Genomic DNA, 60,948 nt, shown 5'->3' with positions numbered 1-60,948 from the left:
ATGCACGCAACATTCTGCATACAGTGAAATTCACTATTTGATGCAAGATTGATACCCTTTATAAGAAATGTGCTAAAGGCTATCTTTTACAGTCTAAATGTCATTTTAAATGGTAAATATCTTGAATGGAAAATTCTCCTAACATGAATAACTTAAAATAAATATAACTTATATACATTAACCTCTTCAATTAAAATAAATTAACATCATCTTTGAATGATATAACAAACAAAATGATAAAAATCAGCAGCAGATTTTTGAACTAAATATACATACCAACTAGAAAATAAGCAGCTGTAAAAGTGGAAATGGAAAACAAAATGGAAATGAAAAGGCCTGATGGTGACGCTAGAGGAAATGTCAAGTGGTCACCAAATCAATAGGTTTCTTCCACTTGAGGTCTTGATTGTGCACAACAATTTTTTTGGCAATCAGGTTATTACTTTGAAATATATCTTGTTCTCAGCCTGTGGGCATCATGTGTGTAGTGATCCAATATCCATGCCATTCAACAGTTATCACTGGCCCTTGCTCAGCCTTACTCACCATTTGGACTTTACAGCCCAAATGTTACAGGGAATACTGAATGAAGAGGTTTCCCCCTCCCAGGTACCCGAGCCTGTGTAGTGATCTGAAAATACATTTGAATCTGACTGGAGTATAGTTGTTTACTTCTGAATATTAGAAGTACTGTATATTTATTTCCACCTTTACCTTGTCCCAATTGTGCGTTCAAGTTGAACCGTTTTCATCCCATCCAGTAGGTGGCGGCATGCACATTTAGTGTTGTTTGCGGACCGTCATAATACCATAGAAGGTCAATAGATTGATAAATGATCTGTTGCACCCCTGCTTTCAAATTCTGCGCAGTTTTGTTTTCATGTTATGAAATGTGTGTCTGCAAAGGGATTTCTTCGTGTTGATAAACACCCACATTTCCTCATCAGGGGAAACAGCGTTATGAATGGGAGAAATGGTATCCTGTGGTTTGACTATCCCAGCGCTCTTTCAGCTGTGTTTGTTGTTTTTGGCACCATACATCAACGGCAGAACATTGGAGAATTGTCTCACGGACAAGTCATGTCGATCGGAAAGACCTCCCGTAGTCCTAAGTAAGTGCCAATTGTTGTAGCTAACGTTAACTAGATAGCGCTGCTATTTTTAAATAGTCAATACTGTAACAGATTGCCTCGCCAGCTTCTTGGCTAACGTCAGACAGTTAACGTTAGGCTAGTTAGCATAAACTATTGACCTGTTACGCAGCATCAGATTTGTTTTGCGATGTCCCTCAATGAACAGCAAGGCGTTGTTTATTTCCTTGATTAGAGCGCGGGTAAAACTAGCTAATATACATACCGTCGTTAACTTTTGTTGGTCAATAATCTATCCCTGTGCACATTACATTTATTACTCCAACTTTACAATGCAGTTAGCTGTCGGATTGTTTACTCATGAGCAGAGATTCAGGCACGCTATGCTCGAGCGACTGGTGGTCATATGACGGTCATATGACTGGCAAATGGAACAAAATGTGACCGACGCTGTTTGCCAACATGTTTCCCCACGCGCTGCAATGCATCTTACTATTTAACCAACTTGTAAATTCCCTAATGCTGTTTGTCTTATTTCACCTTTATTTTCACAGCTTTTTAATACACCTTGAGAATAAAAATACATATTGCAAGCCAAGACATTAGTAGTCTGTTCTGTGTTCCAACAAAGGGTATTTCACTGCCTTATCTTCTATTTGGCAAGTTACAACCCTAGCAGTAGGCTATTTGTTTGTCGCCATACATGGCAGTGATGGCAATCAGTTTAGTTTGCCCTAGGGTCTCCTTTCGGGTTAGACTTCTAACTTGTGGTTGCCTCGGTCACTAAAGGTTGTATATAGACACTACCTCACATGTTGAAATCTAAGTCTGGCCAGAGTAAACACTAATCTCGCCATTCTAAAGATCCCACAAACTGAGTTGTCATATGTTAATGTTAACTCATTGCTATCACACTAAATTGATAGTGTTCTGCCTTTGGTCAGTCTGATTGGCCATCCTCAACCTATTGTATTGTCCCACAGTTCCTGGAGACCTAGGGAATCAGTTGGAGGCCAAGCTGGACAAGCCCAGCGTGGTTCACTACATCTGCTACAAGAAGACTGATGTCTATTTCACATTATGGCTCAACCTGGAACTGCTGGTGCCGGTGGCCATCGACTGCTGGATCGATAACATAAGGTTAGCACTTAGTGCTATGTGAGGAGGAAAAGCAGGGTGTTGGGTATTTGGTTAATATGAGCTCGGTAGAAGGCTACTGATACCATCTCTACTACTGGCAACTTAATAATATTCTAGTTTAATACTACTAAGGAGCTGGTTGAGTAGCGATGTGCTAGAACTGTTTCTGTAGCCTAGGTTATCTTCTGACTATTGTACAAATTGACATTTGAATCCCTTTTGTAATCAGTGTTTTCAACAATTACTCTGTCTTTGAGCATAGTGTATTTAATAGAAGGCGTAGTGCACAACCAGTTGCGAGTTCAAATCTCGTCAGACATTTTAGTGTTAGGGCTGCGTCAATTCAATTCTGCTATCAGAACAAAATGTAACACTAGGCTACTGAATATATTTTCAGCTGTTTATTAATAGAATTAGTCAAGCAGAATAAATGGTAAATGCAATCTTCGTATATACGGGTTCACTGTAACACCTCGCAGGGCAAACAGAACTGAAAATGACATCACAAGTTCTTCATTAAATACTCTGACAGAGATAGTTCTAGCTCACTGCTGGCCTGTCAGAGGGAGGATGAGCGTGGTTTAAACTTACTCATCCTATCGTTGGCGTGCCGGCTGGTCCCAGCCTCTAGACGCATCTTTGTTGCCAAGCATAGTGGTCTTCTAGCTTATCTTCATGTGTGTACCCGAGAGTCAGACACCCAAGGACAGTGCCTGTTTTTATGCTAGTTAGGACAGTTTCTGCTTCCATTCTACCAGCCCCTCCTGTACACCTGTCCTTGAGCGGCCCCACAACCAGGCATTGTGTGTGTGTGTGTGTGTCAAGAGTCTACTCAGCCTACACTCCTACTAGCCAGCAACCCTCCAGTTAGTCATGTCTATTATATGTTGCTCAATCTATGTTAATACAATATAAACCTCTTAGTGCATTACAGTCCGTTCATACTTAGGCCTACATCTACTGTAAAAGGTAATGCATCACATCTAATAAGTGAAATAAAACCCAACATTAGCTCATTAGAAACTAACTACTTAGCTAACCTTAGCTAACCCTTCCCCTAACCGTTTAAACTACTAAACCCTGAGCTAACGTTAACCACCTAGCTAGAATTTGTAACATATTTTGCAAATTAGTAACAGTACTTTTTCAATTTCGTAACACTGTATAGTGCGTTTAGCAAATACGAAATGGTTGGACATACAAATGAATACATACCATACGAAATGTAACATCCTAAATGGAGTCTCGGGTTTACATACAGAATACAAAATGCTTTGAGACCTGATTGTTTACAAGGACGATTTGCAGACATAAATGGGTAATCAATATTTATTGAAAATGACAAGGCGCAATGCTCGCTTACCATGGTTGTGCCTTTTTTCAATTATCAAATTTTGATTGCACCTCGACTCACTTTGGTTGAGCACCCTCCACTTTCCATAATCAACATTTTAGACGCTAGTCTAATCATATTACATTTACTCGGAAAGATGACGAACGTGATTCTGTACATGCATAGGCAGCCTATTCGATTTCATTGAGACCACACATACAGTGCATTTGAAAAGTATTCAGATCCCTTGACTTTTCCCATTTTGTTACGTTACAGCCTTATTATTTAAAAAAAAAAATATTGTCGGCACACCTGTATTTGGAGTTTCTCTCATTCCTCTGCAGATCCTCTCAAGCTCTGTCAGGTTGGATGGGGAGTGTTGCTGTACAGCGATTTCAGGTCTCTCCATGTTCAATCGGGTTCAAGTACAGGCTCTGGCTGGGCCACTGAAGAACATTGAGACTTGTCCCAAAGCCACTCCTGCGTTGTCCTGTTGGAAGGTGACCCTTCAATCTGAGGTCCTGAGCGCTCTGGAGCAGGTTTTCATCAAGGATCTTGCGGTACTATGCGCCGTTCATCTTTGCCTCAAGCCTGACTAGTCTCTGAACCCCCCCCCAAAAAAATGTTGGTACATTCCCCGGATCTGTGCCTCGACAAAATCCTGTCTCGGAGCTCTTTTCCTGATTTCCTTTGACTTCACGGCTTGGTTTTTGCTCTGACATGCACTGTCAACTGTGGGACCTTATATAGACAGGTGTGTGCCTTTCCAAATCATGTCCTATTAATTGAATTTGCCACAGGTGGACTCCAATCAAGTTGTAGAAACACCTCAAGGATCATCAATGGAAACAGGATGCACCTGAGCTCAATTTTGAGTCTCATGGCAAAGGGTCTGAATACTTATGTCATTAAGTTATGTTATTTGTAATGAATGAGCAAAAATATCTAGCCCTGTTTTCGCTTTGTCATTATGGGGTATTGTTTGTAGATTGCAGAATGTATTTATTTAATCCATTTTAGAATAAGGCAGTAACATAACAAAATGTGGAAAAAGTCAAGGGGTCTGAATACTTTCTGAATGCACTGTATACTAGGCGCACTTGATCTCGCACGCCCAACTAGTAGAGGAGAGGTAGGCTACTTAACTTGTGAATTCTGAGCGTGGCTAATGCATACAAAGCAGAAAGATGTCCATTTCCAAATAATCTGTGGGACAACAAAAAATATTTTAATTCTGTCTGACCGCCCGCTCCCAACCACAGCATGAAAAATGCAGACCGTTCCACAATGATCTCTGTAGGGACCCGCAGGTGCAGCCCTCTATACTGAAATGAATTGAAACAGGTGTTGCTTGTGGGGTCTCTAACCAAAATAACCACATGTCAGTGTGCTGTGGGTTTATTTCAGGAACAACTCATGAATTAAGTGAAGTGAAGTTTCCAGTTCTATCCCATGTCATCTTCATAATACTTAGAATGTATACTGTAATGAACTTTTCTAATATTCTGGCATCTATCTGTGTATTAGACTGATTTACAACCGCACAACAAGGCAGACAGAAGCTCCTCCGGGGGTAGATGTCAGGGTGCCTGGCTTTGGACAGACCTTTTCTCTGGAATACCTTGACCCCAGCAAGCGTGACGTTGGTGAGTGGGCCCATCATAGTAGCGTGCCTAAAGTATTTATTCAACGGTCTATCTAATAGTGTTAGTATCTCAGTCTTTGCTTGTGTGTGGGTTTGACTAAGCTACTATTGTGTGTATTGCAGGTATGTATTTCGTCACCATAGTGCAGTCGCTGGTAGAATGGGGATATACAAGAGATGACGATGTTCGAGGGGCTCCGTATGACTGGCGCAAGGCTCCAAGTAAGTAGCCTACACCCCTTACAGTCCATTGCATTCTGTTACATTTGCGGTCTGATGAACCGAGCTTGTTGGCAACAGGTCTTTGGATGAATTGCATTTCCTTGTGTTAAGAGCTAGCTATGTGTTATTGCCACCAACCTTTATAGTGTTGTTGGGTAGATTTTAGCCTGTAAGTTGTATTACTTTGTATCTACCGTAAATTCCGGACTATAAGCCACAACTTTTTTCCCAGGCTTTGAACCTCGCGGCTTAAACAATGACGCGGCTAATATATGGATTTTTCCCGCTTTCAATTTCTTTTTCCAAAAAAACACATTCTGTGACGTGCTCAGTTTTTTGGCGGCATGAAGCTTTCATTAGACCAATGAAATTGCCGAACGGGTTAAGGTCAAACAACTTTTTTGTTTACTGTTTAGATTAAATCGAGCGCTCTCAAACTTCCCATCATTCTGATTACGGTAGTCATTTTGTCACCCTCATCATGGCAAAGACGCGGAGAAATGCATATGAGCAGTTTTCAAGTTGAAGGCGATTGATCTGGCTGTTGGAAAAGGAAATAGAGCTGCTGCACGGGAGCTTGGTCTTAATGAGTCGATGATAAAACGTTGGAAACAGCAGCGTGAGGAATTGACTCAGTGCAAAAAGACAACTAAAGCTTACTGCAAATTTTTTATTTTTTGTTACAAGCCGTGTTTCGTTAAAGCCTGTGTAAAGTTAATTTGTTTCAATGTACCGGTAGGCACCTGCGGCTTATAGACATGTGCGTCTTATTTATGTTCAAAATATATATTTTTTTTTAATTCAGTGGGTGCGGCTTATATTCAGGTGCGCTTAATAGTCTGGAAATTACGGTAGTCATTGGCATTATGATCAACATTTTAAAAGAGAAACAGAATGTCAATTTAGATCTTGTAGATGTATTAATTGTTTGCTTTAAAATATTGTTATAGGAATCGCAGTAGTTTAGAATGACCAGTCTCATGCAAGTTTTCCCCCTTGCTTTTATATGATTTTGACAGATGAGAACAAGGCCTACTTTTTGAGTCTGCAACAGATGATTGAAGAGATGGCAGAGAAGGCTGGAGGTCCGGTTGTACTGATTGCCCACAGCATGGGGAACATGTATACCTTGTATTTCCTAAACCATCAGCCCCAGACCTGGAAGGATCGCTACATCAAGGCCTTTGTGTCCCTGGGTGCTCCTTGGGCTGGAGTGGCCAAAACCATGAAAGTTGTGGCTTCTGGTAAGAGTCTGAGTAGGCTTTTCGGCATGAAGTTACATAGGAGTCAAACACAATAGTGGAGTTACTGTGGGCTGCATACCAATCATAATGTCTAGCAACTATGTACTTTATATTAACTATTGCAGTGGTTTATATTTGGTCTTTCCTTGTAGGTGATAATAACCGTATTCCAGTCATCAGTTCACTAAAAATCCGCTCACAGCAGCGCTCTGCAGTCTCAACCACATGGCTGTTCCCATACGCACATTCCTGGCCCGCTGACCAGGTCCTGATCCAAACACCCACCACCAACTACACCGTAAAGGACTACCAGCGCTTCTTCAAGGATATTGATTTCGAAGACGGCTGGGAGATGCGTCAAGACACTGCGCCACTGGTCAGTGCACTGGAGCCCCCTGGGGTGGCCATACACTGTCTATACGGCAGTGGAGTGCCCACAGCGGAGGGTTTCCTCTATACCAACTTTCCTGATACAGACCCCACACTGATTATTGGAGATGGGGATGGGACAGTCAACCTGCTTAGTGCCACCCAGTGCAAGCGTTGGATAGGCCACCAGAATCAGCCTGTCCATATGCTTGAGCTGGAAGGGAATGAGCATGTGGCCATGTTGCTTAACTTTACCACGGTCGCCTACATCAAGACTGTCCTTTTTGGCCCTTGAGCGACCAACTAGATCTGATCTTAAGAGTCACAAACATGAAAAACTGTGATAGTACAAAGAAGATGAACGATAGGCTTGTGGATAGATTATGACGTCGGAGCCTGAAGAGGAAATGTTTTACCCTATTCCTGATTTTTGTATTTTAAATTGTCCCCTGAGCAGAGTGTTTTTCCCCCCCCCATAATGTCTATCCAAATTTGACAGTTAATTGATCTTATACGTAATGATTCAGTTTTCTAAGATCTTTTCCAATCCATTTAACTCAGATTACCAGATTGTTTCCTGTTGTGCTAAACCAAAACACGTTGTGATTTTATATACAGATTTTACCATATTGTATTTAAAGCATTGGGGGCATAGCTACAATAAGTCAGTAATATTTGTACCATTAACGTCAGTGATTTTACTGTACACATTAGCCATGTGAACACAGAAATAATAACTTTAGTATGATTTTTTTTTTTCAGACTTTTTCTGCTGTTACAAACTGTTACATTTTGTTTTGTTCCCCAGGTCACTGTATGTATAGCATACCGGTTCATATTCTATATGTATAACATAAGAAAATAAATTACGGTAATGCCAGTAATTTTGTTCCTAAAACATGTCAGCTATTCTTAACATTTTTTTTAACACTTCCAATCTAAATCAAACCAGGTTATGAGAATGTTAACTGTTTAATATGTGATCCTCAGAAGTAGCAGTATGTCCAGTATTGAGCTGTGACTAATGCATAAATTCAGGGCCTTTTGTCAAGGCTAGATTGTTTACTGGGACAGCACAGGAAGATGCTGTCCAATCAGCTTGACTGTAACTGTGCCATTGCTCTATGGTTGGGCTTGACCAAAATGTTATTTCTGGAACTATCATGATCTGTTTGTGTGCTGCCCTGTGACGATTAAGTAAAATGTGATGTTGAACATTGCATTAAGTTGGCCTTATGTGGGAGCTCTGTTAAAGTAAGAGGGAGTGAAAATTGGAACTCTGTTTCATCAGCCTCAGAGGTTCCTCTTCCCTAGTCTCTTCTCACAGCTGCCGTGGAGTGTGCGTGCAGCGCGCCCATTGTCTGGCGAAAGAGACTACCTCTTCCCCTCAGACGTCTAAACACATCTACTTCAGTACTTTCACGGATCAAACAGGACCTACCATATGAACCTGCAACACTTAATCAGGGTTTCTGAACTCTTCATCAGAAAGCCATGCGTGATTGCGCCATAAGTCATTGGTTCCTATCGTCTGGAGTGTTAGTCCAGGATTATTCGATCCTCTTTAATCAAAAAGGTTAATTAATGAATTCTATCTTTCTAGTTCACAAGTCACACTTAAAATGGATTTAGGCCTGTAAAGCTTAATCAAACAAGCTTTAGTTGACAACCACTGTTTCATTCTGTAGGTCATGTTGCTTTTAACTTGGTTAATAATGATTGAAGATACATTGAAATACTCTTCTCAGGTCTTGTCATACATTACCTGAAGGAGCAATGCTTGCATACCAGAGGGGACTGGTGGGAGGAGCTATAGCAGGACACCTCATTGTAATGGCTGGAATGGAACACCGTATGTGGTTTCCATAGGTTTAATAGTTTCATTAATTCTATTCCAGTCATTACAATGAGCCTGTTCTATAGCATACATAAGTGTTTTATCAAAACAAACCTCACACTTGAAGATGTTACCATTGACTGTCTCATTATGAACATTTGTCAGGTTCCACAACATTACAGTTGACCACAGAATGAATGAGAACTGGTTGTCAGTGTAGCGGAAAGGAAAAGGTCTTGTTCCCAGACTAACGTCGCAACTCTTGACAGTCCAGTCTCAACAGGAAGGCTCCATCCTCATGGGAGTCAACCAGACCCTAACGAGGGAGAGAACAAGACTTTATGCTCTGAGTGAGACACTGGGGCTGTTTCATTTACTTTCACATTAACATCTACACATCTATCACTCCAGTGTTAATGCTAAATTGTCATTATTTTGCCTTATATGGTCTATTTATTGCCTAACCTCCCTAATCTTACTACATTTGCACACACTGTATAAAGATTTTTCTATTGTGTTATTGACTATATGTTTGTTTATCCCATGTGAAACTGTTGTTTTTGTCGCATTGCTTTGCAGTTGTAAATGAGAACTTGTTCTCAACTGGCCTACCTGGTTAAATAAAGGTGAAATAAATTCCCCTGATAGGATTAGATAGCCGGTGAGATCAATATGGCAGAAACTATATGAAGTTAGGCTATTGCTTGCATTTATGATTTTTAATAGGATCCCCATTAGCCGACGCCAATGGCGACAGCTAGTCTTCCTGGAGTTTGACAACAAAACAAGACAAAAAAAATACTTGACAATTTACATACAGTTGAAGTCGGAAGTTTACATACACCTTAGCCAAATACATTTAAACTCAGTTTTTCACAATTCCTGACATTTAATCCTAGTAAAAATTCACTGTCTTAGGTCAGTTAGGATCACCACTTTATTTTAAGAATGTGAAGTGTCAGAATAATAGAGAGAATGATTTATTTCAGCTTTTATTTCTTTCATCACATTCCCAGTAGGTCAGAAGTTCACATACACTCAATTAGTATTTGGTAGCATTGCCTTTACATTGTTTATCTTGGGTCAAACATTTCGGGTAGCCTTCCACAAGCTTCCCCCAATAAGTTAGGTGAATTTTGGCCTATTCCTCCTGACAGAGCTGGTGTAACTGAGTCTGGTTTGTAGGCCTTCTTGCTCACGCCTTTTCAGTTCTGCCCACACATTTTCTATAGGTTTGAGGTCAGGGCTTTGTAATGGCCACTCCAATACCTTGACTTTGTTGTCCTTAAGCCATTTTGCCACAACTTTGGAAGTATGCTTGGGGTCATTGTCCATTTGGAAGACCCATTTGCGACCAAGCTTTAACTTCCTGACCGATGTCTTGAGATGTTGCTTCAACATATCCACATCATTTTCCTTCCTCATGATGCCATCTAGTTTGTGAAGTGCAACAGTCCCTCCTGCAGCAAAGCACCCCCACAACATGATGCTGCCACCCCTGTGCTTCACGGTTGGGATGGTGTTCTTCGGCTTGCAAGCCTCCATTTTTCCTCCAAACATAACAATTGTCATTATGGCCAAACAGTTCTATTTTTGTTTCATCAGACATTTCTCCAAAAAGTACGATCTTTGTCCCCATGTGCAGTTGCAAACTGTAGTCTGGATTTTTTATGGCGGTTTTGGAGCAGTGGCTTCTTCCTTTCTGAGCGGCCTTTCAGGTTATGTCAATATAGGACTCGTTTTACTGTGGCTATAGATACTTTTGTACCTGTTTCCTCCAGCATCTTCACAGGGTCCTTTGCTGTTGTTCTGGGATTGATTAGCACTTTTCGCACCAAAGTACGTTCGTTTCTAGGAGACAGAACGCGTCTCCTTCCTGAGCGGTATGACGGCTGCGTGGTCCCATGGTGTTTATACTTGCGTACTATTGTTTGTACAGATGAACGTGGTACCTTCAGGCGTTTGGAAATTGCTCCCAAGGATGAACCAGACTTGTGGAGGTCTACAGGTCTTGGCTGATTTCTTTTGATTTTCCCATGATGTCAAGCAAAGAGGCACTGAGTTTGAAGGTAGGCCTTGAAATACATCCACAGGTACACCTCCAATTGACTCAAATGATGTCAATTAGCCTATCAGAAGCTTCTAATGGGAATTTTCCAAGCTGTTTAAAAGGCATTGGCGAAAATCTGATATCAACTTTGGAGGGGACAATTACATGAAAGCAATTCCTGAGGGGGACACCAAAAGTAGTGCTGTAACACATAGCCTACATTGTAATATGGTAAATGTATATTGAGGAACCAAAGAAATAAGGTGTTTGCCGTACTCCTAACTACCGGTACCCAAAACTACACAACTAATCACAACAGCAATACCATTGCCTTTAACAAATCTTAGTTCAGTCACCAGTTTAAGTTGAGAGTGGGGGTATCCATGGCATTTTCCAATTATGTTCCTATTTTACAAGTCAAAAAAATTGAGAAACTTTCATAATGTTGCCAAACAAAGACTCAACAAACTTACCTGAGACTCCCTGTCTCTGCCAGTCTGTCCCTGCATATCTGTCCCCAACTCTGCTGTCTGTGTGCCATCTGTTGCCTGCTCTGCCTAATGACATCATTGTGAAGCATTTCCATTAGAATTTCATTTCTTTCTTATGAACATTTTATGAACTAGTCTTTGAGATATTAGGCTACTAGGGTTCTTACTATGCGTTTTGGTGTATTGAAAAATACTCTGATGTCCGTCTTTTATTTTTCTTCCATTTTTCTACCTGGCTGGCTGGCTGGCTACACACACAGTGTGTAGGTTATTTACAGTAGGAGATGGGCTTCTATCATCTTCAATCATTCTATTTGGGCTTCGATCTAAAAGGTAGCTAGCAAATGTGAAACGGATTAAAATGACAAGAGTTGACAGCTGTATGAGTTCACCATTTACACAACATATGCTGCAACCTTTTGTAATTTTAATAGTTTGTTTCATATTGGCTGGTTTCCAACAATAGCTGAATTTGCAAAGCTAGCGAGCACCAATTCAGTTTCAGTGGTGTTTGCTATAATCTTTGCTACCCGGGTTAAATAAAGGTGAAATAAAATAAATAAATAAAAGTTCACTTGCGACAATTTAGCTTTTGCAACGAGACCATTAAATATATTTAAGACAATGGTAGAAGAGAGTGTAGTTCTGTTCAGTTTGGATTTCAGTTTATCGCTAACCTTATCACAGGGACTTTGAAGCACTAATTTACATCATCTGCATGCTGATTCCATCTTTGACGACGCCACATAAATGGAATAGGTACTCGCTAGCTTAATAGTTAATATTTGCGCGCTAGCTCTGCATATTCAGCTAGTGTGTGTGCGCGATTGACTGGATTAACCTCACGTCAGTTACGTAGCAAGCTAATGAACTGGCAGTGGATCAAACCATTGTGAGGCAAAGGGTGGGGGGGGTTGCAATCTTTTGAAACTTAAAAACGCGCTATTAAGTGTCTATAGTCAGCACAATTGCTTTCATTGCGTATTATTAATATTATTTAAATTACATAGTTATGTTTCAGTGATATATTGGGGGGGACAAATCATATTTTTCCCAGGATGGGGGGGTCGTGTCCCCCCCGGGATTTCCGCCCCTGTTAAAAGGCATAGTCAATTTAGTGTATGTAAACTTCTGACCCACTGGAATTGTGATACAGTGAATTATAAGTGAAATAATCTGTCTGTAAACAATTGTTGGAAAAATTACTTGTGTTATGCACAAAGTAGATGTCCTAACCGACTTGCCAAAACTATAGTTTGTTAACAAGAAATTTGTGGAGTGGTTGAAAAAATGAGTATTAATGACTCCAACCTAAGTGTATGTAAACTTCCGACTTCAACTGTACATTTAAAACAGACAGGACGGAGACACATACATATAATGTATTCAGACCCCTTGACTTTTCCCACATTTTATTAAGTTACAGCTTTATTCTAAAATGGATGGAATAAAAAAAATACCCTCATCAATCTACATACAATACCCCATAATGACAAAGCGAAAACAGGTTTTCCCAGTAACGGCTACTCTTCCTGGGGTCCAAACACACCAAAGCTCCCACATTACATGTAAAACAAAAGATAAAACTGAACTGTTTTTACTGAATGAGCTAAAAAATAAAAAACAGTACGTCATAACATCCCTACACCACTACATATCCACAACACAAGATGTTCAATAACACCATACAACAATATCACAATGTGTGCGTATGCATGTGTCTGTGCCTTCATCAAACAATACTGTTTCACGGTGCATCAGTGACGTGGCAGGAGATGTTTTGAAACAATTACTGCTTCGCAGTCAACAGCTCCTGGTATATATCCACTACGTTTATGGGGGGGGTCAATTAACTTCTATGGGCTAGGTGGGACGCTATGTGTCTGTGCCTTCATCAAACAATACTGTTTCACGGTGCATCAGTGATGTGGCAGGAGATGTTTTGAAACAATTACTGCTTCGCAGTCAACAGCTCCTGGTATATATCCACTACGTTTATGGGGGGGTCAATTAACTTCTATGGGCTAGGTGGGACGCTAGCGGGACACAGCCAGTGAAATATCAGGGTGGCAAATTCAAAAAACAACAAAATGTCATAATTCAACTTTCTCAAACATACAACTATTTTGCACCCTTTTAAAGATAAACTTCTTGTTAATCTAACCACATTGTCCGATTTCAAAAAGGCTTTACAGCGAAAGCAAAACATTAGATTATGTTAAGAGAGTACATAGACAAAAATAATCACGCAGCCATTTTCCAAGCAAGGACATGTGTCAATAAAACCCAAAACACAGCTAAATGAAGCACTAACCTTTGACGATCTTCATCAGATGACACTCCTAGGACATTGTGTTACACAATACATGTATGTTTTGTTCGATAAAGTTCATATTTATATCCAAAAACAGCATTTTACATTGGCGCGTGATGTTCAGAAAATGTATTCCCACCAAAACGTCCGGTGAATGTGCACATCAATTTACAAAAATACTCATCATAAACGTTGACAAAATATACAACAATTATTTTAAGAATTGTAGATAGACTACCCCTGGATGCAACCGCTGTGTCAGATTTTAAAATAGCTTTACGGAGAAAGCACATTTTTCAATATTCTGAGTACATAGCTCAGCCATCACTGTGAGCTATTCAGACACCCGCCAAGTCCGGGCAACCTAAACTCAGAATTAGTATTAGAAATATTCTCTTACCTTTGCTGATCTTCGTCAGAATACACTCCCAGGACTGCTACTTCCACAAGAAATGTTGTTTTTGTTCGAAATAATCCATATTTATGTTCAAATACCTCCGTTTTGTTCGTGCGTACAGATCACTTATCCAAAGGCATAACGCGCGAGCGCGGAACGAGAGACGAAAAGTCAAAATGTTCCATTACCGTACTTAGAAGCATGTCAAACGCTGTTGAAAATCAATCTTTATGGTATTTTTAACGTAAAATTGCGATAATATTCCAACCGGACAATAGCATATTCATTCAAGAAGAAAAAGAAGGAACGGTGTGCTCGCGTGACCGCTAATATCCAATCCCTTTGTTGCCAGGCAGACCACTCAGTAACTGAGCTCCTATTATCTGCCTAGTGACAGGAAAATGCTCAAACCACTTTCTAAAGGCTTTAGACAGCCAATGGAAGCCTTAGGAAGTGCAACGTCACCCCACAGACACTGTAGCTTCGATAGAGAATCAAAAGAAGAACTACAATTCTCAGACTTTTCACTTCCTGCTTGGATTTTTCTCAGGTTTTGGCCTGCCATATGAGTTCTGTTATACTCACAGACACCATTCAAACAGTTTTAGAAACTTCAGTGTTTTCTATCCAAATCTACTAATAATATGCATATTCTAGTTTCTGGGCCAGAGTAGTAACCTCTTTAAATTGGGTACGTTTTTCATCCGGCCGTGAAAATACTGCCCCCTAGCCCAGACAGGTTATGGAAGACATCCTCTTTTGCAAACCACTGGAAACCCGGACAACAGGAGAGGATATTTTTAAAGTATTGGACAGCTTTGTGACATCAAATGGACTTTGAGATGTGTTGGTATCTGTTCTGATGGCGCAAAAGCCATGACAGGGAGATATGAGTGGAGTGATAACGCGCATGCAAGCAGTTGCTCCAGACACCACTTGTGTACACTGCAGCATCCACCGAGAGGCTCTTGCTGCCAAGGGAATGCCTGACAGCTTGAAAGATGTTTTGGACACTACAGTGAAAATGGTTAACTTTGTTAAAGCAAGGCCCCTGAACTCTCGTGTATTTTCTGCACTATGCAATGATATGGGCAGCGACCATGTAACACTTTAACAACATACAGTAGTGCGCTGGTTATCAAGGTGCACAGTATTGAGAGACGAGTTTAAAGTTTCCTTTACTGACCATCATTTTTCACTTGTCTGACCGTTTGCATGATGACAATGTTTTTTTTCACCTGAATGATCTGAATCTAGGATTACAGGGACTCTTCGCAACTATATTCAATGTGCGGGACAAAATTGAGGCTATGATTAAGAAGTTGGAGCTCTTCTCTGTCTGCATTAACAAGGACAACACAGATCTTTCCATCATTGTACGATTTTTTTGTGTGCAAATGAACTCAAGCTTACGGACAATGTCAAATGTGATATAGCGAAGCACCTGAGTGAGTTGGATGCACAATTACTTAGGTACTTTTCTGAAACGGATGACACAAACAACTGGATTCGTTATCCCTTTCATGCCCTGCCTCCAGTCCACTTACTGTTATCTGAACCTCATCGAAATTGCACCGAGCTGTTCTGTGAAAATTACATTAAATCAGAAGCCACTGCCAGATTTCTGGATTGGGCTGCGCTCAGAGTATCCTGCCTTGGCAAATCACGCTGTTAAGACACTGATGCCCTTTGCAACCACGTACCTATGTGAGAGTGGATTCTCGGTAGGACTGGGCGATACGGCCAAAATATCATATGGTATTTTTCACATTTTTGACGGTATGATGGCATTTGACGATATTTTATGGTTTTGATTTATAACAATTTGCTTTATGAGTAGTGCGTGACCCTAGGGTGTGTGGTGGCTAATTTCTGCATTATCAAATGAGGAGAGTTAAACTTCACACACCAGTTAGAGTTATACTTAAACTACATCTTTAATAATAAGACCTTTGCAAAAGCCCTTTGACTTTCAATGATGCGCTATCTCTAATGAACCATTGAAAAGTGACTACACAAAAGTACAAAGATCTTTTATAGCCAAGATACACCCCTCTCAACGTACATGACGAACCACAGATCTTAGGAACAGTTCACAAAGGGAATTTATAATTGAGAAAGGAGTATCCCTTAGCCAGATAACATTCACTATAAATTATCGTTCAGTTTGGTCCCCAAGACGAGGTTCTAATCTCGTTCCTGGTACTTCATAGTACAAAAACACCAACTCATCCAATGGCATATATCAATTGGCAACTCTAGATACTCCCATCTCAAGTAAACCCCCTCTTGATCCCACTCCTGGACAAGCTCACTGAGGGGAGTGAATTGCGCACAGACATTGTGGAGACAAGTAATTGGTTCCCCATTAATCACGCCATCCCTTCACATGGTTTAAGAATAGGTAAAGACACATTCACATATGAAGACAATGTTCCATCCTGTCCTCTTCCCTTTCTGATATTCTGCATAGCACCAGGGACAGGTAAAAAACAAGCTTGACCTCTCCACGCTCTGGGCCCCAAGTGACTGAGCCCCAGCTAAGGGAAAAGTGCAACTGCCAACATTCATTATCCAAAGGGATACATTCTAATGACAAGTATCTCACGTAAGCATTTTATGCAAAAAAAAACATTTAATTATCTATGTTACCCAACTAATTCTGATTCATCTGCCACAGGTGGCAACACATATATTCTAAATTATTTCAATGGGTCTTTCTCCATTAGAATTGTTTTATACTGTTCAATTCAACTTCAACCTAAAATAATTTCCTGCATTTCCTGCACTCGTTTGAGATCATTTCCACACTGCCACGATATGGGGAAAAAAACTAGGCCTTATTTTTAACCAAAAGTTGCAATTGCGATTTAGATCAAAACACTTGGGTTAACTTTTAGAATCATGGAAATAGAATGTTTATTCTAATTCTATAGTTAGAATATAAATAATAGTAGGCACTTTAAATACAGTGTTTGACATGACAACGAATGGAAATGCCATGGACGAGTTATTGTGGCAGGGTAGAAACCAAAGTGATGCTCAGTGTTTCCTAGGGGACCCTATAATATTTGGCTACATTCAATCTTTATTCATGTAGCCAACATATTCATTCTTCGTCTATTCCTCTTCGATTTTGAAGATATTTTTGCATAAACAACATTCTGATTTAGGCCTCCACCTTGACTGGTATCAGGCTGTATTAGCTAGCTACGTTTGCACTGACTTAGTACTTTTATAAACTAGCGATTAGCATTAGTGGCTAACACAATTTAGCTTAACTTGCTAAGAAAATACAAACTAGCTGTTTGCAGATGTAAGAAACACAAACTAATATTGTAATTATAGAATGCTTGTGGATTTATATTAAGATTAAAGTGTAAAAACCATCGTTGTCATCAACATCGTTGCATATGCTGCATTGACCATGCAGATTGAACGAAAGTGTCTCATGGTAAAGCAACAACATATGCGCTCCTTGAGTGACGGGGTGGGACTAGGTCTGTGTAGAAAGTGGCATGGAGAGAGAGAGCGGAGAGCGATGACTCAAGTAGCGGAGTAAACTATACAAATGGACGTTACACACGGCGTAACACATTTAACAAACCAAACATTAAAATACCATTATAGAAGGTCAAGTAAAAACTCAAACCGGGCCGTGCATCAATACCGGTATATAGTAAAATACAGTATACTGCCCAGCCCTAATTCTCAGCCCTCAATAGCATGAAAACTAAATACAGGCACAGACTGTGTGTGGAAAATGATTTAAGGCAGACTCTCCAATACAACCCAACATTGCAGAGTTATGTGCATCCTTTCAAGCACACCCTTCTAATTAGCCTGTGGTGAGTTATTCACAATTCTCGATGAAAAAATGAAGTTTTATATGTAAGAGGCTAAATAAAGAGCAAAATTATTAGTGAGCGTTTCAACCGAGGACAGACGATTGCACTCTGTTTAAAAGCGCCTCAAGGCTAAAGGTGATTCATAGACACAGAACCCTGCAGGGGAGTGGAAGAGATAAGAGACAAGTCAGACATACCACTGTAAGCCACACAGGAGTGGAAAATTACTGCTGAGCCCTTAGAAAACACTAAACTATTGTTCTCTCCTGCAAGTTTGTATAACTGTATATGCATGGGGTTGGTCCATGAGTAGAAGGTGTTGACATAGGCAGTTACATCACTAGGGGTTGACTGCAAGCATATTAAAGCAACTTGGACTTTTTTATTTTGCAGAACTTACTCGGAAACATGCGTGCTATGTTCCCGTTGTCAACTTCTGTCTGCAATTGCATTAATAAACGTTTGATTGATTTACTTAAAGATATTGTCTGATTGCACCAATGATTGACAAGGAACAAGGAACCTACCGCAACAGAGCCCTCAGTTCGCTAAGGTAATAGAAACTTTGGCTGAGGGAGAGACCGATTAAGTGAATGAATAGCGGTTTTGGTGGCAACAAGCTTTGAAATTAGCATATTTTGCATCACAAACAAAGTACTTGGGTTGTGCATTGATATTAGTTTCAGCTGTTAACTAGCAAGCGTCCTACCTGACAGGTCGCTCATACCAGGTGGCGTGGCGAGAATCTGTCTCCGCACCATGCGCTCTCACCACTGGTGTCCCCCAGGGCTCTGTTCTAGGCCCTCTCCTATTCTCGCTATACACCAAGTCACTTGGCTCTGTCATATCCTCACATGGTCTCTCCTATCATTGCTATACAGACGACACACAATTAATCTTCTCCTTTCCCCCTTCTGATAACCAGGCGGCGAATCGCATCTCTGCATGTCTGGCAGACATATCAGTGTGGATGACGGATCACCACCTCAAGCTGAACCTCGGCAAGACGGAGCTGCTCTTCCTCCCGGGAAAGGACTGCCCGTTCCATGATCTCGCCATCACGGTTGACAACTCCCTTGTGTCCTCCTCCCAGAGTGCTAAGAACCTTGGCGTGATCCTGGACAACACCCTGTCGTTCTCCACTAACATCAAGGCGGTGACCCGATCCTGTAGGTTCATGCTCTACAACATTCGCAGAGTACGACCCTGCCTCACACAGGAAGCGGCGCAGGTCCTAATCCAGGCACTTGTCATCTCCCGTCTGGATTACTGCAACTCGCTGTTGGCTGGGCTCCCTGCCTGTGCCATTAAACCCCTACAACTCATCCAGAACGCCGCAGCCCGTCTGGTGTTCAACCTTCCCAAGTTCTCTCACGTCACCCCGCTCCTCCGCTCTCTCCACTGGCTTCCAGTTGAAGCTCGCATCCGCTACAAGACCCTGGTGATTGCCTACGGAGCTGTGAAGGGAACGGCACCTCCATACCTTCAGGCTCTGATCAGGCCCTACACCCAAACAAGGGCACTGCGTTCATCCACCTCTGGCCTGCTGGCCCCCCTACCTCTGAGGAAGCACAGTTCCCGCTCAGCCCAGTCAAAACTGTTCGCTGCTCTGCACCCCAATGGTGGAACAAGCTCCCTCACGACGCCAGGACAGCGGAGTCAATCACCACCTTCCGGAGACACCTGAAACCCCACCTCTTTAAGGAATACCTAGGATAGGATAAAGTAATCCTTCTAACCCCCCCCCTTAAAAGATTTAGATGCACTATTGTAAAGTGGTTGTTCCACTGGATATCATAAGGTGAATGCACCAATTTGTAAGTCGCTCTGGATAAGAGCGTCTGCTAAATGACTTAAATGTAATGTAATGTAATGTAGCAAGGAAGTTGGCCTACAAAGCTGGAAGCGACAGGTAACTTATTGCATTGTAAAGTTATTGTAGCCTGTATGGACATTGTTTTGCGAACAGTAAGTTACAGTTTCTACATTTCTACATGCCATGTCGCATTATTCAAGTGTGTTAATATAACTACACTGTCCAATTTACAGTAGCTATTACTGCGGAAAAAAATGCCATGGCATTGTTTAAGAGCTCATAACAACAAAACACTTTTTTCACTACGATAAGTTCGATAAATTCACCATCCAAAGGGTCCCAGAGATAACATGAAGTGTCGTTTTGTTAGATAAAATATTTTTTCACATCCTAAAAAGGTCGATATAGCATGCACAATCAATTTTGTAATTCCACTCGTTCAATTTACAAAGAAAAGGAATCTAACCCTAAACGTTGTTTCAACCAGTCAAATCACATTCGTATGTGTTCCTCAGAGATCCTAGAGCATAACCAGGCTTCACTATATCATTAGGGGTGTAGTATATCCTATAGGACACCAAATTTTTTCAGAGAGCGATGCCTTCATGGCACGCCGTTGACGCGGGCGGTCTTCACTTCATTGATTCTTAACTTTGTCGAATAAGCACCAATCGGGGTCAAACAAAGCTAGCTAGATAGCCAATGAGCTGGCCTTTACGGGAGTATCCAGAAACCCTGTATCTGTCTCAAAATGTAGTTGCTAACCTTGTGCGACAGCATGCCTTTTCCTTTTGGACAAAAATTATAAGAATATTCAGAGTTATGAAGTTATAAAAACTCCAAGTATACAGGTTTGACGATATTCTTGCAGAAAAAAATGTATGCAAATGTATGTCTCCTTCACAATTTGCCCAAATGTACCTGGGTGACATTATACTAAATGTCATGTAGTGAGCTCATACTTCAAGTTATCCGTCTGAAACTTTGCACATACACTGTTACCATCTTGTGGACACCATCGGAATTACAACCAGAGTGATGGCTAGAAATTGAACCTTTCTGTTGCATTTCAAAGATGGTGGTAGAAAAATAAACAGTGGGATTTTTCTTTGTATTTTCTTCTACCAGATCTATTGTGTTATATTCTCCAACATTCACATTTCCACAAGCTTCAAAGTGTTTCCTTTCAAATGGTACAAAGAATATGCATATCCTTGCATCAGAGCCTGAGCTAGAAGCAGTTAGATTTGGGTATGTCATTTTAGGCAAAAATTGAAAAAAGGGGCTATCCCTAAGAAGTTAACTTCTTCGCAGCATGAGGGGGAGATAAACATGATCCATCCCTGACTCCCAGTGCAGGTTAGCAATGAGTATGTGGAGCAGGCACGGTGCACTCAGTGGGGGACATCGGCTGTGCTGATGGACAGACTTGATCTGTGAGACACAATTGACAGAAGTACCGAAAGTAACAAGTTCTAGGACCAAACCGTTTTCATGCGCTACTAGCGTCTGAAACATGCTCCTGCAGCGACATAAAACCAATGCACCTAACAAAAGAGAGGGCTATAAGATAAGAACAAAGATGTTTGGGAGATGTAATAATAAATAGAAATTACCTTTATTTAACTAGGCAAGTCAGTTAAGAACAAATTCGTATTTACAATGACAGCCTACATGAGGTGTCAGAAGAAACTGGTGAAAGAGAACAGTAATGGGTTGGAATTGAATAGTGTATTTGTAATTCGCTACATGCTTTTGTGTTCAGACCTTGTAAAAATTGTCAAGGGTGAACTACTCCATGGTGCCGTCCACTGCTTTCATAAGCTCTAGTAGCTGAGCCTGTCCTGTGGAGACTTCCATAGCCAGGAATGTCCTGTAGGGGAGAGCAGAATACTAGATCATAAGACTATGATCTAGTACATGATCATGCTGTCAAATCAATAATTTTTTGGGGGTGTAGACTACAGTGAAATGCTTACTGACGATCCCCTTCCCAACAATGCAGAGTTAAAGTAACCTAAATTTGCTAAATATAAAGGAAATAGTGACAAAATAACAAGGCTATATACAAGGAGTACCAGTACTGAGTCAATATGTAGTGGTACGAGGTAGTTGAGGTAATATTTACATGTAGGTAGGGGTAAAAGTGACTGGGCAATCAGGATAGATAATAAACAGAGTACCAGCTGCGTATGTGAAGATTGTGAAAGTGTGTCTGTGTGAGTGGCATGTCTGTGTGAGTGTATGTAGTGTGTGTTGGAATGTCAGTGTAGTATGTGTGAGTAGAGTCCAGTGAGTGTGCATAGAGACAGTGAAATGCAAATAGTCCAGGTAGCCATTTGATTAACTGTTCAGCAGTCTTATGGCTTTGGGCTAGAAACTGATCAGGAGCCTTTTGGTCCCAGATTTGGCACTCCGGTACTGCTTGCCGAGAGGTAGCAGAGAGAACAGTCTATGATGGGTGGCTGGAGTCTGACAATTTTTAGGGCCTTCCTCTGACACAGCCTGGTATAGAGGTCCTGTATGGCAGGGAGCTCAGCCCCAGTGATGTACTAGACCGTACGAGCTACCCTTTGTAGTGCCTTACGGTCGGAAGCCAAGCAGTTGCCATAACAAGTGGTGGTGCAGCCAGTCATGATGCTCTCAATGGTGCAGCTGTAGAACTTTTTGAGGATCTGAGAGCGCACGCCAAATTTGTCCAGCTTCCTGAGGAGAAAGAGAAGTTGTCCTTCCCTCTTCATGACTGTGTTGGTGTGTTTGGCCCATGATAGATCCTTAATGATGTGGACACTGAGGAACTTGAAGCTCTCGACCCGCGCCACTACAGCCGCGTCGATGTGAATGGGGGCATGCTCGGAACAGGCTTGGCACATTTTGATAAGAGATCCTACTGTACCTGGTTTTATCATCATTAGAGTGGACCTTCAGTTTCTCAGCCAAAGAAATTAACCTATACAAAAGATTGCAATCACTTTACCTCATTCAGACTATTTAGCAGAGTATTTGTTTCCTGCCAGCATACCTCTGGTGACATGCATCCTCTAACCAAAATATAACAGAGAATAGTAACACCAATTCCACAAACAAAAGGGACAAAACATAAATGTTGTTTGTACTATAGCAGATCTCCTGCCATGTGCCAAGCCTGTTCTGAGGGACTGTATGGAAGGCTGGATCCAGTGATGCCTCAGAACCACTGTCTTAGACTGAGGTGAAACTCGTCTGTATGAGTGAGGGAGATGTCATGGGATCCTGCTACTTTAGTCATCTTATCAAGCAGCTCCAATAACCCTTCCTCTGGGATGTCTAATGGAGGAACATAAGAAGAAGTAGTGGGATGTTAAGACAGAGAGCAAACAACTCTTCAAGACAAAACCATTGTGCATGTGATGCGAGTGTATGCAGCTCTGAAGATAAGACATTTACATGGAAAGTACACATAAGTGGCCCAGTTTCCCCTCTCCTCTCGTGTTTGAAAGAGCGAATCCGTCCACCATGTTGTATGCTGTCCACAGTCTGTGGGTCATCATCTTCCTCTGTAAAAATGTCCAGCAAACTGCCAGGAAGAGGCAGTCTGGACTTGGAGTCATCTTCCTCCCTATGCACAGAGACACTTGCTAAACTGGGATTGTGATTGCAGATACACATGCATGAAATAATTTAGGAAAATGCAAGATAAATCAACGAGACAGCCTACTATGAAATCGCTCAAACTAGTACATCTTATTGATAACAAAGAATAGTTTAAACAATGTTCGGGAAAGGATGCTACCTTGTTTTGGTGGCGTGTTCCTCTGATTTGTGCTTCTTCCTTAATGAGTTAACATCGTAGCCTTTTTGTTACATCCTCTAATAGTACATTTTGTATTTCCTCTTCAGAGCTGCTACTGTAACTGACTAACATTTTAATATGCGAAGCTTTCAAATACAAATTCATAAATAAACTTTCTTGATTTGTAACATAAAAATAAGAAATGGGAACATTGAAGTTATAGAAGCACTGACCAATGAACGGATTGCGCAGGCTTGCAAGATACTTCCGATAAAAACAAACCGTTGTTGTGGTCATTTATGTCCCCCTGAAACAAACAACCGATCAAATTGGTTCTGAAAACATTTTCACAGTAGACTATATTTAATCATAATTTACATAATGGTAGTATAATTTAAGTAGCTGCGTGTATGGTATATTTTCATTTAAATGTGATTATCAGAACATAAGTGATTATCTGAAACAACCTCTTCATATAAGCATCTTCGTGGGTTACAAAACATAGCAAGGCACCACACATTTATATAGCTTTCCCTTACTTACAATCAATGACATTATTTGTGAAAATAAACAACAATATTACTGTAATGCATAGCTATAAATGGATATTCACTGAAGAAAGATAAAAGCTATTCGTTGCAGGTTCCGGGTGTATGTTGTGAGCGTGCCAATTAAACCTTGGATTATTCATGTTCCCGTGCCTGGGCAGGATCTCTGAGGCTAGTCAGTTAGCTAGCTAACGTTTTATTTTATTTTTTTAAATCGCCTTTTTAAGCGGGAGGAGTATGGCCTAGCGATCACATATTGACAGGGCGTTGACAAAGTTAACCATTCTGGGCAAAATAGAATATTACACATTTAGTGGGGTCATTTAGAACGACACAAAAGCTCTGCATTTTTCGGCCCTGGTGCCAAACCCGCTTGACAAGAGAGCAGACAGATATTCGACTGACCGAGGCTGAATGCGGATATGAAAGGAGGTATTATTGGGCCTACGAATACTTTTTCTGTCAAAATCGTCAGACGCTACAAAAAACTCGCCGCAAAACGTTAAAGGTATGTTACCAGCAATACTGTCCCAAATATGTTACTCATTTATTTACTGCGTCTATAGAGCAGTTTAATACAATAGCTGAATATTTTCCAATCCCAACATTACAAGCAAACGCAACGTTAGCTAGCTAGCTCGCCATACAGACGTATGCAACTATGCTTCTGCTATATGAGACAGCGACTGCCGCCCGGCTCCGTTAACAAATGATGGGCCGTATGCTTTTCTCTCTTGTGTGGAAAATGCAATGGGGTAACTACCTAGGTAAATCGAGTTGTTTTTCTTCGGTTTACATTCGTGCGCAAACACCGACCAAATGGTTGCTTATTGATTGCGCACGCTGTGGATGATTTGAATATGCATGTCACCAATACTGTAATCTTGGGGAACACCGATCGTAAATCAACCCAAACCAGTATGATTTACATATTCATCAAGGAGTAACGTTAAGAGCATTACTAGGCATTAGTGCTCACCCTATAGAATGTTTTGAAAAATGGCCCGATGTCCTCGGACGCACCAGTTTAAATACTGTCTGCCTCCCTATAATACATATAAATAACAACCTGGACTCAGTGGAAGACGGAATATAGTACATTTAACGTGTTTCCCTTCATTTAGTATATGTTACGTTCGTATGGTATGTATTAATTTGTGGATGTCCAAATATGATGTTACAAATTACAATTCAGATATGTTACGAATTACAATTTGTAAAATGTATTACGAATTTGTAAATAGGTGTGATACGTTAGCTAGGTGGCTAATTTTAGCTAGGCTAGGGGTTAGGTTTTTATTTTTTTACATTTATTTAACTAGGCAAGTCAGTTAAGAACAAATTCTTATTCACAAAGATGGCATACTGGGGAACAGTGGGTTAACTGCCTTGTTAAGGCAATGCTCTAACCACTAGGCTATTTGCCGGGTTAAGGTTAGGTGAAGGGTTAACAAACATGCTAAGTAGTTGCAAAATAGCTACCCAGCTAGCAATGAGGAATTGGCCAAGAAGGGCCCTCTTCCGTGGGGCTGGAACTGATTGAATCGGCCCGGTGTAGGACTCTGTCCGGAATCAAAATGAATGACTGCCCAGAATCGGACCAAGTACATTGGGCCATTTCCGTCTACCAGAATTCAGCCAACTTTGCCGGCATCTTACCAGAATCTCCCCGATGCAAATTTAAATAAATATATACAAAATGACCCGATTTTTAGTAATTTTAAATATTACTATTATACATTTTATACATACAAATTATACCCATCCACAAAAAAAAACCATTTTGTCTCAGTGGAAACTCCTAGCCTGCCACAGGAGTCGCTACAGCGCAACGGGACAAGGCCATCCCTCCCCTAACTCGGGACGATGCTGGGACAATTGTGCGCCCCCTCATGGGTCTAACGGTCATGGCCGGGAAGGGTCTCGAACCAGGATCTGTAGAAATGCAGTTTGCACTGCGATGCAGTTTCTTAGACCGCTGCGCCACAAAGTTTTTAATGCTTATCTATTGCCTTGACCAAAGTATCAAAATACTACACAGGACTCTTTAAGAATTTAATGTTAATTGTATTTTTTTAATCACAGAAACAATGAGGAAAAATAAATAAATAAATACATGTTAATTATATATAGCAGCCTGTGTAATCATCTGCCAGGGAGTAGCCCCAATTGGCCCGAGCCTCAAGTAATACATTTGGGCCAGACAACTCTCATCGGAATCGGCCCAAGCCCCAAGTAATACATTTGGGCCAGATAACTTACATCGGAATCGGCCCAAGCTCAATCCCCGCATCCTAGACATAAGTAATACTGCCGAAGGCGGCCCAGACTCTCAGCTGAGTACCCCGACTCTCAGCTGGAATCTGCCCAGATCCACTGTGCTAGCTGGGTACTAAGTAAAGTTGTCCGAGATGAGATTCGAACATGCCGCCTTTGGGTTGCCAGACGTTTGCGTTTTATATGCCCACCCATCCTCCCAGACCAATCATCCTCCTTTTAGTTTTTGCCTGAAGTAACCTATCTTATGTAACCATACCAAACCTAACATATCATAGTAATTTGTGTGTGCCGGATTTACATTTTACTATGTTATGTCTAGTCTATGATACCAGGTTGAAAATAAGGGCATGTCTTTTGATTTTGATTGTTTGGATATGGCTATCTTGTAGTGTGTTTGTGATGATGGATCATTAGACAAGTAAGCAGGAATGAAGTAGCCCTCCACAGCTGCTTTTAATCTGATGGATGGATATAATAGTAGCAGTGTTGTTTTCTGACCTGCTTCCTCTGAAGTCTGGGGAGGCAGGTAGGCTAGTGGTTTGAGTGTTGGACTAGTAACCTGAAAGGTTGCTAGATCGAATTCCCGAGCTGACAAGGTAAAAATCTGTCATTATGCCCCTGAACAAGGCAGTTAACCCACTGTTCCTAGGCCGTCATTGTAAAAAATAATTTGTTCTTAACTGACTTGCCTAGTTAAATATATATATATATATATATATTTTTTAAAGTCTATCCTTTTGTGCTCTGATAATTATTTTGTTGTCTCAGGGGAAGTCTCTGTGAAACTGAGATCTTGCACTTCTTCTAGGATGCCATACCGCACACAGTACTAGTGAATAGTTTAATAATAATTGTTCCCTTTTTCTGCAGTCATCAGAAGAGGACTGAAGACGCATGGAGACAGTGGTTTTAATTTTTTCTAAATTTAAATGTCTTTGCAGCAGGTGTTCTTCCTCTGCATATAATTTTCAGACACCCAATCTATTGCATCCTAAAAACAAGCCCTTTTTATATGTATATATTTTTATATTTAGTGATGTTCTCCACCGAAATGGCAGACTAAATTTCAGACTGACTTTCCACCCTACCCACCCATCCACCAATCAATGTACCTTTGATTTTTCTTCATAAAAGCCCCCACTACGATACAAAACTGAATCCCTACACGAGAGCCAGGATGAGTGAGGCGTGGCAGCAGCATGCTGTTGCTCCCCCTCCGGTGGTGCACACCATACCACCGGGGGCGGAGAATGCGTTGGGCTGCGCCGTCTATGGTATCGTCCTGCAGCCTGACCCCGCTCTGCAGCAGTCGCAGCACCAGCATGGCCAGCAGCACAGCCAGCAGCATGGGCAGCAGCAACACCCTACCCAGGTACAGCAGCCTTCTCTGCAGGTAGGGGGCGAGGGCGGTCACAAGTGTGGAGCATGCGGCCACGACATCTCCCACCTAGCCAACCCACATGAGCACCAGTGTATGGTGAGCCAGGACCGCTCCTTCCAATGCACCCAGTGCATGAAGATCTTCCACCAGGCCACTGATCTGCTGGAGCACCAGTGTGTGCAGGTGGAGCAGAAGCCCTTTGTGTGTGGTGTGTGTAAGATGGGCTTCTCCCTGCTCACCTCGCTGGCACAGCACCACACCTCGCACAACAGTACCAACCCCATGAAATGCTCCATCTGTGAGAAGACCTACCGACCGGGCTCCTCTGGGAACACCACGCCCTCCTCCTCTGCCACCAACCCTCAGCAGCCGTCTGCTGATGGAGCCTCTTCCAGTGGGAGTGTGGCAGTGGGATCCTCTTCCTCAATTACATTTCCATCGGCCCGTGACAGGCCCTACAAGTGTTCCGTCTGTCAGAAGGGTTTCAGGCACCTGTCAGAGCTGGCCCGCCATGAGCGTGTGCACACTGGAGAGAAGCCCTTCAAGTGTGACACATGTGACAAGAGCTTCAGCCAGTCCTCTCACCTGGCCCATCACCAGCGCACCCACAGCTCTGAGCGCCCATACAAATGTGCTGTGTGTGACAAGAGCTTCAAGCACCGCTCCCACCTGGTGCGCCACATGTACGCCCATTCCGGAGAGCACCTGTTTAAGTGCAACCTGTGTGAACTGCACTTCAAGGAGTCTTCTGAGCTGCTGCATCATCCATGCCACCCACAAGGGGCACGCCCCTTCCGCTGTGCAACCTGTGGAAAGGGCTTCAAGCGTCCATCAGACCTGCGGCAGCATGAGCGCACTCACTCTGAGGAGCGTCCCTTCCACTGTGAGGAGTGCCAGATGAGTTTCAAACAGCAGTATGCCCTGGTGCGCCACAGGCGCACACACAAAAACCCATCTGACCGCCCCTTCAAATGCAACCTTTGTGACAAAGGCTTCTTGCAGCCATCCCATCTGCTATACCACCAGCACGTCCACGGCATGGAGAACCTGTTTAAGTGCGCATCCTGCCAGAAGGAATTCAGTCAGTCAGGAGAGCTGCTGCGCCACAAATGCGGTGAGTCGTCCTCTTCATCTAGGGAGACAGACAAGCCTTACAAATGTGATGTGTGCGGCAAGGGATACAAGAAGAGTTCGACACTGCAGCGACATCAGAACTCGCACTGTCAAGAGAAGCCCCTAAAATGCTCCCTATGTGACCGCCGCTTCCTGTCATCCTCAGAGTTTGTGCAGCACCGCTGCGACCCGTCCCGAGAGAAGCCCCTCAAGTGTCCCGAATGCGAGAAGCGCTTCAAGTACTCATCTGACCTGAATCGGCACAAGCGTGTCCACACCGGGGAGAAGCCCTACAAGTGTGCTAGCTGTGATAAAGGCTTCAAGCAACGGGAGCACCTGGCCAAGCATCAGAGTGTGCATTCCAGAGATGCCCAGTTCAAGTGTGTTTGGTGTGGAGAGCGCTTTGGAGACCTGGGAGCTTTGCAGGAGCACACAGTCCAGCACACAGCTGAAGGAGGGGGTTACCCTGTGCCACCTTGCATATAGTCACGCCCCTCCGCTCTGTACAAGTTCATAGCAAACGTCCCTGTCTACCATTAATTTGCAGCACCCAGCTTAACACACTTGAACTGGGCATCTCTGGAGTGCACACTCTGGTGCTTTCCAGAGATACCCAGTTCAAATGCTTTGGAGACCTGGGAGCCTTGCAGGAGCACACAGTCCAGCACAAATCTAAAGGGAGGGTTACCCGATGGTAGGTTACTCTGTGCCACTTCTTATCCAGTCCATAGCAAATGTCCCTGCCTACTCTTAATTTGCCCCCAGCATATACAATCCATACCCTCACTTCCCATCTGAAAACTGATACTAGTCCACTTCCCCACCCTAAGAAACCCATACAATTTATAATTGTTTAAAAAAAAAAAAAAAAATAGAAGTCACTGCCAAGTGTCACTGCTTTAGGGCTACTGGACAGAGGAGGAGAAACCAACAAGGATATGTCTTTCACTTCAAACTCTAGGGTGGATGTTCTAGCCCAGGTCATTTACTCTATCTATCCTTACCTTCTTGAATCAACTTCCCTGCAAGTGGGGAACAAAATAAATGTAAATCACCACATTAGCCTACATTTCTGTCTATGAAAAGCTTTGCATTTGTACATAAATTACCTTGTAGATTAAAAAGAAAAAAGGGGATGTGGACCAGTTTCCCTTGTGATGACCTGCTTGACTGGTGTGTTGCACCATGACCCAGAACTATTCTCTTGCCAACAGTGGTTGTCACTCCAGAATGCATCTACAGAGATCCTGCATGCATTAATGTTCCATTCTCTTACCCAGGATACTGAAGACTTTTATGATTGCTAAGTTTCAGCAGCTGCTACAGTCTACTGATGGCCTCTTGCTTTTTTTTAAATTTTGGAATCAATGACGCTGTATCAACTCTAATATAAAAAAAATTGTTTGGTGGGTGGAGGGTTGAAATTATTGTGTATTGGTTACTTTTCCACAACCTAATCACTGTAGTAGCAGTGTATGCATATCAGGAAATGGAACCGGTTCAGGGAACAGAACAGAAAACCAGAAATATCACCAAAAAAAAACGAGGATCAGAACCGGGAACGAAAGTGATCTATACTTTTCCGGAACAGAACCGTTATTTTAAAAGCATGGGAACTGGGTAATAATGTTATTTTACGTTCCAGGTATTTTTTTACAGTCCCACAAACACAACAATGCGCCTATGCAACGCCCTCACTCTGTCACTCAAAATCTTTGTGTGTGTGTGATTTTTTTAAATTAAAAAAAATAAATTATTAGAGAAGAATGGATTAACTTTATCAATGCTGGTTAACTATAGTATCCTTATCACGTCTCGCATTGGATTTATTAACTACAAAAAGGTAAGATGTGTTTTTATTTTAATTCTGATGCCGCTCTGCACACACAAGCTTGTTAGCTAGCTCTCGTCCAACTTTAAGCCATCTCTTTTCAAGTTCAAAGACATTCAAAGTTCCTTCATATAAGCCGCTCCTCCGTAGGTATAATTCTGTGGGCCTAGTTCAGATAATTCATGTCATCACAAGATGCCCAGGGCTTCAAGCCTCCTCCACCCTCTCTCGATCTTTCCCCACCTGCAAAATTTCAGTCGCATCTCGCGCCCTACAGTTGTTTACACATGCAGTAGATGTCAGACAACTATCGCTTGCCCAGTGCCATAGCAAGCTGCTCTATCCTCACAGATTGGTGAAGTAATTTAATGTTGAGCTAAATGTAAAGGTTTAAAAAGGAATTATATAAATCATTACTTTCTTGGGTTTGAACCGGTTCAGAACATTAATTTTGCTGGTGGGAACAGTGCAACGCAATGAAAAAAATAATGGTTCTGTTCTTCAGAACGAAACAATTGGAAAATAATTTTGGTTCCAACCCCTGACGCATATACAATAAAATCAGACACCTCTACTCTTTGCTTTAGTATTTTTATGATTTTTTTTTATGTACATGAATCAACTTCAACTAGAGGTGGTTTCTTTTTTTAAAATTGTTTTTGTGCTATTGTGAAATATTACAAAAGTTTGTGACTGTATATGGAAGTATATGTGGCCATCATTGTGGCAACTATAGTTTGTACCAAAACACCATTGTACTGCAGCAGATCCCAAAGGTGTGGAGATTAACCAGCTGAAGTATCAAGACATCTCACTGGTATATAGAAATATATATTTCACACTAATATACAGTTCATATTCCTACAGAGATCAGTGAAGAGTATCTGTGCTGAAAATGTCTAAAACCTGATCAAGCTTCCTCTTACGGCGTGTATGTAGTACAATATGTATGTGCGTATGTTTACCAGTTCGGTTACAGAAGTTGCATAACTGTCTTGTTTCTAAAACTGCATTGGCTGTTTTGTATGTTACAACTTTTTATCATATGAGGACTTTAAATGTTTTTCATCTTTTGAAGTCATAGTTATCATAGTGGTGGTATGTTGCAAGTTTCCAAGGAGAACATTCTGTCTCTAAGCCCTACAAGGATTCTGACCCCTGGTGCTCCTTTGTGTTTATTTGGATGAATGATTGTTGAATCATGTCTGTGAAAATGGAATTCTGGCTGTGAAGTGAATTGTATAAAACATACATCTGGTGTAGAATTTTGTCAGGTCTGTATAGTTTTTGTTAACCCCAGTTATGTCAAACATATCTGCAGTATATTTGTGCAGATCATTTTAACGTCTGGATTTTATAGCCTTGTTTTTTTTTTATAGCATCCTTACCAAAATGGGCTGCTTAAGTTTGATTGCAAAAGTTATGGATTGAACCTCTTTATAGTCTGTAAGTGGTAAGACAACTAATAAGGCAAAAATCTGTGTCAACTTTGAGGGCAAATCAATGTGGCTCAAAGTGATTTTGTGTGTGTGGAGAGGGGGGGAGGGGGTCTTTTTTCAAAGGAAGTATTTCAAGGGGATGTATTTGGTTGTGGTTTGAGTGCAGTATTGGAAAACTATTTTATGATAAGGTAATGCTAACTTTGAGGAAGGTTCTTTTTTATAATCAGTTTCAGTAGACTGTTAAACTGGGGTCAGGGTTATTTAGAAACCCATTCTACTCCAGAACTGACTGCCTCAATGTTGTTGCTCTGTTTCTTGTACTGTGCTGTGTTTTTTGTTTTCTCCATCGTCACCTGAGGTGGGCTAACAGTTTGTCATTTGTCTGTCGTCGTTCGTCTTTCATCTGGCATTAAGACAACATCAAAAAGCAGTTGCGAATTGAATTGAAAAGTACTGTATATGTTTAGTTTATATAAAACATTTTTAAATATTATTTTAAAATCTATATGAATATTTCCATTCTTGGGAGGAGGTAACAGGGCCTTTTAGGATGTAATGGGGGGAGATGTTTGACTGATGGAAGGGTCATTAGGACTGTGATTGACATGACTTTTGATCTGGTGTAGTGCATAACGGTTAGCCCCTACCTATTGACCCTGCTTTCTCTGTTCTGTGCATGCCTGCTGTGTTAGTTCCTGTAATCTGTCCTAGGTATTAGTGCTTCAGATGGCACTTATTCCCACATAGCTTTTTTCAAATTGTTATGTGAAAAAATAATTGTGACAATGTACAGTATGTGTACATTCATGCTAAAATATCTGTATGTAGCATTCAATACACACAGCACTAACAAATAAACTTTTTATAAAGGGGGGGGTGTCATGTATGTTTAATTGCAGAGGGGACTGGCATGAATTCTTTCAGGATTTTTAAGTATGTAGATTAGGTAGTTAAACAATATGACGATGTGTACATTCAGTAAAATCACATTTTCTCATTTGTAATAGGGTGTGTAATGCTTGCTTAAATACAGACTATAACATGTCCTTTATGCCACCCAGAAGAAATACACTGCACTTACCATTGATAATGTAATGTACAAATATAACACTCATTTTGTAGTTAATTGTAATCTCTGTTAACCCAGAACCAAAATCTTGCATAATTCGGTCAGATGCTATTTGTTTACATAGTCTGTCAATAGTACAGTGGTTATGCTGCAAAATGTTACGTTCATTTTGTGATAAAAGCAACCAATTTGGTACAGCTGTAGATGTGTATACCCTGAAAATATTTTTTCTAAATGGCCTAATATACAATTTATATAGAGGATTGCTTTGTGGTAAAGGCACCAAATTAGTCAGAGCTGAAAAGATTTAGATGTGGAGCCACCCCAGATTTTGGCCATCTCACAACATGGCTGCCGACTAACTATTTTACAGTTCAGAAGGACTATTTTGAGAAATGCATTTGGCAGAGTAGATTTATGTAGCCTGAAAATATTTTGATGCGGAGCCACCACAGATTTGGTCCCTGGGGGCTGTGGCATCCATCTTTGAAAATGACTACCTAGCAGTACCAATATTTTACAATGACTATTTTAAGAGAGAGGCTCCAAATTTAAGATCAGGCTTAGATATGGAGCCACTACAGATTTGGCCCCTGGGGCTGTGACGGCCATCTTACAAAATGGCCACTATTGGTAATACTTTACAGTTCTGAAGGCTTTTTTTGTTAGAGAAACACAACTTTAGTACAGAGATGAATGTATGTACAATGAAAAGGTCTGGCAGCATTCTTAAATGCATTTGACCCCAATTAGGCAAGATGTTGTACTGTATGTTATAGTTTAGAGATTCTTGTGTACATCTCCCAATGTTTTGGTAACATACCTGCTATTGGTTCATATATGGCATTGGTTGATGTACATTGTACAGCATACAATTGAATACAAGCTGTCTGGTCAGGTCCAAAGCCACAAGATTTTGTTTAGTAGACAATAGTAAGTTAGCTGCTTAGTTACAGTGCTTTTGATTCTGTGCTCATCTCTTTTGATATTCTGCTTTGCTCCACTGATCCAATAATACAGTGTATTCGGGAAAGTATTCAGACCCCTTGACTTTTTCCACATTTTGTTACGTTACAGCCTTATTCTAAAAGTGATTAAATTGTTTTTTTCCCCTCGTCAATCTACACACAATACCCCATAATGACAAAGCAAAAACAGGTTTTTAGAAACTTTGGTTGTCCTTCTGGAAGGTTCTCCCATCTCCACAGAGGAACTCTGGAGCTCTGTCAGATTGACAAGTGGGTTCTTGGTCACCTCCCTGACCAAGGCCCTTCTCCCCCGATTGCTCAGCTCTAGGAAGAGTCTTGGTGGTTCCAAACTTCTTCCATTAAAGAATGATGAAGGCCACTATTTTCTTAAACTTTCAATGCTGCAGAAATGTTTTGGTGTCCTTCCCCAGTTCTGTGCCTCAACACAATCCTGTCTCTGAGCTCTATGGACAATTCCTTCGACCTCATGGCTTGGTTTTTGCTCTGATGTGCACTGTCAACTGTGGAACCTTATGTAGTCCAGGTTGTAATTTTTATTAGGATCCCCATTAGCTAACGCTGTGACGCTAGCTAATCTTCCTGGGGTCCAACACCAATTATCAAGACATTACAAACAACCACAAATAAAGACAAACATTCAACAAGTAGACAATACAGAAAATTAAAATACCTGACAGGAAACACATTTAACATTCAGTTGATGCTTTCTATTTCTGTGTGCCTTTTCAAATCATGTCCAATCAATTGAATTTACTAAAGGCGGAGTCCAATCAAGTTGTAGAAACATCTTCAGGATGATCAATGGAAACAGGATGCGCCTGAGCTCAATTTCAAGTCTCAACGGAAGGGGTCTGAATACTTATGTAAATATAAGGTATTAATGTTTTTTATTTTTTTAATAAATTAGCAAACATTTCTAAAAATCTGTTTTCACTTTGTCATTATGGGGTATTGTGTGTAGATTGATGAGTGGGGGGGGGGAATATTTAATGCATTTTAGAATAAGGCTGTAATGTAACAAAATGTGGAAAAATTCAAGGGGTCTGAATACTTTCCGAATGCACTGTAATTATCTTAAAATATAGCTGCAAGCAGAAATGAATGAGGTTCACAGGATAACAAAGGACACAAGACCAGTTGGATAACAAAGCAAGCACTATCATGTAGGAACTATCTTCCTTTATGTGCAATCATGAGTCTAAATAAAACATTTGCTAATATGCATCTACTTGTATAGTTTGGCCATCTTTGAATGCATCAACATTATTTTTCAAACTCTTCATGGACCATTGTGATGAGCCCAAATTTGGAGTGAATCACACTTATTCCATGACAAGATTATTTTAAGCAATAGTGTTACATTGTAAAAAAAACCCTGAATTGTTAATATACTAAACAAAAATATAAACCCAACATGTAAAGTGTTGGTCCCATGTTTCATGAGATGAAATAAAGGATCCCTGAATTTTTCCATATGCATAAAAAGCTTATTTCTGTCAATTTTTGTGCACAAATTTGTTTACATCCCTGTTAGTGAGCATTTTGCCTTTGCCAAGATAATCCATCCACCTGACAGGTGTGGCATATCAAGAAGCTGATTAAATAGCATGATCATTACACAGGTGCACCTTGTGCTGGGGACATTAAAAGGCCACTCTAAAATGTGCAGTTTTGTCACACATTTTGACCAAGTTACTTATTGCCTCTAGTTCCTGTGTGCCAAATTAGAAAAAAAGTTACCAATCTATGTATGAGTTATTTGACCAAGTCAAGGAATGTTTTAAAATCTAAGAATAACAATAGGTTTCACAACTTTGCTGTGAACCCCTAATGATGGTTTGGGGGTCTCTCAGATCAACAATCACCACCAAAAGTCCATGGTATACTAAACTGTTGCATAGCCTTTACTTTGATGAAATAGCAGTAAATTATATTAAACTGCTAATAGAAAAACTAGTGTCATACTTTTGTTAAGGAAACAGTTTTAAAAGTAAAAGATAATGTGTGCCAGCTAAAGCTCTTGTCTGACTGAGAAAATTGTCCACAACAATTGTGAACTATTCCAACTTAATGGCTGGGATATTTCCCAGGTCAAACTTTTTTTTGGCCCCTTCCCAGGTTTTTGAGCAACAAAAAAAAAAATTATGTAGTATTTTTATTTTTTGGACATAAAAGACTGTAAAAACACCAGCAAATTAGCTCTAAGTGATTTTAATTTTTGAAATCTGTTCCATAGTATTCCCACACATAATAGAGAGGTATATGTGATCGTATACAAATGAAAGCAAGAATTGAAATTATGTTTTAGTTATATCTGTTTGGGTTTCTTGCGGTCAATTTGCAAATTATTTATAATTATGTTCCGGCCCCTTGACCATCCGTTCAATAAAAAATTGTCTGCAGCTTAATCTAGTTGATCCCTGTATTATACTGTGTGTAACTGTTAAACCTTTTGTGTTTCAGGAGATCCAGGCCAAGAAGTACTTTACTTTTAAGTCAAATAAGTATAGGCCATGACATTTAGTAGATTAATGATTTGCAAAATAGTGGTACAGTCTGGGGACATTTAGTAAGATGGCTGCCAGGGCCAAATCTGCAGTGGCGCCATATCTAAATCTTTTAAGGGTATCTAAGGCTACCATCGGCAACCATTTTGTAAGATGGCCGCCACAGCCCCCAGGGGCCAAATCTGTGGTGGCTCCATATCAAGATCTTTTCAGGGACCATAAATCTAGGGTCTATGACAAAGTTGGTGCCTTTACCTCAAAGCAGTCCTTCTGAATTGTAAAATGTTGTTAGTTGGGGGCCATTTAAAAAAAAATGGCTGCCACACCCCCCCAGAGGTCAAATCTGGGGTGGCTCCATATTAAAATCTTTTCAGGGTACATATTTGGTGTTTTTATCAAAAAGTGAATGATTTATCAGCGATAAGTTCAATTTTGACTTAAGGCATGATTGTTCAACCATTCTACAAATATTCCATATGCTGCAAGTTAAAAACAGCTAAAACACATGAGTTACTTTATAAGGGCATATCTCAGCTAGTTTACAAAAGAGACTGACGGATATATGATTGTTTTTTGACTGCTTTGGATGATTGAATATTTGCAGAGAATAGATTTATTAGGAAGCATGTCCAGGTTCACCGGGCTGTGACTGGTCCTGCTCCTGCAGCTTCCTTCAGCTTGTTCCAGGTCTTGGTGTGTGTCTTCAGAGCCATCTGTATGGATGGCATGGAAATCAGGAACTTTCTGGTTCTATAATGATAATTTCAGAACAGCATGTCCCTTACCCAGCTTGATAACATTACTTAAAAAGGATACCTATGTAGGTAAGGACTTCATAACATTTACAAATTCATAAGCAGAACAGAAGCCAACCGCAATACAACATGAAAATATTATTATGAATGTGTTATGAAGTATGTACTTACCTTCTGTAGGTACCCTTCGTAAGTAAAGTTATAACTAACCTACAACTTTGACTCTCACCTCAGAGATCTCAACTTTTCGCTCCCAGGCTCGGACACTCTGCTCGAGCTGGCTATGGGAGGCCTTAGCTGTGATGTATTGCAGCACGTGGGGAACACGGAAATCTGCCAGCTGGCCTCGCAGCTTCCTGTTAAGAGTCTCTGCCTTGGCTCGCTCCTGCCCAAGGACACAGAGAGGGGGATATTTATTAGCCTACCCACCAGCAGTGTTGCAAACATAGCTGAATAGTTGGCTACAAAAATCATATGATTTTGGTTCAAAACTAAACAGGTGAATGTTAAATTGACCTCTTCTGCCTGCAGAGTCTCCTCCTCGATCTTCACCAGCATCTCCTTACGGGAGGTGATGTCACTACTAAGCAGCTTTGACTCACATGTCATGCTCTGCAGCTTCTTCTACAATGGGAACAACAACACATTTCCTTATCAAAGTCCCAAACCCCCACGTACGTACTAACACAACAAAGGTCAAGTACCTTCGTTGGGCCTGGGTGATGAAAATAAGCCTTGAGTTTTATCAGTTTATCTCAAGGGATCTACCTCTCAAGTTCAGATTCCCCAACCAAGAATATATAATTCCGCTCTCCTGAACCTGATCACACCCCTGCACAAGAAAAGAGACATGTACATACAATAATGTTTGAATAGGAATCAAACCTTGTAGGAGTTGAGAACCTGTAGGGTGTTTCCTGCCAGGAGTTTTAGGCGCAGAAGGTCCTGGTTTCTTTCATCAATACGTTCGAGATACTGGCTGTTCTCGATCTTCAGCTGCTGGAAATCCACCTCGTGCAGGGCTTCACCCATTTCCTCTTTCTGTCGTAGCTGTAACTGCAACTTCCTCTTCTGCACATGGAGAGCTGCATTCTTCAACCGCAACTTCTCAACCAGTGTGTCCTGTAGGATGAAGTAAAGGTAGCAGCAGGATGAGACGAACAGGTGATGAGGTCAGAGAAACAGAGCAGCAGTCGGTAACAGTGAATGCTGATATTGAAGCTTGCATTACTTCCAAGATTTGTAATTCAAGTGAGGAACCAAATGTGATTTAAGAACTCTGACCTGACCACCCTGCCTGACATGCTGCTTGCTTACCTTTGCTCTCATCCTGTCCTCAAAATAACGAATGACCTTCTCTGCTCCCATCATGACACCTCTCTTCTCCCTCAACACCTTAGCGACATCACGGTCAAACTCATAACTTGCTTTCTTGACCTCCACAAGTCGAATATCTGCTTCCTCCAGAGTTGCCTAATATGGGGAAGGGGCCCAGAAATTATTAGTTATCAAGCTTTTGATACAATATACAGTACTAGTCAAAGGTTTGGACACACCTACTCATTCAAGGGTTTTTCTTTATTTTTTACTATTTTCAACATTGTAGAATAATAGTGAAGACATCAACACTATGAAATAAAACATATGGAATCATATAGTAACCAAAAAAAAGTGTTAAACAAACCAAAATATAATTTATGTTGAAGATTCTTCAAAGTAGCCACCTTTTGCCTTTGACAGCTTTGCACACTCTTGGCATTCTCTCAACCAGCTTCACTGGGAATGCTTTTCCAACAGTCTTGAAGGAGTTTCCACATATGCTGAGCATTTGTTGGCTGCTTTTCACTCTGCGGTCCAACTCATCCCAAACCATCTCAATTCGGTTGAGGTCAGGTGATTGTGGATGCCAGGTCATCTTATGCAGCACTCCATCACTCTCCTTCTTGGTCAAATAGCCCTTACACAGCCTGGAGGTATGTTGGGTCATTGCCCTGTTGAAAAACAAATGATAGTCACACTAAGCGCAAACCAGATGGGATGGTGTATCGCTGCAGAATGCTGTGGTAGCCATGCTGGTTAAGTGTGCCTTGAATTCTAAATAAATCACTGACAGTGTCACCGGCAAAGCACCATCACACCACCTCCTCCATGCTTCACGGTGGGAACCACACATGCAGAGAGCATGCGTTCACCTACTCTGCGTCTCACAAAGATACGCCGGTTGAAACCAAAATTCTCAAATTTGGACTCATCAGACCAAAGGACAGATTTCCACCGGTCTAATTTCCATTGCTCGTGTTTCTTGGCCCAAGTAAGTCTCTTTGCTGCAATTTCTGAGGCTGGTAACTCGAAGGAACTTCTGCAGCAGAGGTAACTCTGAGTCTTCCTTTCCTGTGGCAGTCCTCATGAGAGCCAGTTTTATCAGAGTGCTTGATTGTTTTTGAGACTGCACTTGAAGAAACTGTGATGGAAATGTTATACATGTGCTTTTGTAATAACCAATTCCTATGTTCATGCAAGTGAGTGATTGAACAAATCCTCATTTATCAGTATCTGCAATTTTGCAGTACGCCCAGACCTTGTTTTGAGAACGAAAGATATCTCAGTTTCAAGGTCTCAGCTTAGAGAGAAGAAGCCTCGTGAAGTATTGGTCTGTCACATGTTATGAACAAGTATTGGTCGGTCACATGATTGAAAAACGGTAATGATTAATTAATTATGCAAATAAATAAATCATGCAAATATAACTTGTCTGTATATAGCTGTATATAAGGCAACTGCTGGGACTGCTGCAGCAGAGCTCATAACAGACATTCACTATGGCGCATCGGGTTTGTTGGAACCTCTCCAGCGCTCTTATAATAAACAATGATTAATTTAAGATTGACTTTGCGTGTCCTTGTGTAAGAATTTCCACAACAAAACTTTCAAAGTTCTTGAAATTTTCCGGATTGACTGACCTTCATGTCTTAAAGTAATGATGGACTGTCATTTCTCTTTGCTTATTTGAGCTGTTCTTGCCATAATATAGACTAGGCATTTTACCAAATAGGGCTATCTTCTGTATACCACCCCTACCTTGTCACAACACAACTGATTGGCTCAAATGCATAAAGAAGGAAAGAAATTCCACAAATTAACTTTTAACAAAGCACACCTGTTAATTGAAATGCATACCAGGTGACTACCTCACAAAGCTGGTTGAGAGAATGCCAAGAGTGTGCAAAGCTGTCATCAAGGCAAAAGGTGGCTACTTTGAAGAATCTCAAATATTAAATATCTTTTGATTTGTTTTTAAAAAATGGGTTACTACATGATTCCATATGTGTTATTTTATAGTTTGATGTCTTGACTGTTATTCTACAATGTAGAAAATAGTAAAAATAAAGACACACCCTGGAATGAGGAGGTGTGTCTAAACTTTTGACTGGTACTGTAATAATGCCAGAAATCTGAATGGGTTTCAGTGCATCTTAACTACATAGACAACAACTAAACCAAATCACAAATTCCTCTGCAGGTTACACAGATCCAGAATAGTCTTTCTCTATCCGTTCTCTCTCTGTTTGTATATTGTGTTTACCTTATAGTTGTGGAGCACTCTCTCTGAGCTCTCCTTCAGTTTCTCCAGGTCCTCCTTGGTTTCATCTAACTCTCTCTGTGCCACGTCACACTTTTGCTCCAATGTCAGACGTTGTAACTGCTCCAGAGCCGTTGTCCGTGTTTTCATCTTTCTCCCACGGCCCTAAAGCCACAGAAATACAAGCATTCAAACATGCAGTAAAAACCCTTATTTTTCTATGGTAATAACACACACACTTTGTATTTCCCACACAAGCCTTAGCCAACCATATAATAATACAGAGAAGGCTTAGGGCTATACATCCCCAGCCCCACTATCCTGAAATTGAGAAAGTTAACAGGACTCATACTTGGAACTAATAACCGGCCAACACGAGGATGGATATGTTTTTCAAACTTGCACAGTAGAAGGCTTATACCTACGTGGTTATAGTGGACGACGAGACAATAGTGCATGAGTCAATCACAAGAGGTCAAAGAACATATAGGGTAGGGAAATCCATTTCATTCAACACATTAAGTTTATGGAAGTTGTGCAAGATGCTTTCTCATACCCCTCCAATCTCCAACTGTGATGCTGCAGCTGCTCCCAGGGAATCTGATAAAGGCTGAGGAACCAAGTCCCTGGGGTCCAAGCGGCTTATATACCGCTCATACATATCAGTTTCTGCCCGTAGCACCGCATTGGAGCGTCTGGAAAAAGAGGCAGTGAGGGACACGGCTGTGCTAGGCCTTTTGTTTTTTTGCGGCCACAAATTGCTACTCTATGTAGCAAATCTGTGAGTTAAGACAAGAGTTAAGAAGTGTTGAAACTGAAAAATATGTTTATACCTGAGTTCTTTGACGAGTTCAACGAGATGTCGCTTATCTGCTTCAGAAACATCTTGAACCGTCTCTGCCATGGTTGCTAAGGTAAACAAACTGGTGGGGAGGCGGTTGCTGCGTCTGCGCAGACCAGCCATGAACGGATAGAGTTCTAAATTACGTGACTAGCACACGTAAAATCTGATCATTTATAAGAGGAAAGTGTTGCGGATTTAGAATATTCGCATGAAAATCTGTGCCAATTGGATGGAAACCAATTATCTAAACATATATATATATATATAGTAGCTAGGTTTCTATCCAATCAGCGATCGATTTTCATGCAAATATTAGTAGTAAAAATCGTTCAATGTCTTTCCATCATATTTTCAACTCTATGGATAGTTTTGTCACAAAAACTGTTGCGTTAAATAGTATACGTGCCTACTCTGGTTTCGGCAGATGGGTCAAGCAGTTTGCAGATACAGTGCGGGTAGGCTAGTCTGCATGATAAGATTATTATGGATAACAGCGATAATATGCGAGTTTGTCAAACAGCAGTCAAGCAACAATCATCACGTCACAAGAATAAGACCCTCGATATTTTTAGGAAAGGAGCACTTTCAGCACCCCTTGAAGTTAATCATAATTGTATTTCATCTGTAGACTAATAACTGCATGGTCATAGTGGGAGGACCACACACCAATCGTGTGACTCCAAATGTACTTTGATATGATGGTTATTATATTAATATTTGCGCATAAAGGCGTTTCCATCACAAAATTAATTTTACCGACACAAATAGATCCCACCATGTCAAATGAACAAATGATCTGTTGCCATTTATAAAATTGTACAGAAACTACCTGTTTCCACCATTTAAAAAAAAATTGTATGATTTTAATCGCATAAAAAATGAACGAGAACGTGGTTAGTGATGGAACAATTGTTTCCAATGCATTTGTATATCCTACACACTAGAAGGCGCTGCAGCCTTGGCTGAACCTGGAGCCATGTGGCCACAGAGTTTCTAAACCTAGAAGTGCAACATCGCGAGACTTCCGGGAACGTTCGCGAAACAGAACAAACAGTCCAGGGTCTGGGACTTGAGAAGTCAATGAGAGAAGTGGAAATGTCTTCCTTAGTTGTTGTTTTTTAATCGAATTCTAAACCTAGATTCGAGCCTATGTCTAAAGTAGATGAACATGTTACTACTCCAACTTCGTGAAAGTGACAAACTGAAACGTTTTCATTTTAGTTTTTATATCAAAGAGTGTCTTTGATACTGTGTGCACACGCGCAGTTTGGCGCGAGACGACCATTGGACCCTATAACATATCTCTACGCATGAGCTTTGCTAGCCAACGTCGCCTACAAACGTGATCGGGGATTTAAATTGGAGAAGCAGTTTGAGCCTATCTTCATACTGTACTGTCTTTGATATGGCCATTCCACAAGCGTATCTAGATGATGTTCGTTTCCGGGTGCGCCTTATATCGCAATCCGGTTCCCTGCGGTTCGGAATAAGGACCGGGGCGTTTCTAAAAGAAAGCCTCAAAACCCGACCTCCAACAGGCTTTTCAAGGGATTTTGAAGCGGTGTTCCCTCCGCTTTCATATGCTACGCGCCCCGGCGAGGGTGCATTGCACCGGCGCTCAATGGTGGTGCAATTCTCTCTGCGTTAGCATACTAGCTAACAACATCGATTTCTACTCCACCCCCTCTCTAACCGGCTGTAGCTACTAGGCAATACCCAGCAGCTAGGGGTGAGCTGCAAAACCCAACTTGCCCATTCAATTCCTCCTCATCACATCCATCCACACCACTGGAAGATTGTTGACTTGGGAGGGCCATCGCAAGACTATTCTTGTAGGATCCCTGCATCGGATTCGGGATTTAAGGCCCCCGGGGGTTTAACCCGCAATAATTTCATTCATAAACTCCCCAAAGCCTGGCATCTCGGTCAGTGTTTTGGTCAGTTTTAATACAATGTTTAAACTTATTTTACGTAAATAGGACCAGTTCGTGATTTTTCCTTTCTACCTCAACACTTCATTTCAATTCTCCTCCCAGCCGTCTTAGTTAACACTAGCTATATCTGACGGCCCCTTTCCTCCCCATCAACCTTGGAGTCCAATTCGGTTTAGCTGCTTCTGGCAATCTGTGCAACGATCGCTGCTCAGTGGTAACAGCTCGCAGCACACTGTGGTCATCTCTCGTGGGGAAGATATCACATAATTGGACCCCCCCTACTCGGACAGCGCGAGACCTCGGGCTCCGACACGAAGACGGTGGTCTGTGTTGCCAGGAAAAGAGCTCTGTGGCAATCGAATCCTCCACACAGACGGTGCTCCGGTGCTCGCAATGCCCGGCCCGGCGGCCGGCAGTAAATCTCGGGTGTACGCCGATGTCAACACTTTGAAGAGCAGGGAATATTGGGACTATGAAGCCCACGTGCCTAGCTGGAGGTGAGATGTTTAGATATTCAAGACCAAGATATTAAAACATCATAATGCACTAATTAGTATTTTATTGGCAAATGCTTTATCAACCGTATGATAACACTGTTGATGTCGATACATGTGTATTCTATTTGTCTTTTGTTTTATTGTATGTCTAAATACTCAGCGATGTCCAGCTACTACAACGACACAATCTTTTACTACTGGATTATGTTCCAATGGCCATAATATTGTTCGATTGCTTTTGGTTCTTTGTGGGCGGATGCAATATTGATATTTTATATATCATAATAATACATTAGTATCAATAAGGCGTATTTTGAAAACGACCTAATTTGGAGAATAATATGTCTTTTTGGTGATCTAAAGTTTTGTCGGGAACGTGCATGGTTATGTCACTCTTGATTGGGATGGGAAAGTCATCAATCTGCAAGATCGAGCAGGCCAAGCTGGTAGTTGACGCTGACAAGGCAGTACCGAATGACGCTTGTGAATTTTACTACTGTAGCTACTTCTTATTTTCTACTTTTCGATATTTCCACATAAGCACCAACATGTGGACTTCTTAGGGGCATGTCAAATGAAAACCAAGTATGTTTTGGGGAAATTAAAGGCATAGATAGATACATTTTTCTGGATAAACAGATGGAAAAGGGGTCTTAGAATTCAGCTACCAGAAAAAGTCTTAAAAGGTATGCATCAATGCATCAAAACACAATACTGACATAAAGACCCCTGCCAACTAATATCAACACTTTAGTTTTAGATAAATTGTTTACCTTCTGTAAGTTTATGAAATATTGCCTTGTGCCTTGAAATTCAGTTACCAGAAACCCACAAATCTTTAAGATATTTTCACATTTCTCTCCCTCATAAGGAGGGAGGATGATGAAAGTTAAAATCTAATTTTATGTCACGTGCTGAATACAACAGGTGTAGACCTTACCATGAAATGCTTACAAGCCCTTAACCAACAGTGCAGTTTTAAGAAAATAGAGTTAAGAAAATATTTACAAAATAAACTAAGGTAAAAAAAAAAAAATATACCACAATAAAATAACAATAATGGCATACTGCTACCGAGTCAATGTGTGGGGGTACAGGTTAGTTGAGGTAATTTGTACATGTAGGTAGGGGTAAAGTGGGTGGGGGAGGGGGGGTATGCCCTTGATTAATTGTTCAGCAGCCTTATGGCTTGGGGGTAGAAGCTGTTAAAGAGCCATTTGGACCTAGACTTGGCGCTCCGGTACCGCTTGCCATGCGGTTGCATAGAGAACAGTTTATGACTTGGGTGACTAGAGGCATTGTCGTGCCCTCTTCACAACTTTCTTGGTGTGTTTGGACCATGATAGTTTGTTGGTGATGTGGACACCAAGGAACGTGAAACTCTCGACCCGCTCCACTACAGCCCGTCAATGTGAATGGGGGTGTGTTCGGCCCTCCTTTTCCTGTAGTGCACGATCATTTCCTTTGTCTTGCTCATGTTAAGGGACAAGTTGTTGTCCTGGCACCACACTGTCAGGCCTCTGACCTCCTCCCTATAGGCTCTCCCATCGTTGTCGGTGAGAAATTGCGTGGCGCGATTTCTCGTAAGTATCTGGATTAGTGTCCCGCTCCTTGAAAGCAACAGCTCTAGCCTTTAAATCGGTGCGGATGTTTCCTGTAATCCATGGCTTCTGGTTGGGATATGTACGTACGGTCACTCTCAGTACGACATCGTCGATGCACTTATTGATGAAGCTGGTGACTGAGCTGGTATACTCCTCATTGCCATTGGATGAATCCTGGAATATATTCCAGTCTGTGCTAGCAAAACAGTCCTGTAGTGTAGCATCCGCGTTATCTGACCATTTCCATATTGAGCGAGTCACTGGTACTTCCTGACTTCGTTTTTGCTTGTAAGCAGGAATCGGGAGGACAGAATTATGGACAGATTTGCCAAATAGGTCGGACAGGTAGCCTAGTGGTTAGAGCGTTGGACTACTAACCGAAAGGTTGCAAGATCGAATCCCCGAGCTGACAAGGTAAAAATCTGTCATTCTGCCCCTGAACGAGGCAGTTAAGGCCGTCATTGAAAATAAGAATTTGTTCTTAACTGACTTGCCTAGTTAAATAAAGGTTTAAAAAATAAAAAATAGAGGGCGAGGGAAAGCTTTGTGTGTGGAGTAAAGGTGGTGTAGAGTTTTTTTTAAATTTTTTAATCCTCTGCTTGCCCATGTGACATGCTGGTAGAAATGAGGTAAAACATATTTAAATTTGCCTGCATTAAAGTCCTCGGCCACTAGAAGCGCCGCTTCTGGATGACCGTTTTCTTATGGCCTTATACAGCTCGTTGAGTGTGGTCTTAGTGCCAGCGTCGGTTTGTGGTGGTAAATAGACAGCTACAAAAAATATAGATTAAATTATCTTGGTAGATAGCTTATCATGAGGTATTCTACCTCCGGCGAGCGATACCTCAATACTACCTTAATATTAGACATTGCGCACCAGCTGTTGTTGACAAATGGACACACACCCTCACCCCTCGTCTTAACAGACATAGCTGTTCTGTCCTGCCGATGCACGGAAACCCCAGCCAGCTGTATATTATCCGTGTCGTCATTCAGCCACGACTCTGTAAATCATAAGATATTACCGTTTTTAATGGTAGGATAGTCTCAAACGGAGCTCATCCAGTTTATTCTTCAGTGATTGCAAGTTGGCTAATAGAACGGATGGTAGAGGCGGATTACCCACTTGCTGACGAATTCTCACAAGGCACCCTGATCTCTGAATTGGCTACAATGGGAAATCATAATAGTCACAAACCACAGTTGGTTCACCTGCTACTGTCCTCCCTTTTACTGGCATATTGTTATGTTCAGCTCATAGCAGTTTTCTTTGTCTTTCTGTTGTCTGGTGGTCAAACCAACACTGTTTTAACAGTCTGGACAACCTCTCCCTCCCCCTGCCTTTCTCTCTCAAATTTTCCAGTTAATGTCACTTCTTCCAGCTCTTACTGACACCTACCCATGAGTAGGGCTGTTGCAGTGACCGTATTATCACCACACCGGCAATCACGAGTCATGAAAGCAGTCAAATTCCACATGACTGTTTAGTCACGGTAATTAGGCTTCTCCAAGCTCTGATGCTGCTGATGGTCATTAGTTACTCAACACTCTATTGTCACTCTGACATCCATGCAAATGGTTTTTTGAAAATCTAATCAAATACTTAATCAGAGCCCATGAGCTCATGTTGCGCAACATTTCAATAGGCTATGCAGTTGCGCAAGAAAACAGAGTGATGGCCTCTACAAAGAGGAGGATTCGCTTTCTACAGGCTAGGCCTACTCTGTTTATTTCTTAACTTTCCTAATATTAAGCACATTGCTTATATTTACAACAGGAGTATAACCTACCTGGCTGGCATGAAAATAAACCATGGGGAAAAGCATCCTCCATTCACTATTTAAGTGCATAGATTACTTATTGTTTCCGCTGCCCCTGTTTCGATACAGGTGCATGATAATGTTCCATTCTAAATCAAAACAAATTTCACACATATATTATTTAGTATATGTAAATACAAAATTAAATCAACAATATTGGTGACAATATTGCTTATCACTTGTGAATGATGCCCAGCATATGAAACAAAGCCTTTTCTTGCTACTTTTTCAAATCATAGTCACACACTTCATGTAGCCTAGCCTATAGGCCTATATGTTTTAATAAGCTTTGTATCACATCTAAAGTGGCCAAATAACTTCTTAAAATTAAGCACATTAGGCTCAACACCCCTTGTAAAGCAGATTAACTGGAATACATGAGCGGCACGTGAGTTTCAAGTTTGGGGAAGATAATTTTCACCATAAAAATGCACCTTTATAATAAAAGCATTACATGCATAATTGCATTTGCAGTCACTTTTGATAATGTTTTTTCCGCTAATGGAACATTTGCGTTTATAGCCTTCTACCATGTGCGCATTGCTGCGCTTATAATGTGAAGATATAGCCTAATAGTTGATCAACATTTTAAGCTAAACGTTCTGATCGGTTGCGTGAAAGTTTTGTTGATGCTAGTGGTTTTATTAATGTGGGATCTATCGCATCCCACAACTGTCCCAGACAATGTTTGGAATATTTATTTCTCACACAGAATAGAATAGGTTGACCTTTGTGCTATGGGAGATAGTAGGTTGACATAGGCTAGTGCTTTTGCTGTTCGTTAGGCCAACACATCTTGTTGGCTGACGAAAAGTAAATGTGGACAGTTCTTCCAATATCTTCAATATGCACCTTGGAATTGGATAAGGACACGCACAGTTGCGTCCCCGATGTGTCTGTTTTCACTTGTAGCCTGTGAGAAAGACCTGATCATGTGTTGGAGCGTGCAGCACTCAGGGAGAAGGGCACAACGGCCACTGGCTGCAAACGGCTTGGATTCTTTTAGGGTGCATTACTGCACACAAACGGGATGCCACCGTTCAATTCTAGGCATTGTCAAGTGCTTGTCAAATTGTGAATGAGTGACTGATATAGCGTGTACAGCCTGTGCAAAAAACTAAGCAGAGCTCATGCCTTTTCAAGTTACTTTTTTTCAAATCCTCATTAGTCGAATCATGCAGACTGACAATGTATTAAAAATAAAAACATAGCCCAATGTTTGTGGAACAACTAAAGTTATATTAACTCTAAATTAATCATATAGGTATTAGTGACGCACCGATATTATATTTTTGACCGATATCCGATATTTTCCTTGGCAAAAAAATAAGATAACCGATATTTAAAGTTTTAGCGGCGTTTTAAGCATTCTAGTACAGTTAAATAGTTAACACACACACACGGACGCAGCGGTCTAAGGCTCTGCATCTCAGTGCAAGAGGCGTCACTACAGTCCCTGGTTCGAATCCTGGCTGTATCACATCCGGCCGTGATTGGGAGTCCTATAGGGCGGCGCACAATTGGCCCAGCGTCGTCCGGGGTAGGCCATCATTGTAAATAAGAATTTGTTCTTAACTGACTTGCCTAGTTAAATAAAGGTTACACACAAACCATTCTGACCAAAAAGTTAGTTTGTTGGCATTTACATATGTCCCCATTACCAGTAAAACATGATCAAAACCTATTTCTTTCACTTACTTGCTGTGCTGTTTCGTTGTTCATTTGTTCAGTCGTTTCATTCTCAACCAGGATTTCTATGGAACGCCGTTTGGGTCTTTGCGTGTCAAATAACACTATTTGACGTGTCAAATAAGCCTGTTAACTAATCAGGACCTGAATATGACTGCACGTCACATAATAATTTAACACGTTCATAATTTTTCACGTAGTTATGACACATTGATTACACTATCACTCGTCACAACATTCATCGATACATATGCTATGATGCTGGTAAAGTTGTCTCGCACACTTACAGTGCTGGTCATAAAAAAAAAAGCTAGTTAGCTCATGGATGCAAACAATGTTCTTCCCCAAAAACATAGCAAAACGTCATAATCTAGGTGTCGTCATCTAAAACAACCCTAATTTATAAAACCCTTCTAATTTGATTAATGGTGGTTGGACCCATCTATGTGTAGCTAGCCACAATAAGGATTAGCCACAATAGTGGAATTTGCGGTTAGCCTTTAAAATAAAAGTATGGTATAATTGTACTATTTGTATCACTGTCAATTACATACCTTTATTTTGAAGGCAAACCGCAAATTCAACTATTGTGGCTAGCTTCACAACACATAACCCAGTCCGGTCGAGCCTCACTAGCCAGATGAAGCTAGCTGGCTGCTTATAACATTAGTTTTGGGCAACAGGGTTAAGTTGCTAGCTAGCTATTTATTTTCATGATCTGAAGTTCAATTTCAATAGGCAAACAACAAGTGGCAACTTAGCTAATACTTTTTTTATTTTACCATTATTTAACTAGGCAAGTCAGTTAAGAATAAATTCTTATTTTCAAAGACGGCCTAGGAACAGTGGGATTTGATATGTCTGATGAAACCACAATTGAATTATTTGGTCTGAATGCCAAGTGTCACGTCTGGAGGAAACGGTGAAGCATGGTGGTGGCAGCATCATGCTGAGGGTATGCTCCAGAGAGCTCTCGACCTCAGACTGGGGTGAAGGTTCACCTTCAAACAGGTCAACGACACTAAGCACACAGCCAAGACAATGCAGGAGTGGCTTCTGTCCTTAGCGGCCCAGCCAGAGCCTGGACTTTAACCCGATCTAACATATCTTGAGAGACCTGAAAATAGCTGTGCAGCTACGCTCCCCATCCAACCTGACAGAGCTTGAGAGGGTCTGCAGAGAAGAATGAAACTCCCCAAGTACAGGTGTGCCAAGCTTGTAGCTTCATACCTAAGAAGACTCAATGCTGTAATCGCTGCCAAAGTAAAGGTTCTGAATACTTAAATAAATGTGTATTTATGGGGTATTGTGTGTAGATTGAGGGGGGAAAAACGATTTAATACATTTTAGAATAAGGCTGTAACGTAACAAAATGTTGAATACTTTCCGAATCCACTGTGTCTGTATTTCGTTTTCAACTATTTTGCAAAAACATTTTTAAACATGTTTTCACTTTGTCATTAGGGGGTGTTGTGTGTGTGTGTACATGGGTCAGGGGGACACAACAAAATGTGGAGTAAGTCAAGGAGTGTGAATACTTTCTGTATCTTTTCCCCTATTCTCTCTCATCTAGTAACCAGGAAGACTACCAGTTGGTGCGGAAGCTCGGCAGGGGGAAGTACAGTGAGGTCTTTGAGGCCATCAACATCAGCAACAATGAGAAGGTGGTGGTCAAGATCCTCAAGGTAAGTTGTTCAAGGGCTGCTTTGTTTGTCTGTATACCCCAGTAGAGGTGGATTTGTAGTCTTTTTCTTTAAACACCTAGTCTAAGTAAGAATCAACCAGGAAAACATCTAAGTATCTAGGTAAGGTGGATACCTGGATGATACTGTCACCATTACAGTTAGGCTATATGTTGTTATAAATGAAGTTACATCCTGCATGGTCAAACGTTTAGGCTACATCCTGGTCTGATTGTATGTCTCTGTTATTATGACCCTGATTAGCCTGTCAAGAAAAAGAAAATCAAGCGGGAAATCAAGATCCTGGAGAATCTGCGAGGGGGAACCAATATCATCCGATTGGTAGACACAGTGAAAGACCCTGTGGTATGTCTTTCAGCTCTGCTTTCTTCTAGCCATGGGCTAGTTCTTAGTCACCTGATTACCTGGCCACTTCCTTACCCCTTCAAAGATCAGATTTGTTTATATTGTGAATTCATTTTGTGAATGTTCCTATACATATAATGGCTGTTGAATTAACATTCTTACACTTTATAATATCAGCACAATTTACTTTACAGATTGTGAACGTGTTTGATATTCTTTTAGTGGGGTTCACTTGACTGTTTGAAAGTTCTGCAAACTAGTCGTCTTACTCAGATATGAAGTCTTAGACTAATGATCTAAAGCAGGTGAAACAGGACTCAGTCTTTCTCACATTTTGGCAGGGTTATTTTGAGAATGTTTATGGATGCAAGGGAGATACAATTACCTCATCAAATAATTTCTTCATCACATGTTCACTATGCTGCTACCTACAATAACATAAATGGGAATTTTGATCATGGGAATTAATAAGGCTAATATTAACATGGCTTTATCTTTAATTACAAAACATATGATTTCAATAGCAGCCGGGACAAAATTGGGATGTGATGCCTTGTAATTATATTATTTCATGCTTTATCTGTGTTGATGTGCTTCTGCTGTGTGTGATGGGTGTTAAGGGTGTTAAGCCACTGCACAATGATGTGTGCTCTACCTTTTCTTTCCAGTAAATATGGCTCATAGCCTGATGTCATTTTTAATGTTGATTTATCAATGATTTATCAATGAGATTGGAATATTTCCAAGTTTCTCTGATTCCCCCCCCCCCCTCTATGTGTTCTCATCTCGCTCTCTCTCTCTCTCTCTCTCTCTCATCTCTCTGCAGTCCCGAACGCCTGCTCTTGTCTTTGAATGCATCAATAACACAGATTTTAAGGTATAATCATTCCCTCTAGGCATGGGGTTTTACTGGTTTGGGATGGTGTCATGAGTGGGGAACTTGGTCATGTTACCCAATAAGGCTTGTATAGCTTATTAGTTTCAAATACCATGTTGGTAGCCATGACTTAGCATTGCATTGTCCAGAGAATTTTGCACCCAATGTGTTTCTGTGTGTCTGTATGGTTGGTTGAAAGCGTTTAGTTAAACAGTGTGTGTTGCATCATGATACTTGCTTTCTGCAAATTAAATCTTAAACTGTTCTTCTCTCCCCAGGAGCTCTACCAGAAGTTAACAGATTTTGATATACGTTTTTACATGTATGAACTACTAAAGGTGAGCCTTGCAGTTTTACCCTGTGTGTTTTCATATGCACTCCCAGTCCTACCTTCACACCTTCCTAGGATTAGTTTGTGGTGTCTAGGTCATTATTTTGCTGCCTCTGACATGATTTGTGTTTTTGTGTTTTCAGGCTCTGGACTACTGTCACAGTATGGGTATTATGCACCGTGACGTCAAGCCCCACAATGTGATGATTGACCACCAGATGAGGAAGGTAGGGGGAGCTCTTAACCTTTTTCAACCTTAGTTGTGTACAACCTTGCTAAGCTCGGAGTCAGATGATATGTGTCTTGTCCAAAAGTTTTTTGGCTCTGCTCAAGCTGTTTGAAAAGTCTACAAAGCTTACATAAATTGTCAGAGATTTGTCTGAAGTGACTTCAGTTATTTCTTTGCCAATATTGAATGGCAGTTTAAAGTATTTTAGTCTTTGTCAAATACAGTTTTGTCATTGCCACCAGATGGCATCACGGCACATACAGGACTTCAAAACTTTTTTAGTCACAGCAGCAATATCCCTTGTGTGGCACATTTTCAGTGTGGTTTCTATTCTAACACTATGTGGTTTGTTTTTGTGCTGCAGCTACGCCTGATAGACTGGGGCCTTGCAGAATTCTACCATCCTGCACAGGAATACAATGTCCGAGTAGCATCTCGCTACTTTAAGGGACCTGAGTTACTGGTGGATTACCAGGTAAATCCCTAGCACATGCAAGCAAACAGACACACTGACACAAGGTCATCCTGTAAATGAATAGTGCTCCAGTGTTATTGTGTACCAATTTAATTGTAATTGGTAGCTGTCTGTGTATTGATGTATAACCGTAACTGATGTGTTTTGTGGTTTCCTGTCAGATGTATGACTATAGTTTGGACATGTGGAGTCTGGGCTGCATGCTGGCCAGTATGATCTTCCAGAAAGAGCCCTTCTTCCATGGCCAGGACAATTATGACCAGGTATCCCATTCATTTACCACTGAACTGACCCTTTCTGTTGTCACTACCAAACTTCCTTTAATCTCACTACAACCCATCTTATTCCAACCTTTATAACTACTAACTTGTCTCATCTAGACCTCTCATAATATGATAACACTGACTGCTACAATCTATTAGAGCAGATAACACATTCACTACCTGATGATAACATGTACTTACCAAATTAGATTAAACATGAACAAATATTTCCTAAGACAAACAGAAAAACATATGTAAATTTGACACTGTTCTGGTTTCAGCTGGTCCGAATTGCCAAAGTCCTGGGGACAGATGAGCTTTTTGGTTACTTGCGCAAATACCACATTGAACTGGATCCACGCTTCAAGGACCTTCTTGGCCAGTGAGTACCAACAGGGAGTGCCATTGAGACATGTACAGTACCTTCAGAAAGTATTCATACCCCTTGACTTATTCCACATTTTTCATACCTGTATTGTACAATATTTGCCATTTTTTAAAATTGTTTTATTATTCAAGCTCTGTCAAATTGGTTGTTGATCATTGCTATACAGTAGTTTTCAAGTCTCTAATATTTTCAAGACAATTTTTTTAATCAAAACTATAACTAGGCCACACAGATACATTCAATGTCATCTTGGTAAGCAACTCTAGTGTATATTTGGCCTTGTGTTTTAGGTTATTACCTGTTGAAAGGTAGTAACCTAAAATTATAATTACCTGTTCATTTGTCTCCCAGTGTCTGTTGGAAAGCAGACTGAACCAGATTTTCCTGTAGGGGTTTGCCAGTGCTTAGCTCTATTCCATTTAATAAAAACAAGTTTTTACTTCCTAGTAGTTGCTGATGACAAGTCTACCCATAACATGATGCAGACACCACCATGCTTGAAAATATGAAAAGTGTTACTCAGTGATGTGTTGGATTTTCCCCAAACATAATGCTTAATATTCAGGAAATAAAGTGAATTTTTTTGCCACGTTTTTTGCATTTTTACTTTAGTGCCTTATTGCAAACAGGAAGCATGTTTTAGAATATTTGTTTTATGAACAGGCTTCCTTTTCACTCTGTTATTTAGGTTAGTATTGTGGAGTAACTACATTGTCGATCCATCCTCAGTTTTCTCCTATCCCAGCCATTAAACTCTGTAACTGTTTTAAAGTCACCATTGGCCTCATGGTGAAATCCCTGAGCGGTTTCCTTCCTCTCTGGCAACTGAGTTAGGAAGGACACCTGTATCTTTGTGGTGACTGGGTGTATTGATACACCATCAAAAGTGTCATTAATAACTTCACCATGCTCAAAGGGATATTCAATGTGTGCTTTTTTTACCCCATCTACCAATAGATGCCCTTTTTTGCAAGACATTGGAAAAACCTCCCTGGCCTTTGTGGTTGAATCTGTGTTTGAAATTCACTCCTTGACTGAGGGCCCTTACAGCTAAGTGTATGTGTGGGGTACAGAGATGAGGTAGTCATTCAAAAATCATGTTAAACACTTATTGCACACAGAGTGAGTCTATGCAACTTATTATGTGACGTGTTAAGCAGATTGTAGACTTTTACTCCAGAAGTTATTTAGGCTTGCCATAACAAAGGGGTGGAATATTTATTCAATCAAGACATTTCAGATTTTCATTTTTAATTAATTTGTACAACAAAATATGCAAAAAGTCAAGTTGTGTGAATACTTTCTGAAGGCACTGTATTTAACTTAACTGAGTGTAGACTATAGAGATGGGTCAGTTCCACACAAGTACCAATTCTACGCTAGATGAATCCCTATAGATGTAGACCATCTTTATCAGACAGTGGCCTTATAGATCCAGAAAAGGAAACATTCTTTCCCAGGTGATAATACTGTTGTATTGAAGTGACAGCCTAGGGTAAGTTAGCTCTCTGTCTCCACCCTCAGGCAGACACGGAAACGCTGGGAGCAGTTTGTCCAGACAGACAACCAGCACCTGGTGAGCCCTGAGGCTCTGGACCTGCTGGATAAGCTGCTGCGCTACGACCACCAGCAGAGACTGACGGCCACAGAGGCCATGGAGCACCCCTACTTCTGTGAGTAATACAACCTGAATGACTCCTGTTTGACTACCTCTGTTGTGAATTGCCGGTTATTATGGCATTGAGGATATGATCTTTAACATGATGACTCTTCTACTAAGATCCTGTGCTGAAGGAACAGTCTCTCTCTAATGCAGATGGCAATATGGTGTCCAGTGGATCCACTACAGCTCGATGAAAGCAGGTGAGTGAGAGAAACACCAACACTGTGGTCTTATTGTAAATTCTGACATTCTTTTGGTCTGAGAGAAATTTAGCTCCGTGTCAGGTGTCCAAGCAGTTTCACTGAAATTGTTCCATTGTTCTCAATTATTCTATTGCTCTGTGGTAACGCTGCTATTTAAATATTTTTTATAAAATCACATTTAGATTTCTTAAGATAAATAAGCATCAACAGTATCATTTCTCTTCCCTTTTTGTCTTTCAGAAGAACATTTTGTTACCTCAAATTTTGACCCCTTTGTGGCAGAATCCTCTTCAAGTGTACAGTGACAATGGATCAAAGCACCGCCGACCAATAATACACTCAGATGTTCATACGGACACACACACACACACACACACACACACACACACACACACACACACACATGAACACACTCACACCCTCCTCTGTGTCAGTCTATGGTTGGCTTGCCCCAGTTACATGTGAAGCAGCCAGACCAATGAGCTTGATGTCTCACTGCTGCCCCTGCCCCCCTTCCTCTTATCATTAGGTATACAGAAAGTTTCAAAGACTAGAAAAAAAGGATACTTTCCTGTCATTATCCCCCCCCCCCCCAAACTAAGCATGAAGAATGAAAAGGAGCGTGAGCCTGCCCCCCACCTTCCCTCGGTCTGTCTGTCTGTCCGTCTGTGTTCAGTATTCAGCCCCTCGGCAGACTTGAGCTCAGCCTCCACACACTGTAGTACTGAAGTGGCATGGTGGACCTTTTCTCTGCTCTAGGTAGAATGATGATAATAATATTAATGAAAATAAATGATTTTTATTTAGACTGATGTGTTAGTGTGATTTTTTTTTTGTGAAATGTATTTGCCATGAGCAGTAGATCACCTGCTGGGTGTTTGACGAACGGTGGTTTAACAACATGTAGAATTGTCAGGAAATGAAAAGAAAATGACTGCCACAGTTCTGTGGTCAGAGGCGATAGGACAGCTGCACACGGCCGACCTTTGTTTTTTATTTAACCTTTGTTTAACAAGGAAAGTCAGTTAAGAACAAATTCTTATTTACAATGATAGCCTAGGAACAGTGCCTTGTTCAGGGGTATAACGACAGATTTATACCTTGTCAGCTCAGGGATTTGATCTAGAAACCTTTCCGTTACTGGCCCAACGCTCTAACCACTAGGCTACCTGCCGCCCCACTAGGCTACCTGCCGCCCCACTAGGCTACCTGCCGCCCCACTAGGCTACCTGCCGCCCCACTAGGCTACCTGTTATGGTGTGTTCCATTTTTATCTTACTTATTGTTGTTCAGACAGTCTTACAGTAATTATTCAGAGACAACCACAAACAACCCCAGTATCTGGTGGTCAATGAACAGTGGGTCATATGCCATTAATTGCTGAGGAAGGTGGCAAAGTCTTGTCTTGACACCAAGTTGCTACCACAACCCTTAATGGTCTTGGCTCCAAAACACACTCACCCTAGACACAGAGAAAATGTTTTGACAAACCATCCAATGTGAACCATCAGTGCTCATTCACTGAGTGAGTAATCTGTTCAGCTTTGTGCGATTTACTCAAGTGTTTCCTTTATTTGGGCAGTTACCAGTTGCTTACAGTCGGAAAGGCTGCAATTTGGGCAGCATGCTCACCAAAAATACAGCTTGTTGCATTGTGGCCATAAACACAGTAGTGGAAAAATTACCCAACTGTCTTACTTGAGTAAAAGTAAAGATACCTTAAAAGAAAATGACAGAAGTAAAAGTGAAAGTCACAGAGTAAAATACTACTAGATTAAAAGTATCTGGTTTCAAATATACTTAAGTATCAAAAGTAAATGTTATTTCAAAATATATATAAGCCAGGGACACACTCCAACACTCAGACAATTTACAAACTAAGCAATTGTGTTTAGTGAGTCCACCGGATCAGCGGCAGTAGGGATGACCAGGGATGTTCTCTTCATAAGTGTTTGAATCGGGCCATTTTCTGTCCTGCTAAGCATTCAAAATGTAACCACTACTTTTGGGTGTCAGAGAAAATGTATGGAGTAAAAAGTACATTATTATCTTTATGAATGTAGTAGAGTAAATGTAGTCAAAAATATAAATAGTAAGTATAGATACTCCAAAAACTACTTCAGTAAAAATACTTTAAAGTACTACTTAAAAACATTACACCACTGCATAGACATAATCCATAGAAGTGATTGACTATTGCCAAGAGGAGCGCATCGGCCATCTCCGTGAGTAGTAGCCTATGGCTTCATCTTCGTCATTAGGTGAGTCAGTGTGCCACTGGACACTATTTAGTAGCCTACTGTAGCCTATTATATATATATATATGGCCTGGACTATTGTTTGAATTCAAGACCAGATTGATCTCAGCTTGTCAGTGTCAGAGTAGCCTATAAAAAATGATGTCCCCGGCCTATCCTCTCTTTCTCCTGCCCCGGTGAATACTTATGTAAATTAGTAATTTTCAATACATTTGCAAACATTTCTAAAAACATGTTTTCACTCGTGGTATTGAGTGTACAGGGGTGAGAAGTTCATTTTTTTTAATCCATTTTGAATTCAGCCTGTAACACAACAAAATGTGAAATAAGTCAAGGGGATGAATACTTTATGAAGGTACTGTAGATGCATTCATGCTGTGACCCTTACTGTAAGTAGAGCAGTGCTACTGGAAAGCTTTGTCATCGGACACTTGCTGTGCCTGAGTGCATAAGGCGCAGCCCCATCCTTGTTCCACAGGAGGAGCTCTTGTGAATGGAATTACTGGGAGGGCAGGTGACCTAGTACAGTGTCCTTCACTTTTGCTCACAAGTGTCTGTGATCAACTCAGGAACTGATTCAGTTTCTCCACAACACTTATCCTCTGCCAAAATGTCCACCTATCTGAATCAGAGCCCCTGATTCTTTGTATGTCTGTAATAATGAGGCAAGCTTAGCTGATACATGTAGGCTAATGGTAATCTTGGTAAGTGTTATGGACACCATGCAGTACACTTTGTGGTGAGACTGTAGCAGGTCACACTAATTGGCTCCTTAATTTGTTTGACCTCGATGTCAGAATACAGGAGTAAGAACATTTGGTGAGATGGAGAAGATGTGCGTGTATAGTACAGTACAGATCTGATGTCCCTCTCAGACCACATACATCAACTTGTTCCCACTGGGCTGGTTGAATTAACTTTGTTTCCACATCATTTCAATGAAATTACGTTGAACCAACGTGGAATAGACGTTGAATTGATGTCTGTGCCTAGTGGGTTGTCTCTCACACCCCGAGCATTTAAGGGGTTGGGCCAGTAATCAAAAGGTTGCTGGTTCAAATTCCCGAGCTGTCTAGGTGATACATCTGTCGATGTGCCTTTGAGCAAGGCACTTAACCCTAATTGCTCCTGTAAGTCGCTCTGGATAATAGGGTCTGCTAAATGACTAAAATGTAACAAACTACATTGACTTGTATAGGGGGTCCATTGACCATTTAATTAGTATGTCTCCACCAAAGGAACCGGAGGCCAATTAACATGATGTAAATAAGTACTGTAACTGGTGCTGGAGCCAAACAGCCACTTAGCTAAATGTGTGTTTTTCTATCAGTAACAACATAGAGCCCTCCTGCGCAGACCTACGTTTAGAAGAACCTTTTGTTGAGAGGCGTTGTTATTGATTGTGTATCCAGTGTCTGCACCACAGGGGTTTGCTTTTCACTCTACAGATGAAGGATCGTGATCACCCTGTTGCAGGAGAACTTGTCCATTAATTATATTCCACATAATAATTCACATTTCCTGTTGCTGCATGATTATTTTCCTACTGTAGCAAACTGGTTCAAATTAAGATCCTACATCTGTTTATGTTTAGCTATGCCATTGGGACCTATTTTTGCATGTGCAGCTGCATCACGTCTTGTTTTTGGTAATGAGTGTGTAGCCCAGCCTCAGAGCCCTGTTCACCATTCTGTGCAAGGCGGTGGTGGCTGGACTATGGAGTTGTGTTTTAGTGTAAAATCCGACTGTTCCATGATTCTGAATGAGTAAGCTATGATCACCATTTCTATGAGAATTGACCCTGAGTGAAGGACAAGATGTTTGCTCCATGCACCTGCACGCACAGTAGCAGTTTAAAGGAGATGCACGTGCGTAATCCCAGGGTAGCATGACTGAAATATCCACTTCCTCCTCAAGATGAAAACTGAGAGCGAGTTTCCTGTCCTGCAACCTGACTCCTCTGCTCCTCACGTTCAGACAACATCTCTCCCCATCAAAGTTTCAGCAGGGGCCTTGTCAGATCAGCTGGGGCCCGGCTCTGGTCAGCTGTGGACCGGTCAGCATGGCTGTAGTCAAGAGAGAGAACAGGAATCTGTGTTTACAGCAGGGGCTGTGAGCGGGGTTTTCTATGTCGTTTAACAACCATATTAATCATTTGAAATTGATAGGAGGGCTTATTTTAGGTGTTTAGTGTTGTTTTTAAGGGCCCAGTGTCTTTTTATTGTTTTAAGTCTCTAGTGTAGCGTTGTAGCCTATTTTAAAGTGTCCAGTCTATTCTATTATTTTAAGTGCCTACTGTCTGGTGTGTCTAATTGTTACCTATTCTTCCCTTTTCTTTCTGTCTGTCTGCCTCTGTGCGAAAGAGGATAATTCATGTGAGTCTTCTGGATTCATGTTCTCAATTAAACAATGAAACAATGAAACCTGAACAGCATAACAGTTCATCATGTTTTTCTCCTGATTGTGTCTGAACTTCCCTCCAGCTCTATCCTGGAACCTGCAAGGAAAATGGAAAACAGTGCACCCAAAAAACACCTGGAGGCAGGAACTAGAAGTAGATAGTAAAAGATCTGGCATGGGGTGGAACGAGATTGAGAAGTAAGTCAGTAAAACCTCCCCCCAGCCAATAATTACTGCATTGTGGTAATTACTTACCTCCATTTGGAATGAATGGCAAATGCTTTAAATGATGTATGACACAAGTATACAGGTGATGGTATTATGTGTGTTACTTTGTAAATACAGTGTCATTCTATGTAAC

The 60,948-nt window shown here is 41.1% G+C and overlaps 4 protein-coding genes and 1 long non-coding RNA gene across 11 annotated transcripts; 3 read left to right on the top strand and 2 right to left on the bottom strand.

Annotated features, from left to right (window-relative positions):
• Nucleotides 1-816: 816 nt before the first annotated feature.
• Nucleotides 817-9,398, top strand: LOC106573641 (lysosomal phospholipase A and acyltransferase). Its single transcript, XM_014148876.3, has 6 exons — nucleotides 817-1,112; nucleotides 2,075-2,231; nucleotides 5,092-5,210; nucleotides 5,333-5,431; nucleotides 6,451-6,675; nucleotides 6,828-9,398. Exons 1-6 carry the CDS (start codon nucleotides 965-967, stop codon nucleotides 7,337-7,339), a joined length of 1,260 nt encoding a protein of 419 aa, XP_014004351.1. The 5' UTR covers nucleotides 817-964; the 3' UTR covers nucleotides 7,340-9,398.
• Nucleotides 9,399-21,391: 11,993 nt separating this feature from the next.
• LOC123727817 (uncharacterized) lies at nucleotides 21,392-24,252 on the bottom strand. Its single transcript, XR_006759747.2, has 3 exons — nucleotides 23,570-24,252; nucleotides 23,224-23,395; nucleotides 21,392-23,103 (listed from the first exon to the last, which is right to left on the bottom strand). It is a non-coding gene; the product is annotated as an uncharacterized LOC123727817 (long non-coding RNA).
• A 17-nt stretch (nucleotides 24,253-24,269) lies between these two features.
• On the top strand, nucleotides 24,270-33,036 carry LOC106573640 (uncharacterized). Of its 4 annotated transcripts, XM_014148875.3 has the most exons (3): nucleotides 24,270-24,625; nucleotides 27,268-28,892; nucleotides 29,058-33,036. In XM_014148875.3, the coding sequence occupies exons 2-3, from the start codon at nucleotides 27,575-27,577 to the stop codon at nucleotides 29,375-29,377; spliced, it is 1,638 nt and encodes a 545-aa protein (XP_014004350.1). In that variant the 5' UTR covers nucleotides 24,270-24,625; nucleotides 27,268-27,574; the 3' UTR covers nucleotides 29,378-33,036. The 4 variants fall into 4 exon arrangements, with proteins under 4 accessions (XP_014004350.1, XP_045553164.1, XP_014004347.1 ...); XM_045697208.2 differs by having other exon boundaries at nucleotides 24,271-24,549; nucleotides 27,268-33,036; XM_014148872.3 differs by having other exon boundaries at nucleotides 24,272-24,625; nucleotides 27,268-33,036.
• A 2-nt stretch (nucleotides 33,037-33,038) lies between these two features.
• On the bottom strand, nucleotides 33,039-42,032 carry cfap263 (cilia and flagella associated protein 263). Of its 2 annotated transcripts, none has more exons than XM_014148877.2 (8): nucleotides 41,898-42,032; nucleotides 41,621-41,759; nucleotides 41,068-41,229; nucleotides 38,802-38,957; nucleotides 38,370-38,606; nucleotides 38,001-38,108; nucleotides 37,714-37,869; nucleotides 33,039-37,479 (listed from the first exon to the last, which is right to left on the bottom strand). In XM_014148877.2, exons 1-8 carry the CDS (start codon nucleotides 42,026-42,028, stop codon nucleotides 37,264-37,266), a joined length of 1,305 nt encoding a protein of 434 aa, XP_014004352.2. In that variant the 5' UTR covers nucleotides 42,029-42,032; the 3' UTR covers nucleotides 33,039-37,263. The 2 variants fall into 2 exon arrangements, with proteins under 2 accessions (XP_014004352.2, XP_014004353.2); XM_014148878.2 differs by having other exon boundaries at nucleotides 33,039-37,442.
• A 995-nt stretch (nucleotides 42,033-43,027) lies between these two features.
• On the top strand, nucleotides 43,028-56,737 carry LOC106573643 (casein kinase II subunit alpha'). 3 transcript variants are annotated; one of them, XM_014148881.3, is made up of 12 exons: nucleotides 43,028-44,339; nucleotides 51,026-51,137; nucleotides 51,399-51,500; nucleotides 52,327-52,377; nucleotides 52,656-52,715; nucleotides 52,852-52,935; nucleotides 53,302-53,412; nucleotides 53,574-53,675; nucleotides 53,957-54,057; nucleotides 55,588-55,736; nucleotides 55,880-55,926; nucleotides 56,170-56,737. In XM_014148881.3, exons 1-11 carry the CDS (start codon nucleotides 44,236-44,238, stop codon nucleotides 55,918-55,920), a joined length of 1,017 nt encoding a protein of 338 aa, XP_014004356.1. In that variant the 5' UTR covers nucleotides 43,028-44,235; the 3' UTR covers nucleotides 55,921-55,926; nucleotides 56,170-56,737. The 3 variants fall into 3 exon arrangements, with proteins under 3 accessions (XP_014004356.1, XP_045553165.1, XP_014004355.1); XM_014148880.3 differs by having other exon boundaries at nucleotides 43,049-44,339; nucleotides 55,844-55,926; XM_045697209.2 differs by lacking the exon at nucleotides 52,327-52,377 and having other exon boundaries at nucleotides 43,039-44,339; nucleotides 55,844-55,926.
• Nucleotides 56,738-60,948: the final 4,211 nt, after the last annotated feature.

The sequence above is a fragment of the Salmo salar genome, chromosome 16 (genome assembly GCF_965601325.2).
Source record: "Salmo salar chromosome 16, fSalSal1, whole genome shotgun sequence".
Lineage (NCBI taxonomy): Eukaryota > Metazoa > Chordata > Actinopteri > Salmoniformes > Salmonidae > Salmo > Salmo salar.
The sequence above is the reverse complement of the archived record's forward strand: the minus strand, read 5'-3'. Positions and strand labels throughout refer to the sequence as shown.

Bases quoted from the DNA above. Each gene is read 5' to 3' on its own strand.
- LOC106573640 (XM_045697208.2), top strand. From the start codon at position 27,575: ATGAGTGAGGCGTGGCAGCAGCATGCTGTTGCTCCCCCTCCGGTGGTG.
- cfap263 (XM_014148877.2), bottom strand. From the start codon at position 42,028: ATGGCTGGTCTGCGCAGACGCAGCAACCGCCTCCCCACCAGTTTGTTT. The intron at 41,230-41,620 runs GTATGAGAAAGC...CTGTGGCTTTAG, and splicing joins CACAGTTGGAGATTGGAGGG to GGCCGTGGGAGAAAGATGAA. The intron at 38,109-38,369 runs GTTTGATTCCTA...TTCCCATTGTAG, and splicing joins AGGTTCTCAACTCCTACAAG to AAGAAGCTGCAGAGCATGAC.
- LOC106573641 (XM_014148876.3), top strand. From the start codon at position 965: ATGGGAGAAATGGTATCCTGTGGTTTGACTATCCCAGCGCTCTTTCAG. The intron at 5,432-6,450 runs GTAAGTAGCCTA...TGATTTTGACAG, and splicing joins TGACTGGCGCAAGGCTCCAA to ATGAGAACAAGGCCTACTTT. The intron at 6,676-6,827 runs GTAAGAGTCTGA...CTTTCCTTGTAG, and splicing joins CATGAAAGTTGTGGCTTCTG to GTGATAATAACCGTATTCCA.
- LOC106573643 (XM_014148880.3), top strand. From the start codon at position 44,236: ATGCCCGGCCCGGCGGCCGGCAGTAAATCTCGGGTGTACGCCGATGTC. The intron at 52,378-52,655 runs GTATAATCATTC...TTCTCTCCCCAG, and splicing joins TCAATAACACAGATTTTAAG to GAGCTCTACCAGAAGTTAAC. The intron at 52,716-52,851 runs GTGAGCCTTGCA...TTGTGTTTTCAG, and splicing joins ACATGTATGAACTACTAAAG to GCTCTGGACTACTGTCACAG.